This window comes from Elaeis guineensis, chromosome 3 (genome assembly GCF_000442705.2).
Source record: "Elaeis guineensis isolate ETL-2024a chromosome 3, EG11, whole genome shotgun sequence".
Taxonomy (NCBI): domain Eukaryota; kingdom Viridiplantae; phylum Streptophyta; class Magnoliopsida; order Arecales; family Arecaceae; genus Elaeis; species Elaeis guineensis.
The window spans coordinates 96,024,717-96,096,582 of NC_025995.2; the positions used below are offsets into that span (position 1 = coordinate 96,024,717).

At 43.8% G+C, this 71,866-nt stretch overlaps 4 protein-coding genes across 9 annotated transcripts; 2 read left to right on the plus strand and 2 right to left on the minus strand.

The window, feature by feature from the left end:
• Nucleotides 1-34,815: 34,815 nt before the first annotated feature.
• On the plus strand, nt 34,816-42,082 carry LOC105041705 (probable serine/threonine-protein kinase PBL3). The gene is made up of 6 exons (XM_010918704.4): nt 34,816-35,101; nt 38,602-38,969; nt 39,066-39,201; nt 39,812-39,948; nt 40,038-40,161; nt 41,312-42,082. The coding sequence occupies exons 1-6, from the start codon at nt 35,038-35,040 to the stop codon at nt 41,770-41,772; spliced, it is 1,290 nt and encodes a 429-aa protein (XP_010917006.1). The 5' UTR covers nt 34,816-35,037; the 3' UTR covers nt 41,773-42,082.
• Nucleotides 42,083-45,625: 3,543 nt separating this feature from the next.
• LOC105041703 (pentatricopeptide repeat-containing protein At1g08070, chloroplastic-like) lies at nt 45,626-47,531 on the plus strand. The gene has a single exon (XM_010918700.3). It carries the CDS (start codon nt 45,880-45,882, stop codon nt 47,425-47,427), a length of 1,548 nt encoding a protein of 515 aa, XP_010917002.1. The 5' UTR covers nt 45,626-45,879; the 3' UTR covers nt 47,428-47,531.
• Nucleotides 47,440-52,364, minus strand: LOC105041704 (uncharacterized). 5 transcript variants are annotated; one of them, XR_012139782.1, is made up of 11 exons: nt 52,237-52,364; nt 51,709-51,897; nt 50,881-51,050; nt 50,131-50,229; nt 49,922-49,990; nt 49,314-49,454; nt 49,119-49,208; nt 48,402-48,569; nt 47,892-47,967; nt 47,578-47,801; nt 47,440-47,466 (listed from the first exon to the last, which is right to left on the minus strand). XR_012139782.1 is itself a non-coding variant. In XM_010918702.3 (10 exons), the coding sequence occupies exons 1-10, from the start codon at nt 52,304-52,306 to the stop codon at nt 47,674-47,676; spliced, it is 1,197 nt and encodes a 398-aa protein (XP_010917004.1). In that variant the 5' UTR covers nt 52,307-52,364; the 3' UTR covers nt 47,509-47,673. The 5 variants fall into 5 exon arrangements, 2 of the variants coding, with proteins under 2 accessions (XP_010917004.1, XP_010917003.1); XR_012139783.1 differs by lacking the exon at nt 47,440-47,466 and adding an exon at nt 48,892-49,028 and having other exon boundaries at nt 47,715-47,801; XM_010918702.3 differs by lacking the exon at nt 47,440-47,466 and having other exon boundaries at nt 47,509-47,798.
• A 1,713-nt stretch (nt 52,365-54,077) lies between these two features.
• On the minus strand, nt 54,078-67,781 carry LOC105041702 (uncharacterized). 2 transcript variants are annotated; one of them, XM_010918697.3, is made up of 6 exons: nt 67,697-67,781; nt 56,407-56,583; nt 56,188-56,237; nt 55,313-55,436; nt 55,133-55,237; nt 54,078-54,789 (listed from the first exon to the last, which is right to left on the minus strand). In XM_010918697.3, exons 2-6 carry the CDS (start codon nt 56,579-56,581, stop codon nt 54,167-54,169), a joined length of 1,077 nt encoding a protein of 358 aa, XP_010916999.1. In that variant the 5' UTR covers nt 56,582-56,583; nt 67,697-67,781; the 3' UTR covers nt 54,078-54,166. The 2 variants fall into 2 exon arrangements, with proteins under 2 accessions (XP_010916999.1, XP_010916998.1); XM_010918696.4 differs by lacking the exon at nt 67,697-67,781 and having other exon boundaries at nt 56,407-56,730.
• Nucleotides 67,782-71,866: the final 4,085 nt, after the last annotated feature.

Here is a 71,866-nt window from a genome sequence, read left to right on the forward strand (position 1 = left end):
ACCTAAACAAAAATATGTTCACATGTATACCCTCCATTATACGTGTTCAGGGGTCTTGACCCAAGCCTGATCCCTTTAGTTTGTGGATTTAGGTGTTAAGGAATGATACAAATTAATTGTTGATTCCTTCCTTAACAACTTAAGCCTTTCAGATCTACCGGTTATCAAATCCAAAGGTCGCGGATTTAAATCTCCATTTAAACCAATTTCATGCAGCATAGGAAGGGTGTCTTTGCTTCCCTAGACCCGTTTCTAGCTGAGTTGTTCTTGATTTGTTCGTGTTAGGGAATACCCACCGACCGACCGACCGACTTACGGGCGGAGGGACCGACCGACCAACCGATGGCCGCAGGGACCGACCGACCGACTTACGGGCGGAGGGACCGACCGACCAACCGATGGCCGAAGGTACCGACCGACCGACTTACAGTCGGAGCGACCGACCGACGGACGCCATCACCGGCCAATTATCGGCCCACGACCGACTGAGATGTGTCGGTCGGACGTACTCTTCCCGACCGACTGGATCTAGAAGCCTGACGGCCGACTCACGTAAGACTCGCCGACCAACGGAGGGGCCCGACGCCACTCAGCTGGCCACCGACCTATGGTCGGTCGACTCCTCTGATCGCCGTACAGCCGCCAGAGCTTGTCGGTTCTGACAGCCGCATGCGGCACTGCCGCCTAGGGGCATTATCCCACCTAGGGCATTGTCAACCCTAGCGATTGGACAGCCCCACGGCGACATGACACTTTCACGGCGACTCTGACAGTGAGTTGACAATTCCTCACTTGTCTGCGCCATTAATGACGGCGCCATACCGTGCTCCACTATATAAATCGGGGAAGGCAACAGTGCAAGGGATCCGCTCCCCCCACTTCTCGACTCCAAAACCACAGGCTCTCTCCCTCTCTCCCTCTCTCCCTCAATCGAGCTCTCTGTCTTCATTTCACTGTTGCCCAGTCACCTCTCTGACTTGACCGTCGGAGGGTCCCCGTCGGAGCCGCCTCCGGTCAGTGTGGACTTCTCATTTTTGCAGGTGCATGTTCCCCGGCGATCGGACGATGAGGCGATTGGCCGCAACAGATTGGCGCGCCAGGAAGGGGACAGAATGACAAAGACAAAAGCCCAACGATCGAGGATCACCGGATCGGCGAGGCGCTCTTCCCGCCGGGAAGAGGCCTCCCCGCCACCACCGGCGGCGGAGCCCAGCTCCCCGCGCCCCGCGGTGACCACGGAGGCGCAGATCGCGGCCATCGTACGGCAGATGATCGTACTGACAGACGCAGTCAAGAGCCTCCAGCAACAACCGGCGGCCCGTCCGATGCCCTCCAGGAGCAGCCGTCGACGACCGCGCCGATCCCCGTCGCCTCCGCACGAGCGCCCCCAACAGTGCTCCCACGGAGAAGAGGAGGGACGGCCATGGCGCGACGACCGACGGTCACAGCGGCCCTCTCCTTCCCTGCTGGAACGGACAAGGAAGGAGAAACGACCGCACACGCCGTCGGCCTCCCTCTCGGAATCTTCTGGAGACTCCACTCCTGGGGTCTCCCAGCATCGACGAGTGGACGACTACGAGCGCCGGTTCGAGGAAATCGACCGCCGGCTCGCGCAGTTGCAGATGGACGGCCAGAAGTCTTCGAATGACGTCGACTTCCAGACCGTCCAACCTCTCTCCCGACTAGTCCTCGACGAGCCGATTTTCGATCAGTTCAAGATGCCACACGTGGAGCCATACGACGGCTCCACTGACCCAGTCGATCACCTCGAGAGCTATAAAGCTCTCATGACGATCCAGGGGGCAACCGACGCTCTTTTTTGCATCGGCTTCCCCGCCACACTCCGCAAGGCTGCCAGGGCCTGGTATTCCGATCTTCGATCGGGAAGTATCCACTCCTTCGGGCAGCTCGAGCACTCGTTCGTGGCCCATTTCAGCACCAGCCGGAAGCCGCCGCGAACGTCGGACAGCCTTTTCTCCCTCAAACAGGGAGAAAATGAGACGCTCCGACACTTCGTGGCACGATTCAACACGGCCACGCTTGAGGTCCGGGACCTCAATGAAGACATGGCTATCTCAGCCATGAAGCGGGGCCTGAGGGCGTCCCGATTCACCTACTCTATGGACAAGACCCTCTCCCGGACATACGCCGAGCTACTGGAGCGCACATATAAATATATGCGCGCGGATGAAGGAGCATCCGACCGACGCTTGGCCGAGCCCAGAGGCCCGAAGGAGAAGCGGAGGAAAGGTCGGGAACCAGCCGAACCAAGCAGGCCCCCGACCGATAGTCGGGTCTCGCCACCCCGACGAATCCAAAAATCACCCCGACAGCAGACTCCAAGGCCGGCACGCCCCAGGTATGACTCCTACACTCCTCTCTCCGCCCCTCGTGCACAGATTCTAATGGAGATCGAGGGGGAAGAATACCTGCGATGGCCTCCGCCTTTGAAGGCAAAAAGCACCGTCGGAAGTACTGCCGATTTCACCGCGGCCACGGCCACAACATCGAGCAGTGCATCCAGCTGAAGGATGAGATCGAAGCTCTCATCCGCTGGGGGTATCTCGATAAATTTTGGAAGGGTCCACCGACCCAACCCGTTGCCGATCGACGACCCCAGCCGACTGAAGAAGCGGCGACCAATCAGCCGACGGCCGGAGTCATCAACATGATCTCCAAGCGGCTGGGCCCGGGGACGACTGCGGGAGATGAGCCGACGAAAAAGCCACGCCCGGACGACGTAATCACTTTTACGGAGGAAGATGTTCGGGGCATCCAAACTCCCCACGACGATGCTGTTGTTGTGTCGGCAACAATAGCAAATTATGATGTAAAACGAATTTTTGTTGATAATGGAAGTTCAATGAATGTTTTGTTTTACTCGACCTTCTCCCGGATGCAACTGTCAATCGACCGACTTAAGAGGGTCTCCATGCCCCTGATCGGCTTTGCTGGAGACACTGTCACGACAGAGGGAGAAATTATCCTGCCCGTGACGGCCGGCGCCAAACCACGGCAAAGCACGGTCCACTTAACTTTCGCGGTCGTCCAAGTTCCTTCGGCCTATAACGCCATACTTGGACGACCCGGACTGAACTTCCTCAAAGCGATCGTCTCGACGTACCATCTCCTCGTTCGGTTCCCGACCAAAAATGGAATCGGAGAGATGCGCGGGGATCAACAGCTCGCCCGACGGTGCTTCCAGATCTTCGCTCGAAGCGACGAGTCGAAGGGCTCCCTGACAATCGACAAGCTGGACCAGCGGGAGGAGGAAGAACGAGGTTCGCCGGCCGAGCAGCTCGTGGCGATCCCGATAGCTGAAAATCCAGATCGGAAGATTTGGGTCGGGTCCCAATTGCCCGACACCAAACGACGCCGACTGACGGAGCTGCTGACGGCTAATGCCGACATATTTGCTTGGTCGGCAGTAGATATGTCGGGCATCCCCCAGAAACAATAACCCACCGACTCAACATCGACCCGACGATGAGGCCGGTGAGGCAGAAGAAAAGGTCCTTCGCTCCGGAGAGGCAGAGGGCCATCGACGAAGAAGTGGACAAGCTACTCGAAGCGGGCTTCATCCGAGAATCCACGTATCCTGATTGGCTCGCCAATGTTGTCATGGTCAAAAAAGCCAACGGGAAGTGGAGGATCTGCATCGACTACACCGACCTCAACCGAGCCTGCCCAAAAGATAGCTTTCCACTTCCAAAGATCGACCAGCTGGTAGACGCGACGTCCGAATTTTGACTGCTCAGCTTCATGGACGCCTTCGCCGGATACAACCAGATCCGGATGGTGCCTGAAGACGAAGAGCACACCGCCTTCGTGACTCCCAAGGGCCTCTACTGTTACCGAGTGATGCCCTTCGGACTGAAGAACGCCGGCGCCACCTACCAACGACTTGTCAACAAGATCTTTAAAGACCAGATCGGGCGCAACATGGAGGTGTACGTGGACGACATACTGGTGAAGAGTACGCAGATCCCGGACCATGTTCGGGATCTCGAGGAAACCTTCCGCACCCTACGACGACACCGAATGAAGCTCAACCCGACCAAGTGCGCTTTTGGGGTGACCTCAGGGAAGTTCCTCGGATTTCTCATTTCTCAGAGAGGGATTGAGGCTAACCCTGAGAAAATAAAGGCAATCCTCGACATGCGTCATCCGAACACCAAGAAGGAGGTCCAACAGCTGAACGAAAAAATCGTCGCTCTCAGCCGATTCATTTCCCGATCAACTGAAAGGTGCCTCCCGTTTTTCAAAACTTTGCGCCACGCAAATAGTTTTTCTTGGTCGGATGAATGCCAACGGGCCTTCGAAGACCTGAAGAAGTACTTGACTTCCCCACTGCTGCTCGTAAAGCCGCAGGTTAGGGAAACTTTGTATCTCTATTTGGCCATATCTTCCGAGGCGATCAGTTCGGTCCTTGTCCGAGAAAACGAGAACCGAACCCATCAGCCTATCTATTATACCAGCAAGGTGCTCCACGGTGCCGAAGCCAGGTATTCGGAGATGAAAAAGATGATCTTCACCCTGACCGTCTCCGCACAACGACTCCGTCCATACTTCCAGGCTCACGCCATAGTGGTGCTCACCAACCAGCCCCTGAGGGCGATATTGCACCGACCGGACACATCTGGACGACTGGCAAAGTGGGCGATGAAGCTCAGTGAGTTCGACATTCAGTACCGACCAAGGCCTGCCTTGAAGGCTCAGGTCTTGGCCGACTTCATCGTCGAGTGCCCAACAACCGACCAAGGGTCGGGAGCTGAAGACCCGGGATGAGATGCGGTCTTCGAGCCAGACCCGATCTCCACCTGGGTGCTCCACATCGACGGAGCTTCAAACGCTCAGGGAAGCGGGGTCGGGCTCCTGCTCACGAATTCGGATGGGGTGGTCACCGAGTACGCCCTCCGATTCGACTTCAAGGCCTCCAACAACCAAGCCGAATACGAGGCACTCCTCGCCGGCTTGAGGATGGCGAAAGAACTGGGCGTCGACAGCCTCCGGGCATTCTCCGACTCTCAGCTGATCGTGGGGCAGGTCAAGGGCGAATTCGAGATGCGAGATCCGACTATGGTCAAATACCTTCAGAAGGTGAAGGATCTCGTGGCACGCCTCAGGTATTTTAAAATTTTCCACATTCCTAGGTCGGAGAACGCCCGTGCCGACGCACTCTCTAGACTGGCAACTTCGGCTTTCGACTCCTTGAGTCGGACGTTCGTGAAGAACCTCGAGCAGCCAAGCATCGATCGGGTCAAAGAAGTACAGCAGCTAACGGTCGAACCAAGTTGGATGGACCCGATCATTCGGTATCTGACCGACGGGATCAGCCCTGAAGATCCCGCGGAGGCCAAGCGGCTCCGATGGTCGGCCTCCCAATATGTAATCATGGAGGGCTGACTCTACAAGAGGTCGTTCTCCCTCCCCTTGCTTAGGTGCTTGGGACCGACCGACGCCGACTACGCTCTCCGAGAGGTTCACGAAGGAATTTGCGGGAATCACTTGGGGGGCAAGTCCCTGGCCTACAAAGTCCTGCGACAAGGTTATTACTGGCCTACCATGAGGAAGGACGCGGCCGAATTGGTCTGGAGGTGCGAACCTTGTCAGAAGTATGCCAACATTCAACACCAATCGGCCAGTCAAATTGCTTCCATTGTCGCTCCATGGCCCTTCGCCCAGTGAGGGGTCGACATTCTTGGTCCTTTTTCTCCAGCGTCGGGTCAAAGAAAGTTCATCATTGTCGCCATCGACTACTTCACCAAATGGGTGGAGGCCGAGCCCCTGGCGCAGATCACCGAGCGGAAGATGGAGGACTTCATCCAGAAGGCCATCATCTTCAGGTTCGGGTTGCCGCATACGATCATCACCGACAATGGACGGCAATTCGACAACCAAGACTTCAAGAACTTATGCGCCAGGTTCCAGATCACGCACCGACTGACTTCAGTCGGGCACCCACAGTCCAACGGCGAGATCGAGGTGACCAACCGGACCTTGCTCCACGGACTCAAGACCCGACTAAACGAAGCCAAAGGCCTCTGGGTCGACGAGCTAGGCTCCGTTCTGTGGGCTTACCGAACGACCCCCCGCGTTCCGACCGGAGAGTCGCCTTTCAGCTTGGCCTACGGGATGGAAGCAATGATCCCGCTCGAGATTGGACTGCCGTCTTCAAGAGTCGAGCGGTATCAAGAGCCGGACAACTCCGAATGTCGGAGGGCCGACCTAGACCTCCTCCCCGAACTACGAGATGAGGCTCAAATTCGCATGGCTTCATACCGACAGAAGGTCGCTCGGTATTACAACGCCAAGGTCAGACCAAAGCTTCTCAGGCCTGGTGACTTGGTCCTGAGGAAGGCAGAAGTCTCGAAGCCCCTGGACCAAGGGAAGTTGGCTCCAAATTGGGAAGGGCCCTACAAGGTAGCAGATACTTATGGTCCGAGAGCCTACCGACTGGAGACCCTTGAAGGAAAACCCATTCCCCGAACTTGGAACGCCGACAACTTGAAGTTGTACTACCCGTAAACTTTGTAATTCGATAGTCGGAATACAAATTTAGTTTGAAAACTCGGAGTTTTAACTCTTCGACTAGCGATCAACGCTCACCAAGTTCGAGACCCAACATACCGACTTGGACTCGGTATCCGCCTGAAGCCGGTGACCTTATCGCCGGTGACCCATCGGACTCTTGCGAGGACCGACGCATCTACACGGATGGGAGTTAACACTCCTTCGACCTTTGACGACACATCGGACCCTTATCAGGACCGGTGTATCCATATCAACGGGGGTTGCACTCCTTCGACTTTCGACGACGCATCAGACCCTTAAAAGGGCCGATGCATCTGTTTTAACAGAAGTTGACACTCCTTCTACGGTCGAACTTTCAGGCCAGAGATCATCGGCTAACAAGCCGATCGAGCCCCGACCAAAGAAATATGAAATGCCTACGCGACCGACGTCGCGACTCCCGACCGAGCTACGGCCGGTCGAAGGATATTCGGCTTACCACCGTCTATCGCATGACGCGACCTTTATCGCATTGACGACTTACCGACCGGGCTACGATCGGCCGGACAATATTTGGCTTACCACCGTATATCAAAAGACGCAGCATGAATACCCAACACAAGGACATCAGGATCCGACTTGTCATCGTTTCCCCGACTGAATGCGTCGGACGATATTCGAACGCGTCAGTGGAGGCCCGACGACCGAACCTTTATCACGGTCGGTCGGCTCCCGACTCAACAGACGCGCCCGACTGACGACCTTGACTATCGGAAGCTGATCCAAAGTCGGGTCTTACTCTACGTTCGTGACGGCACGAGCTGCCGAACGTCCTTACCGACCTATATGTGTTAGCGACTTACGAAGACATTCTACAACGCACGAAGAAAAATAAGCAGAGAAAAAGCTAAGTCCAAAAACTTTGATTTCATTGAAGAATCGAAATAAGGTTTACAAAGGAAGGCCGGAGCCCGATTACAAGTCAGAGCAAAAATATAAAACAAAACAGACTAATCGTCGGAGTCAACATCCTCCACTGGACGACGATGGGAGTTGGTCGGCGGATCGGCTCTGACTTCTGCAGTCGGGGCCGACTGATCTTCGACAACCGGCTCTGCGTCCTCTTCGGCTTCCGCCCTGGTGGAGAGACCTTCCGACGCTGGTTCGGCCGTCTCCTCCACAGCTGGGGCCTCCGACTCCGGCAGAACTATGCTACTGAGATCCAGTTCCGGGTACAAGCCTCGAACGGCTTCCCGAGCATCCTCGTACCTGACCCGATACGAGAGGTAGCCGCTCTCCAGAAGTTCTTCTCGGTACTCCTCCGAGTCCCGGAAGACTTCAACGGCCCGACTCAGAGCCTCCTTCGCCGACTCGGCCTCGGCCTTCGCGATGTCCGCATCGGCCTGGGCGACGGACAAGCCTTCTTTGGCCTTGGCGAGATTTTTGAGACTCACTCGGAGTTGCTCGCATTCGGCCTCCAGCTCCTTGGCGATGCCGTCTCGCTCGTGTCGGAGCCGACGGATGGTCTGGGACTTTTTCTTTGCGTCGTCCTTAGCCGACTGAAGTTCCGACTCTGACGACGCCAAGGCCCCCTTGAGTCGGGAGACCTCCTCCGAAAGTCGGGAGACCTCCCCCTCAAGTCGGCCCTCCCGGTCGACTGACTGCTGCAGCTGATCGACGAGGATGACTTTGTCGGCTTCAAGGGCTCCGACTTTGTCCCTCCACGCCGCACGCATCTCGTCGAACTTCCGATATCCGGCCTCCAGCTCCGAGATATTGAAGACCAGCTGCACAAGGTGAAACCGACCGATGAGAAAGCAAATTTATGAGAAACTACATTCAAAGTCGGAAGAAAGAGAAACTCACCCGGATCATCATCGGATAGAATGAAGACAGCATGTCGGACACACGCTGATTCTTCATTGCGTCAATGTCGGCGGGAAGGAGGAGCGTCTAGCACAATTTCCTGGCCAAGTCGTGGTTGGCCAGGCCCGACGCACCTTCGGGAAGTGGAAAGTCGGCCGATCCTCCGCCAGCCAACCGACCTTCATTCCCCGACGCCATGGGAGCCTTGCCTCGGCTAGACGCCCAGGCCCTGACGTCGGAGATTGACGGCAGGCTTGACCCCGACTGGGTCTCGACCGACGGTGCGGCGGCAGCGTGCGTCGGTCTCTCCGGTTCGCGGGCCTCCTCCTGAACTTTCGAAGCCTGCTGAGCGGTCGGTGCGCCATCTGCAGACTCGGCGGCCCGTCTGTCGGGTGAAGCGGCGCCCTCGACCGACGGTCCCTCGGACGGGACATCGACGAGCACTGTCGGCGCTGACAGTGCAATCACCGGCTCCGCCTCCGACCCAGTCGGTTCGCTCGGCGGAGGCGCACGGGGCCTCTTGGGAGGCTGCGATGACCCGGCGCCTTGCGCCGGCCTCTTCCTTACGGCGTACTGACGTACGTCAGCTGCCGTCAGTCGTGTCCTCGGTGGCATATCTGAAAAGGACGATAAATGGTCAACGCCGGAAAGGAAAGGCAAAAAGAAGAAAGAGGTGTCGGAAAAATGAAAAACCGACCTAAACGGGGGACCGGGCTAAGGCCGGCGTCGTACAGGGCCTGCTCGGTGACAAGCTCGCTCTGCTTCGGCACCGAGATGTCCTTCAGCCGGTGGAAGTCCTCCCGATCATCAGCCTCCACCCGATTGTTCTCATTCGGCTCGGTTCGGGGATTCCCCCAACGGACGGGAAACCCCCAAGAAGCAGAAGACGACGCAAAGAAAAACTGATTCTTCCATCCGTGAATGGACGATGGAAGACCAGTAATGAAAGAGAGCCCTTTCCGAGGGATGAAGTACCACCATCCTCGGGCTTTAGGGTGGGGTCGGAGGACAAAGAAGACTCGAAAAAGGGAGATCCGAGTTTCGGTCGGCAAAAGCTGACACAAAAGTGCAAAACTGACTATCAGCCGAATCGAGTTCGGCGCGAGTTGTGCCGGGCACAGCCCGTAATAGTCGAAGATATTTCGGACGAACTCCGGAACCGGGAATCGAAGGTCGGCCCGGAGGTCCTCCAAATAGAAGGCCACCTGGCCCTCAGGCGGACTGTTAACCCGACCATCGGCACCAGGGGCGAACAGTCAAAACTGCTCCGGGATGCGATACTGCTCCCGGAGCCGATCGACGTTCGGTCCCGAAAGTGAAGAAACCTCCACCTCCGGGGTCGATCGAGTGTCTTCGGTCGGCTCTCCCGACCGACTACCTCGTGGGGACGCCTAGCCATGGATTCAGAGTAGATGGCAAGGAAGAAGAAGAAGGTGGGGAAGATGACAATGGCCCTTAGGAGAAGAAGAAGGAACTGCAAACGAAGAGTGGAGCGGGAGAATACCTGGAGCGAGGACTCACGCGGGCAGAGTTTCAACAGTAAAATAAGGAGGGTGAAAAAATCAAGTGGGGGCGACTTTGTATATATAGTGCCCCCCAGCGATCGAGATGAAGGCACGGCCAACGAAGACTCCCCAGATCCTGCCGCGTGGCGTCATCCGGGCCGTCCGACGATCCGACGGTTCGACGCACCTGCTTTCAGATCGTGCCACATCACCCCCATCCGCTCCACCAAACCCGTCCCAATAGCCGCGCGCCACGTGGCGTGAAGGCCGCGACGTTTCGTATCCCCGAAGGGACGGCGGGAGCGACGGGAACGGCGGTTCCCCTTCCTGATGGGACGAGACATCTGACGCCGGCATTACGTCCGGTGCCTGCGGGACGTCCGACACGGCGGGGCGTCCGACGACGACATGACACCTGACGCCGATGGGACGGGACGTCTGATGCCTGACGCCAGCAAATCACTCGGCGTTTATGAGACGCCTGACACCGTATCAACCGGCGGTACGGTCGGATCTTTGCATGCGACGAATCCACTCCTAGTCGCCCGGGATTGCTGCCCAAATAAAAGCATCCGCCAGCTCACCATCCGACTCAGGAGTGGAGGGGGGCAACTGTTGGGGAATACCCACCGACCGACCGACCGACTTACGGGCGGAGGGACCGACCGACCAACCGATGGCCGGAGGTACCGACCGACCGACTTACAGTCGGAGCGACCGACCGACGGACGCCATCACCGGCCAATTATCGGCCCACGACCGACTGAGATGTATCGGTCGGACGTACTCTTCCCGACCGACTGGATCTGGAAGCCTGACGGCCGACTCACGTAAGACTCGCCGACCAACGGAGGGGTCCGACGCCACTCAGCTGGCCACCGACCTATGATCGGTCGACTCCTCTGATCGTCGTACAGCCGCCAGAGCTTGTCGGTTCTGACAGCCGCATGCGGCACTGCCGTCTAGGGGCATTATCCCACCTAGGGCATTGTCAACCCTAGCGATTGGACAGCCCCACGGCGACATGACACTTTCACGGCGACTCTGACAGTCTACAGTGAGTTGACAATTCCTCACTTGTCTGTGCCATTAATGACGGCGCCATACCGTGCTCCACTATATAAATCGGGGAAGGCAACAGTGCAAGGGATCCGCTCCTCCCACTTCTCGACTCCAAAACCACAGGCTCTCTCCCTCTCTCCCTCGATCGAGCTCTCTGTCTTCATTTCACTGTTGTCCAGTCACCTCTCTGACTTGACCGTCGGAGGGTCCTCGCCGGAGCCGCCTCCGGTCAGTGTGGACTTCTCGTTTTTGCAGGTACACGTTCCCCGACGATCGGACGATGAGACGATTGGCCGCAACAGTTCGTATCTTGAGTCATGTCCCTTGACTCGTTCCCCGTTAAGCTGTTCTTGATTTGTTCTTATCTTGGCTCATCCACGCCTTTAAGTACATGTACATAGTCTAGGCCGCATGTGAGGAGAAAAGGGGGTTAATGCGCGATATATATTATTCACTCATTCCCTAACATCTTAAGCTTTTGATGTCTGATGGTTAGTTAACATGAGGTTGGTTGACCTAACATAACCTACAAACCCAACGGGTTGGGTTAGGTGGGCCAGGTCGTGGTTGGTTCACGCGAGCCAAAGTGTGCAGGTTTGGGTTGGGATAACCTCCTTGTAGCTAGCTTTTTATTTGAATCTTCAGTTTTTTGGTAAATATTCGGCATAGGTGATTTGATTGGATGGTTCTCCCACTGTTTTTCCATTTTGTGAAAAAAAAAAGAAAGTAAAATACCCAAAGTCATTGACTAGTAGATTAATAATGATGCCTCGAGTACTCTGATAACATGCGTACATGAGGCAAATCCCTCTCTAATTCCTTCTGTCTTCATTTGAGAAGGTTTCAAAAGAAAATTCTTACCCCGCTTTTAAGGTTTCGAGTCCAAAACCCACTGCCCCACAGGAACTGGTCCTCCTTTGTCCCATATTGTAAAAATATAAATGTTCCCTGTCGTTCTTCCTTGCATGATGCATGCATACGGCGCGGGTAAGCTGTTGCAATTTCTCCGGAGGACAACCCACCGAGTCCTTTTCCTAAATAAACTGATACCTGTAGATCCGTGCCACTCTCTCACTCTCATCGATACATGATAAACGTTGAACTTAACGATCTATTTGGAACATCAGAATCCTACTGCTTTGATAACATCTCGAGCAACTATCGTCGGACTGATAATCGGCATACGCTTTCATATCCAAATCTGCAAATTTTAAAAAAATCATATACGATATACCCAATAATCCTGCTGCTCTGACGACATCTCGAGCAACTGTCATCGAACTGATAATCGGCATACGCTCCCATATCCAAATCTGCAAATTTTAAAAAAATTATATATGATATACCCAATATAAAATATAATTGAATAATACAAGATAACTACCAATCTCGCTCTGATCAGCATAAGAACCCCGACACATAGCTCTGTATAAGCAAGCTAGTACTGCACTGCCCCAACTGAGTCGACGAGCAAAGTCTAAATCCTCTAATAATGGCAAAAACATCAACTTTATATTATTCGATGAAGTATCGGGTAACAAGACACCACCTAACAACCGCAGCACCTGACCCCTAATATACTGCTGCACCATCTCCTCTGGTGCATCATCCGCAATATGAAAATGTCGATAACGATCATCCAAACACTCAATCCTGAGTCGTGAATGATCGAAAAAATGTACGTCGGGCTCAAACCCTAGCAATTGCAAGCACAAAGCCTGCCACTCCTATATTGAAATTGATCATTAACGGTTGCCACAATAGCTTCAACTTTAACACCGGGATCTTTCTCAACAATATGTCGGACTAATGTGCTAATCATCCTTCTATTGACATGTTTGTGGTCTCGACTCAATCCCGTAAACAAACAAGTGTGAGGACCCTCATATTTTGTGATTTGAAAATATCCATGTTTTTTCAACAATGCAGCACGAAGCCTCCATTTATAATTTTGAACATTATCTGATGATGCGCATTGTACGGACCATAATTTCAAATGCGACTGAACTACATTGTATATCTGATGCTTCATAATGTGATAAAGATCAACAGCTCTCCTTACATAATCTTTATTCTCAAACATTAGACCTTTAGAAAATTCAGTCATCGAGGAGTCCCAAAATTGATTGTTAGAGTTCAATCTTCGACCAGCACTAACACAACCACCATCATTTAAATTTATATCGTTAAAATATTGTGGAGGTTCGTGCAAACGAGGTTGAGGTTCTTCCACATTAATATTAGTCTAAACATCTTCATCATTATTTTCATCTTCACCATCATCATCATTACTGCTACTGTCCTCATCCATCCAATAGTTTTCATCTTCACTTTCATCTGACTCAAAACCTAGACTATCAGAATTTATTTCACCGACTACCCAGTCATCGTTTTCTATATGAGTGTCGTCTCCCGCACTTACTACTACTTCTAGCAAAGGAGAAGTCACTATAAGACTCTGAATAATTGTACAACTAGGGCCGGCAGTAGTGGAATGTTGTTCTGTAAAAATGGCCTCAACACTATCGATTTGCACAATAAGAGTTACGAAAGGTGAGGAAAGCCCAAAATTATTGTCCGCTTGAGTTAAAAGCCGACTCTGATATCCAAAGCTTGGTACATCTTTCTTTTCAATATATAATTCTAAAAATCAACATTCTAAATATTTCAAAGGAAAGGTTAGTATTTCTTCGACATTTTCATCGTCATCAATTGGAACTAAGATATATTTGCTCTGCATTAACTGTCCCGACAGATTAGGAGATTTTCATTTCAATTTTATTTCATATTTTTTTTTATCTACAGGAATACTGTTGTATAAATGATCCAATAATTCTTGACGTGATAATGATGAAGATACTCTAATCATCCGATTTGCAGGGTGACTGTACTGCACACCAGTTTCATCATTCTGTATCACGCCATCATAATATAATAGTACACGAACTCGAGTACTGACCATTTTCTCAGAAAAACTTACGATAAAATCAAAATCAAAATATTTAGTATTATTAATTATTTTATCATTTCAAAAGATTTACATGATACATGCATTATATCATCAACAAATAGGTACAGATAGATCCTATCCTATTCGAGAATTGCATTAATTCTATACATTAATTACATTAATCAAACAATACGCAAAAAAGATTGAAAAAAATTTCGACAGCATTTTTCCTTAATTCTCCCCACATGACTCAAAATGTGTGAGGAGAATTAAAGAAAAATACTGTCCGAAATTTTTCTCGAACCCTCCGTATATCATTCGAATAATGTAATTATCTATAGAATTAAATGTAATTCTCAAACTGTCCAAACTGGACAATCAATTGACCAATGTATATATTATACGGTATCCATATAAAAATATATATTTAAATATATATTTTATATGGATATCGTAGAATATTCTACATTGGTCAATTGATGGGTCTACATTTTCATGAAATGCAATATATTTTAAAATTTTTAAATTACGATCGAATCAAATTTTAAAATACATCTGAATCTAATGAGATAAAAATAAAATAAAAATAAAAAATAATGAGATAAAAAAAATAAAAAGATTGAAATAGACGGCCCGCCGCGGGGGCCGTCGTGGGCCCACCGTCGGGGGCCGTCGCGGAGTGGCCGCCGGGGGCCATCGCGGAGCGACTGTCGGGGCCCAATGGGGCCCGCCGCCATCGCGGCCCATCACGTGGGACCTGTCATATCCCACCGTCGGGCCCGCCGCCGGAGAAGGGGAGGGTCGAGGCCCGCCATAGGGGGCCGCCGCCGCGCCCCGGTGGGGCCCGCCGCCCCGACCCCTCCGACGGGGCCCACGGCCCATCGTCGGGGCCCACCGTTGGGGCGCATGGGCCGCCGTCGGCTGTCTGTCACCGACGGCCAAGAAAAAAGAGGGGCAGAGAGAGGAAGAGAGAGAGAGAGGAAGAGGGAGAGGAGGGGCCGGCCAAGGGAAGGGGACCGCTGGGGCCCGCCGCCGGCCGTCTGTCGCCGGCGGCCAAGGAAAAAGAGGGAGAGAGAGAGAGAGGAAGAGGGAGAGGAGGGGCCGGCCAAAAGAAGGGGCCCGTCGCGAGGGGCCGCCGTCGGCCGTCTGTCGCCAGCGGCCAAGGAAAAAGAGAGACAGAGAGAGAGGAAGAGAGAGAGAGGAAGAGGGAGAGGAGGGGCCGGCCAAGGGAAGGGGACCGCTGGGGCCCACCGTCGGGGACCGTCGTGGCCCGCCGCCGACCGTCAGTCGCCGACGGCCAAGGAAAAGGGAGAGAGAGAGGAAGAGAGAGAAAGAGAGGAAGAGGGAGAGGAGGGGGCCCGCCGTCGGGGCACGCGGCCGACTGCCGGGGCACGCGGCCGACTGCCGGGGCGCGCGACCCGCCGTCGGGGCCTGCCGTCGGTCGTCAGTCGCCGACGGCCAAGGAAAAGGGAGAGAGAGAGGAAGAGAGAGAGGAAGAGGAAGAGGAAGAGGGAGAGGAGGGGGCCCGTCGTCGGGGCGCGCGGCCCGCCGCCGGCGGCCCTCTGACGCCGGCGGCCAAGGAAAAAGAGGGAGAGAGAGAGAGGAAGAGGGAAAGGAGGGGCCGACGAAGGGAGAAGAGGGGGCCGGGGCCCACCGTCGGGGCGCGCGGCCCGTCGCCGAGGCGCACGGCCCACCGCCAGCCCTCTGACGCCGGTGGCCAACGAAAAAGAGGGAGAGAGAGAGGAAGAGGGAGAGAAAGGAGGCAGCTCATCGCCGTCGGGAGCTCGCCGTCGTGCCGTCGGAGAGATGTTGGAGAAGGGAGAAGAGAGAAGAGGGAGAAGGGAGAAGAGGGAGAAGAGGGAGAAGGGAGAGAAGAAGGGGGAGAAGGGAGAAAACGCCATTCCCTTTGGCATTTTCTCTTTTTTTTTCTCTTTTCCTTTTTTTTAGATTTTTTAATTTTTTTCTTAATTTCTTTAATTATTATTTTATGATTTTTTAATAAATAAAATTAATTAAAAATAGGGATAGTAATTTGAATTAAAATTAATTTTTTTTAATTTATAATTATAATTTCTATTTTATTACCATTTTTTCCTCTTTTATTCACTTCTTTTATGGTATTTTTTTCGAAATTCAATTTAAAATTTTTATAATTTTAATTTATAATTTTAGTTTTCTCCCATTTTTATCTTTTTGGCATTCTATTACATATCTTTTTTATTTAATTTTTTTTTAAATAATTAAATTTAAATTAATTTAGTTATTTAAAATAATATTTTTTATTTCAATTATAATTAATTTTTTTATTTCTTAAAATTGAAAATTATAATTTTTGTTTTTGAATTAGAATTACAATTTCTATTTTTTTTCAATTCTATTCTTTTCCTTTTTTTTAATGATATTTTTTATTTTTTTACAATATTTTTTTCTTTTCTTCAGATATTTTTTTAAAAAAATAATTTGAAATAGAGAAAGTAATTTGAAATGATATTTTTTATTTGAATTAAATTTAAAATTCTTATTTTTTTTTAAATTTTAAATTTATAAATTTCTTTTTTTTCATATTTTTTCTTCTTTTTTTCATTTTTTTATGGCATTTATTTTTCTTTTATTAAAATTGAATTCAAATTAAAATTTTAATTTTTTTAATTTAAAATTATAATTATATAATTTTTCTATTTTTTTTATTTTTTTCTGTTTTTATGAAATTTTTTAGGCTATTTTTTATTGGTTTTGAATATTTTTTAAATAAATTAATTTGAAATGGAGAAAGTAATTTGAAATGATATTTTTATTTTAATTAAATTTAAAATTTTCATTTTTTTTAAATTTTAAATTATAATTCTTATTTATTTCAATATTTTTAAATTTTTGACTTTTTAATGTCATTTTTTGTTTTTTTTATTTTTTTGAATATTTTTTAAATTAATTTGAAATGGAAAAAGAATTTGAAATGATGTTTTTGAACTAAATTTCAAATTTTTATTTTTTTAAAATTCAAAATTATAATTTTTATTTTTTTTGTATTTCTTTCTTTTTTTTTCTATGATATTTTTAATTTCTTAAATTTTTAAGATTTTTGTTTAGATATTTTTTTAAAAAATATTTTGAAAAGAAAAAGTAATTTAAAATTATTTTTTTATTTGAATTAAAAATTTAAATTTTTATATTTTAAATTTTATTCATAATTAAGATTTTTATTTATTTATAAATTTAAATTTATAAATTTTATAATTTTTTTTTGAAAAAAAAAATTAGAAAATATCATTTTGAATAACTTTTTTAAAAGCGCCGTTCAAAATGACATTTTTAAAAATATCATTCAAAATAATATTTTTTATTTTTTTTTTTAGATGGCGCCAACATAAAAAATATGGATGACGTGATTTGAAAAAAATATCATTTAAAATAATATTTTATTTTATTTTTATTAATTTTATAAATAAATTAGAATTTATATTATTTAAATAAATAATTTTTTTTTTTATATTATTTGTATGCGCGTTGCTATTCCCAACACGATCACCCTCTTTTCCACTAGACCTGCCTTCCACGGTTGAGTGAAGTCGTGGGAAGCTCGAGACCTAAGACCACCAGGCTTTTGTCATGGCTGTCGTCAAAAGTGACATCATTTCAACTGGCTTTGGTGGACGTTTGTCCACTTTAAGAAGAGAAGACTGCCCCATTTCCATCCACCCTTATTGTTTCTTAGTCCACCTTCGAGAACATTAGTAAACGCATGTTTTCACTAATGAGAGGCCTTCAAATACGGAACCAAACATGACTTCTTTTATTTCTTCAACGAAAAAGAGCAAACATGATTCGGATTCCACCAAAAAGTTTCTACTCGGTTGGACAAAAAAAATATCACCATGTGAATTGTCTCTGTTGGGATATGCCGATCGGTCCCTCTCACGCCGACTCACCATCGAGCCCGCCTGATCGGTATCCGACTCTACCGATCGCACCGATCGATGACTGTCGACGCCGTCCGACCAAATACATGTCGGTCGAGCAGACCCTCTCCATTCCCGACTGGCCGAACTATGGAGTCCGATATCCGACTCCCGCAACATCCCCGACTATCCGTCGGAGGGTCCCTGGACTTTCACCCGATATTCCTCAACCAGACGTCGGCGTACAGTCGGTCGGTTCCCCCGAATGCCGTACGACTGCTGTGGACCACCACCCTGACAAAGGCGTGCGGAGTAGCCACCCTGGGATATTGTCCCACCTGAGGCATGGGTCAACCCTAGTGATTTGACAGTCCCACGGCAACTTGACAGCCCCACGGCGACTCTGACAGTCTCCGACGATTTAACAACTCTCCCATTGTCTGCACCGTAAATGACGGCATCATGCCGCACTCTACTATAAAACGAAGAGGGCAACAGTGCTGAAGGAGATTCCTTTCGAAATCCCTGAACTCTTCCTCTCTAGCTCTCGCTCTCTCACTCTCTCTCACTGAGCTCCTTGATTTTTTTCTACTGTTGCTTAGTCTCCTCTCTGACTTGACTGTCGGAGGGTCCCCGCCGGAGCCATCTCCGATCAGTGCGGACTTCTTTTGCAGGCGCTCGCTCCCGACGACCAGGCGACGAGGGGATTTGCCGCAACAGGTTTGGCGCGCCAGGTAGGGGCTCGACAGGGATTACGACCCCCACAGAATTCGAAATATTCTTTCGAGATGACAAGAACCAGAGCTCAGCGGTCGAGGGCCACCGGATCGACGAGGCACTCTTTCCGTCGGGAAGAGGCCTCTCCTCCACCCCCCATGGCAGAACCTAGCTCTCCACATCCTGTGGTGACCACGGAGGCACAGATTGCAGTGATTGTGCGGCAGATGACCGTGCTGACGGACGCGGTCAAGAACCTTCAACAACAGCCAACCCGGTTGCCGCACTCGCTGGTGGGGCAGCCGGCGGCACACCCGATGCCCTCCAGGAGCAGCCGCCGATGCCCGCATCGGTCTCCGTCTCCTCTTCGAGAGTAGTTGTCATAGCACTCCCACCGAGAGGAGGAGGGGCGGCCACGGCGTGATACTCATCGGTCTCGGCGACCGTCTCCTTCCCAGATGGAACGAGCAAGGAAGGAGAAGCGGTCGCTAACACCGTCCGCCTCCCTCTCAGATTCGTCGGGAGACTCCACTCCCGAGGTCTCTCAGCATCGACGGGCCGACGACTACGAACACAGGTTTGAAGAAATCGACCATCGGCTTGCCCAGCTCCAGGTGGACGGTCAGAAATCTTTGAACGACGTTGACTTCCAGACCGCCCAACCTCTCTCCCGACTCATCCTCGACGAGCCGATTCCTAGTCGGTTCAAGATGCCCCATGTGGAGCCCTACGACGGCTCCATTGACCCAGTTGACCATTTAGAGAGCTACAAGGCTCTCATGACGATCCAAGGGGCGACCGATGCTCTTCTCTGCATCGACTTTCCCACCACACTTCGCAAAGCTGCCAGGGCCTGGTACTCCAGCCTTCACCCAGGAAGTATTCACCCCTTTGGGCAGCTTGAGTACTCTTTCGTGGCCCACTTCAGCACCAGCCGAAAGCCGCCACGAACCTCGGACAGCCTCTTTTTTCTCAAACAGAGAAAAAATGAGACGCTCTGACACTTCGTGATGCGATTCAACGCGGCCACTCTCGAGGTCCGGGACCTCAACGAAGATATGGCCATCTCAGCAATGAAGAGGGGGCTAAGGGGGTCCCGATTTACCTACTCCTTAGATAAGACCCTCCCCCGGACATATGCTGAACTGCTGGAGCGTGCGTACAAGTACATGCGCATGGATGAAGGAGCTTCCGATCAGTGCCTGACTGAGGTCAAGGGGCCGAAGGAGAAGCAAAGGAAGGGTCGGGCCCCTGCCGAGCCTAGCAGGCCCCCGACCGACAAACAGGTCTCACCCCCACAACGGAGCCCGAGGTCACCTCGACGGTGGAGCCCGAGGCCGATGCATCCCAGGTATGATTCCTATACCCCTCTCTCTGCTCCTCATGCGCAGATTTTGATGGAGATCGAAGGGGAAGAATATCTGCGATGGCTTCCGCCTTTGAAGGCAAAGGGCCTCGACCAGCGAAAGTACTGTCGATTTCATTGGGGCCATGGCCACAACACCGAGCAGTGCATCCAACTCAAGGATGAGATCGAGGCCCTCATACGCCGAGGGTATTTCGACAAATTTTGGAGGAACCCATCGACTCGACCCATCCCCGACCGACGACCCCAGCCGACTGAAGAAGCGATGAATAACCAGCCCACGACCGGGGTCATCAACATGATCTCCAAACGACTGGGCCCAGGGATGACTGCTGGAGGGGAGCCGATGAAGAAGCTGCGCCAAGATGATGTAATTACTTTTACAGATGAAGATGTTCGGGATATCCAAACTCCCCATGACGACACTGTTGTTGTCTCGACAACAATAGCAAATTATGATGTAAGAAGGATCTTTGTTGATAATGGAAGTTCGATGAATGTTTTGTTTTACTCGACCTTCTTCCGAATGCGACTGTCGGCTGACCGGCTCAAGAGAGTCTCTACACCCCTAGTAGGTTTTGCTGGAGATGCTGTCACGGTGGAAGGGGAAGTTACTTTGCCCGTGACAGCTAGAACCAAACCACGACAAAGCACAATCCACTTGACCTTTACGGTCGTCTAAGTACCTTCGGCCTATAATGCCATACTTGGAAGGCCCGGACTAAACGCCCTCAGGGTGATAGTCTCGACGTATCATCTGCTGGCTCGGTTCCCAACCAAAAATAGAGTCGGGGAGATGTACGGGGATCAATAGCTCGCTCGACGATGCTTTCAGATCTCTGCTCAAAGCAACAAACTGAGGGGCTCCCTGACGGTCGACAAGTTGGACCAACGGGAAGAGGAAGAACGGGGTGAACCGGCCGAACAGCTTGTTCCCATCCCGATAACAAAGAATCCCAAACGAGTGGTCTGGGTCGGGTCTCAATTATCCGACCCCGAGCAACGGCAGCTAGTGGAGCTACTGAAGGCCAATGCTGACGTATTCGCTTGGTCGGCAGCGGATATGTCGGGCATCCCCTCGGAGACGCTGACTCACCGACTCAATATCGACTCAGCAATGAGGCCGGTGAGGCAGAAGAAGCAGTCTTTTGCTCCCGAAAGATAGAAGGCCATTGATGAGGAAGTGGACAAGCTACTAGAGGCAGGCTTCATCAGAGAAACTGCATACCCCAATTGGCTCGCCAATATTGTCATGATGAAAAAAGCCAACGGGAGCTGGAGGATCTGCATCGACTATACCGACCTGAACCATGCCTGCCCAAAGGACAGCTTCCCACTCTCGAAAATCGACCAGCTGGTAGATGTGACGTCCGACCATCGATTGCTCAGCTTCATGGATGCTTTTGTCGGATACAATCAGATCTGGATGGCGCCCGAAGATGAGGAGCACAGAGCCTTCGTAACCGCCAAGGGCCTTTACTGCTACAGAGTAATGCCCTTCGGACTGAAGAACGTCGGAGTCACTTACCAGCGACTCATCAATAAGGTCTTCAAAGATCAAATCGGGCGCAACATGGAGGTGTATGTGGATGACATGCTAGTAAAGAGCGTGCAGACTACAGATCATGTTCGAGATCTTAAAAAAAAATTTCGCACTCTACGACAACACCAGATGAAGCTGAATCCGACTAAGTGCGCCTTCGGGGTGACTTCGGGGAAGTTCTTCGGGTTCCTCATTTCTCAACGAGGAATCGAGGCTAACCCTGAGAAAATAAAGGCAATCATCGACATGCGGCACTCGGACACCAAGAAAGAGGTCCAGTAGTTGAACGAAAGAATCATCGCACTCAGTCGATTCATCTCTCGGTCGGCTGAAAGATGCCTTCCGTTCTTCAAAACCTTGAGACAGGTGAAGGACTTCTCTTGGTCGGATAAGTGCCGGCGGGCCTTTGAGGACCTGAAAAGGTACCTGGCCTCCCCGCCACTGCTTGTGAAGTCGAAAGTCGGAGAGACGCTATACCTCTATTTGGCCACTTCCCCTGAGGCGGTTAGCTCGGTGCTCGTCTGAGAGAACGAGAGCCGAATCCATCAACCTATATACTACACCAGCAAAGTGCTCCACGGTGTTGAAGCTCGATACTCAAAGACGGAGAAGATGATATTCGCCCTGATCGTGTCTGTACAACGACTCCATCCGTATTTTCAAGCGCACACCATCGTGGTCCTCACCGACCAGTCCCTGAGGGCGATATTGCGCCGCCCCGACACATCGGGACGACTGGCGAAATAGGCAACAAGGCTCAGTGAGTTCGACATTCAGTACCGACCGCGACCTGCCTTGAAGGCCCAGGTCCTGGCCGACTTTATTACGGAGTGCCCGACAACCGACCAAGGATCGAAAGGTGGGAGCCCCGGAGAAGTTGCAATCTCGGAGCCTGACCCCGGGTCTATCTGGGTGCTGCACATCGACGGAGCTTCCAATGCTCGAGGGAGCGGGGCCGGATTTCTGCTCACCAACTCGGAGGGGGTGGTCACTGAGTACGCCCTCCGATTCGACTTTAAAGCCTCCAACAATCAAGCCGAGTATGAGGCGCTCCTCGCTGGCTTGAGGATGGCGAAGGAGCTTGGGATCGACAGCCTCAGAGTCTTCTCCGACTCCCGACTGATCGTGGGGCAAGTCAAGGGCGAATTCGAGGTGCGAGACCCGACTATGGCAAAATATCTTCAGAAGGTGAAAGATCTCGTGTCACACCTCGAATATTTCGAGATCTCCCACATCCCTAGGTCAGAGAATGCCCGGGTCGATGCACTCTCCAGGCATGCGACTTCAGCTTACGATGCCTTGGGTCAGACGTTCGTGGAGAATCTCGAGCAGCCAAGCATCGACAGGACCGAGGAGGTGCTACAACTAGCGACCGAACCAAGCTGGATGGATCCGATTGTTCAGTACCTGACCGATGAAATTAGCCCTGAAGACTCCGCAGAGGCCAAACGGCTCTGATGGTCGGCCTCCCAATACATGATAATGGATGGCCGACTCTACAAAAGATCATTCTCCCTTCCCTTGCTCAGATGCTTGGGACCGACCGACGCAGACTATGCGCTCAGAGAAGTACACGGAGGGATCTGCGAAAATCACTTGGGGGGCAAATCTTTGGCCTACAAAGTCCTACGGTAGGGTTACTACTGGCCTACTATAAGAAAGGATGCAGCTGAGTTGGTTTGGAGGTGTGAGCCGTGTCAGAGGTACGCCAACATACAACACCGATCAGCCAGTCAAATCACCCCTATTGTTGCCCCGTGGCCCTTCGCCCAGTGGGAGATCGACATACTCGGTCCTTTTCCTCCGACATCTGGCCAGAGAAAGTTCATAGTCATCGCAATCGACTACTTCACTAAGTGGGTGGAAGCCGAACCTCTGGGTGTGAGCGGAAGATGGAAGACTTCGTCCAGAAGTCCATCATCTTTAGGTTCGGATTGCCGCACACCATTATCACCGACAATGGACGATAATTCGACAACCAGGACTTCAAAGACTTCTGTGCGAGATTTCATATCGCGCACAGGCTGACCTCAGTCGGACATCCACAGTCCAACGACGAAGTGAAAGTAACCAACCGAACCATTCTACATGGACTAAAGATCAGACTGAATGAAGCCAGGGGCCTCTGGGTTGAGAAACTGCCCTCTGTTCTGTGGGCATACCGAACGACGCCCCATGTCCCAACCGGAGAATCTCCCTTCAACTTGGCCTACGGGACGGAAGCAATGATCCCGCTGGAGATCGGGCTACCGTCGACCAGAGTCGAGCAGTATTGTGAGCCAGGCAACTTCGAGTGTCGGAGAGTCGACTTGGACCTCTTGCCCGAACTTCGGTGCGAGGCACAGCTCCATATGGCTTCCTACCGACAAAAGGTGGCCCGGTACTACAATGCTAGGGTTAACCTGAAGCTTTTCCTACCCGGAGACCCGATCTTAAGGAAGGCGGAAGTCTCGAAGCTCCTGGACCAGGAGAAGTTGTCCCCGAACTGGGAAGGACCTTACAAGATAGCCGACACTTACCGGTCGGGAGCCTACCGACTAGAGACCCTAGAAGGAACGGCCATCCCTCGGACTTGGAATGTCGACAATCTGAGATTGTACTACCAGTGAACTTTGTATCCCCTCGTCCGGAATACAAATTCAGTTTCAAAATTTTAGAGTTTGAAATCTCGACTCTTCGACTGAGGGTCGGCGCTCGCCAGAAGTACGAGCCCCGACGCCCCATCTTGGGCCCAACATTCTATCGAAAATCAACGGCCCGATCGCCAACGACACATCAGATACTTACGAGGACCGATATATCCATAACGACGGGAGTCGCACTCCTTCTACAGTCAAACTCTCGGGTGAAACGACCAACTAACTTGCCGACTTGGCCCCGGCCAAGAAAGGCAAAGCGCCAACGCGACCACTGTCACGTTCGCAACTTATCGACTAGGTCACGATCGGTCGAAGGATATTCGGCTTACCACCGTTTATCACACGATGCGATGTATGTACCCGACCTAGGTCTGGGTAATGGGAACTCGATTTGCCATCATTTTTCTGACCGAACGCATCGGACGCCATCCGACTGAACGCATCGGACGACATTCGACCCTACGGAATGATCGAGTCATCGGGCTATGTCCGAAGGTCGGCCGACCTTCGACTCGACGAACAAGCCCGACTCTCGTCCAGGCGACGTACACCCGACTCCGACCTTCGACTCGACGAACATGCCCGACTCACGTCTGAGTGACGGGCGTTCGACTTAAGCTCTTGACTGTCGGGTCATACGACAGTCGGGAGGCTAATCTAAAGTCGGAGGAGTTTGCTCTACCTTTGCCATGGCGCGCACTACTGACTATTCCAGATCGTTACCTAGGATCCTACCGAACGTCCTAACTAATACGTTGGGCTCACGACTTACGCATTCAAAAGCATTTCGATGAATCACACAAGACACATCCCAGGATACATAGAGACAGAGAAAAAGGTCAAAGTTAAAAAGAATTTTGATTTCATTGGAGCTTGAGCTAAGTTTACAAAATTAGGCCAAAGCCCGATTACAAGTGTACCGAGCAAAAGTAAAAACAAAAGACCGACTAATCCCCGGAGTCGGCTTCCTCTATCGGGCGAAGATTGGGGGCAGTCGGCGCATCCACTCGGGCTTCAAGGGTCGGGGCCGCTTCGGGAGTCGGAGCCGCCTGGCCTTCGGTAGACTGGTCTGCGTCGGCCTCCACCATGGCGGTGCGATCTCCCGACGACGGGTCAGCCATCTCCTCCGCAGCTTGGGCCTCCGACTCTGGCGGGATGATGCTACTGAGGTCGAGCTCCGGATACAAGCTCCGGACGGCTTCCCGAGCATCCTCGTACCCCACTCGGTACGAGAGGAAACCGCTTTCCAAAAGTTCCTCCCGGTACTCCTCAGAGTCGCGGAAGTCCTCCACGGCCCGACCCATGGCTTCTTTTGCCGACTCCGTCTCCACCCTTGCTATGTCCACGTCAGCCTGAGCGGTGGACAGGTTCTCTTCAGCCTTAGCGAGGTTCCCTAAGCTTATTCAGAGCTGCTCGCATTCGGCCTTGAGTTCCTTGACGAAGTCGTCCCGCTCATGGCGCAGCCGGCGAACGGTGCGGGACTTCCGCTTGGCGTCATCCCGGGCCGACTGTAACTCGGTCCCCGAAGCAGCCAGAGCGCCTGTGAGTCGGGAGACCTCCTCAGTGAGGCGGGAGATCTCTCCCTCAAGTCGGGCCTCCCGGTCGACCGACTGCTGCAGCTGGTCGACTAGTATGACCCTATCAGCCTCGGCAGCCATGGCCTTATCCTTTCAGGCCGTGCGCAGATCGTCGAACCTTCGATATCCGGCCTCCAGCTCGAATATGTTATAAATCAGCTGCAAAAAACAAAGCCGACCGTCAGAAGACCGAACTTATGAAAAACGATAACGAAAGCGAAAAGGAGGAAGACTTACCCGGATCATAGTCGGGTAGAAGGAGGACAGCATGTCAGATATCCGCTGATTCTTCATGACCTCGACGTCGGCCAGAAGGATAAGCGCCTGGCATAGCCTCTTGGCCAAGTCATGGTTGGCCAGGGCCGACGCCCCTTCGGGAAACAGGGAGTCGGTCGACGCTCCGCCACCGGCCGACCTCCTGTCGTCGTCGGATGCCATCGGGGCCTTCCCCCGTGCGGACACCCAGGCCCTGACATCGGAAAGGGAGGGCATGCTCGAGCCTGACTGGGTCCCTCCCGAAGGTGCGGCAGCCGCCGACGCAGGTTGTTCGGGCTCGCGCGCCCCTTTCCGAACCTCTTCTGCCGGCTGAGCAGCCGGCACACCCTCGACCGATTCCTCGACCGCCCGTCCCTCGGGTGAGGCTGCTCCCTCGACCGATGGTTCCTCGGACGGGACTTCAACGGGCACTGTCGGCACTGACAGTGCAATGACCAGCTCCTGGTCCAACGCCCGTTCGGAGCCGGGCCCCGCCTCCACCCCAGCCGGCTCGCTCGACGGAGCTACCTGAGGCCTCTTGGGAGGCCGCGATGGTTCGGCCCCTTACGCCGGCCTCTTCCGTGCCGCATGCTGTCGGATGTCGGCTTCCGTCAACCTCATCTTTGGCGGTATATCTGCAACGACAACAGATGATCAACATCGAAAAAAAAAACAACAACAGCAAAAACACAGACCTAGGCGAGGAATCGAGCTGAGACCGACGTCGTACAGGGCCTGCTCGGTGACGAGCTCCTTCTGCTTCAGCACCGAGATATCCTTCAGACGGTGGAAGTCTTTTCGATCCCCGGCCTCCACCCGACTGTTCTCGTTTGGTTGGGTTCGGGGGTCCCCCCAATGGGTAGGAAACCCCCAAGGGACGGAAGAAGAGACGAAGAAGAACTGGTTCTTCCATCCATGAATTAACGATGGAAGATCGGTGATGAAGGAGAGACCCTTTCGAGGATTGAAATACCACCACCCTCGGGTTTTAGGGTGGGGTCGAAAAACAAAAAAGGCTCGAAAGAGTGAAATTCGAGGGTTGGTCGGCAAAAATCGACACAACAGGGCGAAGCTGACTACCAGCCGGACCGAGTTCGGCACAAGTTATGCCGGACATAGCCCGTAGTAATCCAGCACATTCCGAACGAACTCCGAAATCAGGAAGCGAAGATCGGCCCGGAGGTCCTCGACGTAGAAGGCCACCTGGCCCTCAGGCGGGTTGTTAACCCGACCATTGGCTCCAGGGGCGAACAGCTGAAACTGCTCCGGGACACAGTACTGCTCCCGGAGTCGATCAACATTCGACCTCGAAAGTGAAGAGACCTCCACCTCCGGGGTCGACCAAGAATCGTCAGTCGGGTTCCCCGACCGACTTCCTCGTGGAGATGTTCTAACCATTACGCTGGAACAGAAGTCAGAGAATAAGAAGAAGAAGGAAGAGGACCATGAGGAAGCAAGGAAGAAGACGAAGGACAACGATGAAGGCTCCTAGGGAAAAAAAATTTTCTGAGAGGGGAAAACGGGGACAGTTACCTGAGGCAAGGGACCGCTCAACCAGAGTTTCGACAGTAAGTTTGAAAAGTGAAAATTCGGATGCAGGTGACCCTGTATATATAGCACCCCCCGACGGCCGAGATGAAAGCACGACCAGTGAGGATCTCCCAGATCGTGACACGTGGTGACATTTGGGCCCTCCTTCGGCCCGACGGTCCGATGCACCTGCCCTCAAATCGAGCCACGTCACCTCCATCCGCTTGAGCGGATCCGGCCCAATGGCCACCTGCCATGCGGCGGAAAGGCCGTGTCATTTCGCGTTCCCGAAGAGACGGCAAAAATGACAGTTTTCATTCCCGACGAGACACCTGGCACCGACGGGACAGGACGTCCGACACCGACGAGACGAGATGCCTGACACCGATGGGACAGGACGTCCGACACCGACGGGACGACACGCCTGACACCGACAGGACGAGACGCCTGACACCGACAGGACGGGACGTCTGACACTCATAAGACGCCTGACACCGGACCAACCAACGGTACGGTCATCAGAGTCAGGACTTAATGCGATGGATATCCACTCCTTTCGTCCGACGCCGCTGGCCACGCAAGGACGCTGGCCAGCACACCATCCGACTCAGGAGGGGGGGAGCAACTGTTGGGATATGCCGACCGATCCCTCTCATGCCGACTCACCGTCGGGCCCGCCTGACCGGCACCCGACTCTACCGACTGCACCGACCGACGACTGCCGACGCCGCCCAACCGAATATATGTCGGTCAGGCAGACCCTCTCCGTTTCCGACTGGCCAAACTGTGGAACCCGATATCCGACTCCCGCAACGCCCCCGACTATCCGTCGGAGGATCCCTGGGCTTTCATCCGACATTCCTCAACCAGACGCCGGCGTACAGTCGGTTGGTTCCTCCGAATGTCGTACGACTGCTGTGGGCCGCCACCCTGACAAAGGCGTGCGGAGTAGCCGCTCTGGTACATTGTCCCACCTGAGGCATGGGTCAACCCTAATGATTTGACAGTCCCACGGCGACTTGACAGCTCCACGATGACTCTGACAGTCTCCGACGATTTGACAACTCTCCCATTGTCTGCGCCGTAAATGACGGCATCATGCCGCACTCTACTATAAAATGGGAAGGGCAACAGTGCTGAAGGAGGTTCCTTTCGAAACCCCTGAACTCTTCCTCTCTAGCTCTCGCTCTCTCACTGTCTCTCACTGAGCTTCTTGATTCTTTTCTACTGTTGCCTAGTTCCTCTCTGACTTGACCGTCGGAGGATCCTTGTCGGAGCCATCTTCGGTCAGTATGAATTTTTTTTGTAGATGCTCACTCTCGACAATCAGACGATGAGAAAATTGACCATAACAGTCTCCAACTCCCTTCAATATCTCTCATTCTTCGCCTCACGATACCTATTTTCTCCATCGACCCTCCACTAAAGTTTTCACATCAGAACATCTAAGCATTTGGATGACGAAGATTTTGACCAAGTCGTTGCACCTTATCTTTTCCACCGCATAATGGCTTGGAGATACATCATTAATCATTATTAAGCCTACTGTTCCTTGTCCTTTTTTATTAATTTAAAGAGGAGTCGCTCTTTTTCTATTAATTGAAGAGGGGTCGCTTGCCCCACCAACCATTTGAGCTGGGTGTTTGTTACCTAACTTATCGTACCATCAAAATGTTAAAAATATGGTCACCAGACGATTGTTTATGCAGCACCAGGTACCTTTATGCTGTTGAGTCTCTGCTGTATGAGTGTGACTTCTCATTGGAATCACAAACGAGCTGATATTTTTTAAGGGGATGCTTGCCTTTGAGGTCTGTCCCACAAAGCACAGGGGGAGGTGGTCATTGCTTGCTTTACGATCCTAGCAAAGTCTGAAAGGTGGGAATTTTGTGACTGGTGACTTGCCATGCACCTTTCTGGTCCTCATCATCTTTTCTCTGGTCAATGAGTTTTATGGGATCTCAGCTGGGCCTTCACTTTGAACACTAAACATGCTTTCGATTGATTGTAGAGGTGGTGATCAAGATAGCCCATTTTTTTAAAGCTAACACAAGAAAGGTTTTCTGAATTTTGAAATTGTTGGTATAGGGTGAACCTGTAGACAATGGAAATGATAATCTAATAAGATGTACAATTGTCAATCTAATTAGTTTTCTTAGAAACATTTTTTTTTTTTTTTGCTATTTCTTTTAAATCATGTGCCTTGTGAATTAGAAACACTTCAGTAACTTTATTCAAAATTCATAGTCTAACGCATTAAATGGTGTCATCGTTGTGTATTTTTTATTTCATCTGAATCTTTTATTATCTCTACCATTTCTAATAGTCTGAAATGCTAAATAAATTTCTGTCATTAAAAAAAAAAAGAGAGCCAAATTAGCATGACAATTAATTTAATAATCTTATGATGAAGCATCATGCTATGCATGCTACGATCCAGCATCATGTTTTAGAACTTCCTCAAAATAAGAATTCCATCTGGACTATGTTGGTTCCAGATAAAATGTGGTTAAATTTCTCCTTGGAATGACATCAACATCAGAAACGCATGATGCTGACCAAGGAATTAAGGTCCAAGGGTGTGCATTTTTTTTTTTTTTTTGGTTAAGTCCAAGGGTGTGCATTGGTGATGGGTCCAAGACTAATTAGGTTCAGGGGAGTGATCTTATTGACAATAACCAAGTGAAGAGGATTAAATTAGGAAGATGCTCAATCTTTAGATTACTAGTAAGATTCCGAGCATCCCTGTCGCTTATACTGATAATAGATACGGTCGGTTTGGGACCCCAAAAGTATCAGTATCAGATTGTGGGCTACCCGAATCCATCCACACATTTCTCTGCTTTCATGTTGGCAGGTTCAGGGAAAATGAGGAATGGCATGGATGAAGATATGGAAGATGAGCGTAGCATCAAAAGTTGAAAGTTTTATACTCATTGTAGGGATTAATATACTAAATGTGGCTTTTGTACAAAAGATATGTAGCTTATCCTTTTTTTGAATTCAGAGACTCCTTGGAAATTAACGAGGCTGGATTGGACCCTACAGGTAGGGACAAGCTACAGAAGGTGGCTGGCTACGACCACAGTTCTGAGGGTTTCTGCATACCGGTTTCCACCAGGCTTCCAGACTTCAACCTTAACCTCTATAGTTAGGAAGGCTTGAGTGATGGCCCCATGATACTAAGAGAATTCATTATTAGTATCACTGTTCTAGCATAATACTAAGTAGGCTTGCGGGAGCCTCTTTCTTGTTGGAAACTAAATTGATAGTTTAGACATAATTATTTGTAAAAAAAATCTTGATTGTACTGTCTCTCGATGTGTGTTTAGTCCCACATTGATCATGCATTAAATATAAATTGAATATTTATGTAAAATCAAAAAATTTAAATAAGATCATTTGATTTGCCTTTTAATTGAATGCAGTTCTGAATTGTTACAAATAATATTAGAATGGATCCGATCAATAATTCATGTGGACTAGAAAATACCCCCCAACATGAGTCTATCTGGATTGATTCATGGACCAATCATACTCTTTATAATTGAATTTGTGATACTTTTCGGATGTTTCAAATCGTATAATGGTAGATTCGGTCCATGGCTCATTTGGATAATGGAACAGTGTAGCACGAGCCTATTTGGATTGAACATGATTAGGATGCTATAGCTTAAATGAGGTGAGTATGTAAAGAACTCGGATTACGGAACAGTGCAGCACGAGGTTTGACTTAAATCGGAAAGATCAATCAGATACATGAGAATGGCTTTGTCACCAGGTTAGCGTTAGTGGTGCATTCATGTAAGGGTGGCAATACCTACCTAATGCTTGACTTGTCTCTCTGACCGGTTGAATCAGCATTAATCCTTTCATATTATACACTAACGCACTAATGCCGTCATGCATAGAAAAGGTCCAGGCGTTTTTCCCCAATACTCTCTAACCTCTAGATGACGTTAGAGAATGACACTTCTAATAACCTTGCCAAATCTCACACGACTCCCTTGTTCTACACTCGCCGAAGCTTCAAATTAATCACCAACAAGCATACGCCACCCTCTCACAACTCCACATGGCCTTCTTTAAGTCCCCGGAAACTGGTCCCCAGGTCTCCTTTTTATCCTCTTCTGCCCATTTTCTTGGCTCTCAACAGCCTTGGTCCATGGGGTTTGGCCCAAAGGATGTGTTGGCACTTCCTTATCCGATGCCGCAACCAAACCATTCACCATCTCTGACTTGGTTACATGTGAGCTCCTGATACGACGTACCCAAAGGTCTATTTAGTCCTCCAACGTGTTTTTTTTTTTCTGAGTAATAGTCCTCCAACGTGTTATATATGCATGTCCCGTGTTTAATCTAATTACCATGAAACTTCTTAATCTGTGAAGGGTCCTAAGAAGTCCTTGCAATGACCTTTCTCCCAGGGCAAAATTCCCACCGGTAATTCGTGAACTCGTCGCATTTCTGTCACACAAATATTTGACCCAGCTGTCCCATTTTGCGGTGACCAATGATATCACCATATATCGTACTAATCGGAGTGATTATGACAAGCGATTGACGTGGTCATTGCAATATATTATGGGGAAGATAGCTTTCGCGAAGAGAAGTCAAACCCACAGGTTATGAGGATTTCGTTGCAAAATATTATAAAAATTAGTTGACATAGTCATTATAACAGGGCAGAGGTGCTAGTTTTAATGGTGCAAAGGAGAGACGTCCCACGGTCAAATAACTAAAAAATTACATGAACAATATATAATGTTTAGATTATTCGTTGTGCTCCTAAATAGTTATTCTGAAAAAGAACGTATTTTCACATAATATGTGCATGAAACACGGCGGAGATGGATGTTGTTCGCTAAACCATGGGATTTATGTGAAAGAACGTAATTGAATTGCTTTCCATGTTCTCCGGCCGTGTGCATTGTGTCGTCGAAGCATTTGTGTATAAAATTAAAATCATCAATAAAATGCTAAGGATGTATTTGATTATATATTTTAATTTTTAATTTTTTTAAAAAAATATTTTTAATTTTTTTATTATTAAATAAAAATAAAAAATATATTACATTACTACGTTACTATAAAGCAAAAAATAATATTTGGAGATGGCAAATGAAGATCTCGACGAGGAAGAAGGATTCAAAAAGGAAAGAAGAAAGGGATGAGGAGATGAAGAGCCTGATGAGAAAGAAGGATTTGAGTTTTTTACTTTTTCATTTGACGTTTTAGACGTGAGGGAGCAAAAAAAATAGAAAAGTAAATTTTGAAAAGTAAAAATTTTTACTTTGCATATAAAAATAATTATTTTAATTTTAATTTTTTATTTTTCATGATGTTCATTGTTTTTATTTTTTATTTTTAAAAAATTAAAAAATAAAAAATATTTTTTTAATAGCTAACCAAATGCAACCTAAATTAATGATGCATGGTGCTTGTGCAATGCATACGATGAAAATAATAATTTATTATAATCACATAGAAAAAGACTACATATTGAAGGCTACAATAAATATTTGATAAATGTGTTTCAACTTACAGCTAATGGACCATGTTGTTCTTTTCTTTTTTTTTTCTTCGTTTCTATCTTAAAAAATATATATATATATATTATTTTTATAATTATGGCAGTGAATATTAAATTTGTAAACCGGTGGAAGCATCACAATTTTTTTTTTCTTCTGGTAGTAGAAGCATCACAATTCAAAGCTACCGAAAAGGCTTTAGATACTTCACCGGAAAAAAAAAAAAAAAAAGCTTTAGATGGTCGCATTATAATCGTAGAGGCAACTTTAGCCACTAAAATTTTTACGCATTGGCAACCAATGGAAAAACTTGTATCATATGATTGCTACCAATTATTAGTTTCTTGTGTCCTGAGGCCCACCTTTCATGTTTTTCTTTTCTATCATATCGTTTGAAGAAACGTGTTCGACACGCTGGTACCCTTGGACAAGAATATTTGCTAGAAAAAAGTTAATTTCTAAAAGCTTAATTTGTCTTCTTTATATCATTTTTATGGAACTGTTGTATTAAGCTAGTAAATTTCTCATGCCTTCTTTTTAACTGTAAGACGTTGGGATTTTTTTTTTTTTTGAAAAAGAAGGCAGGATGAAGGAACTACTTTAAGATAATTGAAGAGAGACTTATCTGTACTATGATTATAGATTTTTTTTTTTAATGTATATATCTTTAGAAATATGGCTTCTTGCATATTCATCATTCAGAAATTATAATTTAGGTAGTATTTTCAGACCACTCTATTTTCCAATAATACCTATCCTATTAATTTTTTTATCTAACAGTGTTAATAGATATATTTTTACATAATAGAATAATTTGTTTATTTCAATTTTCACCGCACTTGTTTATTATCGGTGCACCATTATCCTAACATATAAACTTATACATTCTAATAATTTATTAATTGATATTATGGATCTGCTATCAATTTGTCTTTTTATTCTCTCTTCACATATGAATGCAGTATTTTAGGAAGATCTATATATATAGTAAACTTTTCATTTTCCTCCTCAGTGCATAATCTTAAAATTAAAAAAGAAGAAAAAAAATGAATGACAAAGGTAGTAAACTGGGCTCCCTCAATAACAACCCCTCCAAATTAAACAAAATTATACTTTTTTTTTCTTAAATCCCTTGTAAGCTAAGAGAATCCTATGACCTAAGCTAAAATTAGCTGACTAAGCACATTCAAATGTCTTAATAATTCCGCAAGAGGGTATTATCTGTATCTTTTCAAATGAAAGAACAGCGACATACTTACCAATAAATCTCTAATTAAATTCTCTGGCTTGTAGATCCGGACATCTCCCATCACACCTGTCTTGGATAAAGACCAAGATTTAAATTTCTTGAGGAGAGCATTTATCCTAAACAAACAAACAAACAAACAAATAAATAAAATAATCCCACAGGCACCCTACCGCAAAGCCCCAAACTAATTCAAAGGGTCTTAGGGTCATGAACTCAGATGTGCCAGGGGAGCGGTGGTTCCAAAAAAACAGTCTGCACAAATAAAAGAAATAGATAAATAAGTCAATCAAGCAATAAATTAATAAATAAAATATAAATAAATAAATTAACTGAATAATTAAATAAATAAAATATTCTTAAACGCTCCACGACAAAGCTGCTGCTATTACCGCACATGGTGGTCATGGCGGACCAAAGCCGGCAGCGAGGACGGTGAAAAAGAGCTGGCAGTACCGAGATTTCGGCGAAGAAATGAGGGCATTTCTAGATCCCCCGGTAGGCCCCGCTGGAATCCAACGGCTGGAGTCGAGGACGCAGGGGCCCACAGGCCGCAGGCTTCGTCTGTTTGTTTTCCAGGGGGCCCAAGACCGTATTCTTTTCGGCTCCCCCTTCTCTCTTTCACACCTCCTTCCACTGGTTTCGTTTCTTTGCGTCTCTCTTTTTCCAGCTCCTTCCTCCCTCCCTTTACTCGCTTTCCAACCGGTGAGGGGGGAGCCATAAAAGCGGAAAAATCGGATTTTTTTTGTTTTGTTTGTCACCCGCGCGCTTTTTCTTGCTCGGTGTATTCGTTGGAGAATTGGATTGTTTGATGGGTGTCTGATTTTTTGCGGAGGCGGCCATGGGCAATTGCTTGAACTCATCATCCAGAGTGGAGAACGCTCAGAATTCTCAGCACGCTTCCTGTGAGTACTTCTTTAGAACTACTGATGGGTTTTGTTGCTTAAAGCCGGCATCTTGCCGCTGTTCCTGTATGGGATTTGGATTTGGTTTGGAATTCTTTTTTCTGTTTGTCTCTGGGGCGTTGGATGTGGGTGTTTGGCGTTGGTAGTAAGTGAACAGGTTTCTGTTTTCCTTTGTTTTCTTTTTTTTTTTTTTTTTTCCCTCCATGATTAATAGATTCGATTGCAGCGAACCCTCTGTACAAACTGAGGTACCGCTTAAGTTTGTACGTTTGGCCATTTGGTTTGGATTTTTTTTTTTTTTGTTTTTTTGGGTTCTGGTTCCTTGGTTTTCTTCTGAAAGGCTTGAAAATGTAGGAATACTGGGCCTTGGATCTTATTTTATGGTAATAAAATAATTTTGTCTTGAGGCTGTAAATAGAAAGGCACTTGAATTATCTTTTAAGAGCCGAACATGGTTCCCTGTCCGTTATCACTCTGGCTTTCTCGATTTCTTATGTGGTTTTGAGAAATAACTTTTGCTGATTGCCTGTCAGTCCTCCATCAAAACCGTATCTATGATCTTGGCCGCCTTATTTGCTAACAACTACCTTCAGTTCTGAACCTCAGCTTTTACTGCATAGAAATTTTTTATCACTTTTTGTTTCATGTAAATTTTAATTGTTTGTTGATGAGTTGTTGATGCTTTCAAGAAGACTGGGTTGCGCCTCTGCCATATCTGCTTTCCTGAGGTGAATCATAGGAGACTATATCCTATGGTTTGTGCCTTGCAGATTGGAAGATCCTGTTTCTTTTCTTATCTCATCCGATTCTAGACTTAAAAGTTTTACATTCTTTTTGTATGGAAATAGTGTGCTTTATCTTTGTGGCTCCTATCTGCAAGTATTAAGCTTCTGACAGCAAATGATTACTATATCATATTTGAAGTATACATTTTAATCATTAGATCAGACTTCTTGCGGGGTTTGACAGTTTAGACTATTAACAAACATGGGCTCGTGTTGATTTTCCATAGTCAGGTATCAGTGTAGAAAGATTATTTATTGCATTTTGGCATAGTTTTTGCATGTTTAACTTATTATCTAGACTTCACTAGCTCAGAAGAGTCTTTGATGGTTAGGGTGATGGTTGTAATTGTGCTTATTTAGGGGCTTCAGGTTGCAAAGCATGGATATTCTGCAAGCTTTCCAGGATTTAGATTTTCAAGATGGTCAAAATTCAATTTGTATGTTGGTGAAGTAACAGTTAGTTTTTTGATGTGCTTTTTCTGTACTGCAATGATGGCATAGGTTCCCAAAATAGAAGGCATAGTTCTTATATGTAAGAAAAGCATCGAAGACGACATTTCTTTTAAGGTTTGTTTCATTACCGGAATGTGAGGCAAGGATTCTGAACTGTAATTTTGGTTCTTGACAAAGTGATTGGTCTTATATGTCCTAAGTGTTAGGATAGAAGCAAGATAATGTATTTGTTTCTGACAAGTGAGACCTGTCCTGCGGTCAAGCAGTATAGTTAGAAGGTGTGAAGATTGTGATAGGAAAAAGGAAAAAGATCCTCTGAATGTTAATCGAAGGACCATGTTAAGAAAAAAAGCAATATGTCATCCCCTTCATGTGCATGGTTTCCGACAGAACTGCTCCATTGGATGTAGCTAGCCACAAGATTCTTTTTTATGCACTTCACTAAGATCCTGAACTTAGGAATGTTGAAGCTGAGAAGCATTAACTTCAGCGGGCTTTCAATTTAATGAACTAATAAAGCACACCAAAAACTGTGCATCCATAATGGCCTAGAGAGTGCTCTTAAAGGTACCAAAAGCTGGGCACTGATTCTTCTCTTTCTTTCTGTGCACTAGATGGAGAGAATGGGTTCTTAGCATAGTCATCTTATGGGATTTGAGGAGACTTCTGAGTCTCGAGTGACTATTCATTTCCCAAGACTAAGTAAACCTAGAAAAGTGTTGCTTAAGTGCCAAAAGAATAACTTCAGATTTCCAGGGTAAAGCAGGTCTAGTCACTTGTTGATCAGGTCTCTGTAAGCAGGCTTTTATGTAATCTAGATTCAGTTTATTTGGTCATAAGCCTGTTTGTGGCCTTTAATATTCTGAATTTAATTGTCAGTCTATAATCTATTTGAATAGACCTTAACTGTTGTATTCAAACACAGCTTTAGAGAACCTAGATTCAATGAATAAAAGCAAGCGTTCTTCAAAGTCAAATAACATAAGCCTACGTCCATATATTGTTCAATTAGTTTCTGGTATTGCTTTCAAGTATGAGCTTGAGCTTGAGTTCTGGATTATAAGTCTTGATTTCTTTTATACCGTGTGAATCAGCCTCTTGTGTTATTTTTATTTGAAGAAAACAAGTTGATCATGTATTTTTTTCATGATGTGAACTGGCTGAGGTTTTCATGAATTGTCTTGTTTCTTATTTCACTTTGATTTGACTTGCACTAGGATATGAAAAGTTCATGAATTCTGGTTGTCTTTCATTCAGAATCTGGACATGTAACACAGAACTTTACCAGGATATGATGTAAAATTTGGCTTATTATTCCTGTGAAATTTTATTTTGGAAAAAGTGGTAATAATGATGCATGGAATTTCACATGCAGTAGATCTATATGCCTGCTAAAAGTGGTTATTATCTATCAGATTTATTCCAAACAAATAGATGAGTCCACGATAACAAGAAGCCTTCACCTTAGTTTTCAATGTCAACACTCTTCCTGAAATTGTTGCGTGGATGTCAGTCATGCCAAACTCAAAGACTCTTAGGGTGATTTGGCATCTAATTCCTATGATAGAACTCTGGACCAGACAAAATGACTGATTGTCGCAAATGCAATGCCATTTAATTAATGATTGAATCAGTTGCTATATAACTTGTCTTTGATTATCATACTAGAGTGATGCTTGCATGCTCTGCTCTCTCCATTTTCTCCAAGTTGATCTTGAAATCATTTACGTAAGCCCTATCCACAAAGATTTCACTGGAGGCTGACCTATAACCTGTTGGAAGTCAAGAGCCCTCAGGATTTCACGAGGGGAAGCTAAGTGCTGACAGCACAAAATTCCCTTCAGGAGTCAAAAACTTATCAGGTACTTGAATGTCTTTCGGAAGCAAAGTTCTTGAGGCACAGATTTATGCATTGCACTCTTGGCTCCAATTCTTTTGAAAATTCAGCAGATTGATGACTTACATGCAAGCTAAAGCCTCAAATAAGCTGGATGATTGCACTGTAAACATGTTTTGTTGCTGTCCATGGTCTATTCACAATATTCTGCATTAGGGAGATATATATTAATTGCATTGTGATTGTTCTCATTCTTGTGATACATTGTGATTGTTCTCATTCTTGTGACAAGATAGCATGATATGTTTTTTCCTGTGAATATACTGAAATGATTGCTTGAATTTCAACTGCAATCACAGAATGGTTTGTCATACTTTCTCACTTGTTCTTTTTTCTATTTTTTTTTTTTTTTTTGGGTAAAACAGATCCCTCAAAAGTCCCCAGCAAAGCAAGTTCATCTTCAGCTCCTTCAACACTGACAGCATACTCAACTCCTTCAACCCTGACTGTGCCTTCTTATACTGAGAGGACTGCTAATGGGGGTCTTCTTACACCACTAACAGAAGGTGAGATATTGTCCTCCTCAAATTTGAAGGCTTTCACGTTCAATGATCTGAAGAATGCCACTAGAAACTTCCGTCCGGATAGTCTTCTCGGGGAAGGAGGATTTGGTTGTGTCTATAAAGGTTGGATCGATGAACAAAGTTTAACTGCTTCAAGGCCTGGTACCGGTATGGTTGTTGCTGTCAAGAAGCTTAAGCCGGAGGGTTTCCAGGGCCACAAGGAATGGCTGGTGGGTATTTCCAAATATTTGTTGCTCACTTCCTTTTTCTTTTATCTCTTTGATTACTTTTCCTGATGTTTGAGTGTTTTTTGTTAATGGTTGCAGACAGAGGTGAACTATCTTGGCCAGCTTCACCATCCAAATTTAGTTAAGCTCATTGGTTACTGTTCAGAGGGTGACAACCGACTTCTAGTTTATGAATTCATGCCAAAAGGCAGTTTGGAGAATCATCTTTTCAGAAGTACGTCATAAAATGTATCAAGATATATTATTGTATTACTTATTGATTTTTTGGTCGGTGCAATGAACTGTAGTGTCATGTGAGGTAGATGGTTCCAGTTGCAAGGTTCATAAATGAGACTATGATAATCACCTTCTCGACTCTATTTGGCCTACCAACACCCCCCTCCCTGGCCCCCCACCCCTCCTCTCTCCCTCCCTCCTCTCTAATTCTAAACTCTTAAAGAGTTGAACTGGAAAAGCTTGGTAGTGATAATGTGTCTGTGCTAGTGATGCCATTATTTGCATGTACAGTATCAGGAGCAGTACATTACACATTTTCATTGGTTTACTCCCCAATCATTGTTCTAGTAATTATCCTTGAATGCACTAATGGACTAACAGTATAGTTGTAGTGGATCTTTCCTCCGTTGCTATGTCGTGCTATTTGCTGATGTTCCCTAGAGAATTGGACACCAAAAACTGTTGTGAACATGCTGTTTCAACATTCTTTGATAGAACTTCCTGCATTTATTTTGTTTGCATGTGTCTTGTGTTGACACAAGTTTTCTTGATTGATCCTTTCAGGAGGTTCTTGTGTTGACACAAGTTTTCTTGATTGATCCTTTCAGGAGGTTCACAACCACTGCCTTGGGCAATAAGGATCAAAGTTGCTATTGGAGCTGCTAGGGGACTCTCTTTTCTGCATGATGCTGAATCACAAGTCATATATCGAGATTTTAAGGCCTCTAACATCCTCCTTGACTCGGTATGCTGTGGAAAGAGAGAACAGCTAGTGACTAAATAAACTACCTAAATGGGGTTAAAAAGCTTACATCCTATTTTGTTCAAATGCAGGAATTCAATGCAAAGCTTTCAGACTTTGGGTTGGCAAAAGCTGGACCAACTGGTGACAGAACTCATGTCTCCACACAAGTCATGGGCACTCATGGATATGCTGCTCCTGAATATATCGCAACAGGTCTGTAAATTCTGATTTTCTAATACTGATGGTTGATTTCTCATTTTTGGATATTGGTAAATCACATTAAGATAATAATTATCATCAGTTATTTTCTGTTTGTGATTATTTAAATGATAAAAACATAATTTATCGAATTTTGTAGTATTTGTTCTCTCAAATTATATGAGAACCTTTTCAGTGACACCCAGATGACCATCTGCAGCACAGGAAATCAAAGAATGGGAAAGGAAGAAATGTAAAGCCAACAAGAGACCAAACTTTCTTACGGTCGCTTGGCCGCATTAACCTTTAAATAAACACCCATTTTTTATCACACTATGTCTGCGCACCTTTGCAATTGGAAATCTTTCAATTTGAAAGATGGCAGGTATTTCTAGCAATGTCACATGAGATGCCATATTTTTGGTGGAAGGCACTGCTATTTCCTTTTAAGGAACGTGTTTCACAGTTTGGTCATAGTATAAGGCTTAAATTCCAGGCTCAATACAAAGTTCTCATTTGAAGAGATTTGGCAGAAGGATGGTCAAGTAATAATTGCTTCATCGACTCAAAACTATTACGACTTGTCCCACAAATCTTACAGTTCTGTAGTCTCACCACATGCAAGCACATCAAGGGGCCTTTTCTGTAATATAAGCAATTAATTCTTCTACAATCAAGTTCGAAAAGGTAATATTAAAGCTAACACATGGCATGGTTTGAGAAATCTGCAGTTCCTCTGTCAGCAGCTTCTACACTTTTTGGCTTTCTCTATGTTTAACATTTAGTACTTCACATAATCAGCTAGGTTACCACTGGTACTATTACCTATAGCCATGGTACACCATAGCAGTCCGTACCAGTGCATGCCAAGGACATAGTACCACACCAGTATCGAACAGGCATGTAGTATGGGAAGCTGAGCCAACCCCATACTGGTTGTATGGACATTGTATCAAGATGGTAACGGTGTAAGAGCCGGTGCCGAGATTGCAAAGCTTTCCTATAGCTTTAGTTATAGAAACTATGTTTATTTTTTCTCCTCTTTTTTTTCTTTTCCTCTTTGGGTTTTCTCTTAAAATGATTTAATAGCAAAGATAAAATTATGAAGTGGTCTTATTAGGACCACCTCTTGAGGAAATAGATCTAACATTTCCATCAATTACAGGCCGCCTCTCTGCAAAGGCTGATGTTTACAGCTTTGGGGTTGTGTTGTTGGAGCTGTTGTCTGGACGTCGGGCTCTTGACAAAACAAAAGTAGGCATAGAGCAGAACCTTGCGGACTGGGCAAAACCCTATTTGGGTGACAAGCGCAAATTATACCGGATCATGGACTCAAGATTAGAGGGCCAATATCCAAAGAAAGGAGCCCATGCAGTTGCCAACCTTGCTTCGCAGTGCATTGGCAGCGAGGCCAAACTCCGGCCTCGAATGTCTGAGGTGTTGGCCGCGCTGGAGGAGCTGCAAGACCCAAGAAACGCAGCAGTGATGCAATCCCAAGCAGATAAACGGAAAGCCTCTGGTACCACTTCAAGATCACCTATGAGGAGGCATCGTACTTCACCACGACGGCCGACAATTGGTGGTTCCCCATTGCCATCATGTCAACGGTCGCCGCGTGTACATTGAACAAGAGAGGCACATTCAAGTGGTATTTTCAGCGTATATTTGATACTATGTGCCTTAATTATTTTTTGTTTGCTTCATGTCTGGTAATTCACATGCTGCAACTTACATCTTCAAGAGAGTAAGGTCCTGGGGAAAATGCACTTCGCATTACCCATTTACAGTGCAGTGTTAATTTTGTTCATCGGAGAACCTGTTATCTTTCAGCGCATTGATGTTTATGTAGCTTTATTTGATAATAGAAATGTTCTTGTTGACCTACAATGGTTGTGTTTCTAGATTTATATAGCAGAGAAAGCTCGAGTTTCTTGTTTATCATTTGTTTCTCTTTTATGTAAGCTCACCTCTATTTTCTTCAAAGATGGTTCTCGTTCACGTATACGAGGTTTTCAGAACCTGATAAAAGCTCAAAACCTTGGTTCAATAATGAGATGAGTCTCACTCCATGTCAACACCAGGAGCTCTTGTGCTATATATCATGAATTGCTGATTGGTTACAAGACCACTAAATTTGTTGCAATAAATAAAATACAGAATCCAGTCTGGAACGACTGAAAGATTTTGATCTTTATCATTCAGTTTTGTTGGGTGTTGAGATGAGGGAAATGTAATGGTTTAGAATTGAGCAAAAAATCAGAAAATTCGTCACAAAAAAAAAAAAAAAGAGTTCGGATAACAAGGAATTAGAAAAAATAGAACTTTAAAAAGGATTTTTCTGAAGTATTTATAAATTTATTTATTTAAACATAAATATGGGAAAGGCAAAAGCAACAAATGTTAGCAAAAGAATCACTGTTAGCGTTAAATTTGCAACAGATTTTAACTGTTAATGAAAGAATACGTCAATAAATCATAAAATTCGTGCATAACTCGAGAATAATTGAATCGTTTTGGATGAATTTGTTTTTGGAGAATAATACGGAGATAATTTGATCAAGAGAGAAATCAAAAATAATTCAGGAATTTCTCAGTGATGCAGAAAACTTGCCACTATGATCAAATGAGGCTGCTGAGATTAACAAACCTCATGTAGTCCAAGACGCCCCTGCAAGTGGAAGTGGGTCTAGGTGTCAGCAAAGTTGAGCTTGTCTTAGAGAAATTTGAAACGGATGGCAGATAAAGGCTTGGTCAGCAATTCAGCAAGCCGGTCCTGAGAAGAGATGAATAGAACATAAAGAAGACCATCAGCCACTGGTTCATGGAAAAAGAGAATATCTAGTGCTATGTGCTTTTTTCGGGCACGGAAGATGGGATTGGCAGAAAGATAAGCGGCCTCAATATTGTCAAACCATTGCGTAAGTTCATGGAACAAGCTACGAGTCCATATTAAATCAGCTGCGGTATTAGTGAGTGCCGTATACTCGGCTTCAATACTTGATTAAGAAATTGCTTACAAGAACTCCAAAAGATTAAATTGGGAATTAGAGAAATTGCAAAGCTTCTAATTCAGCAATGATCATCAGGGCAGCCAGCCCAATCAACATCGAAAAAGGCACGTATGACATGTTTGGTTGGGAGGGGTAGGGAAAGTGGTATGGAGGATGTAGAAGTGCTATAATTTTTCAAAATCTAATTTCGACTCTTCTCTAATATTCAAATTTCATTCCACTTAGTTTACTTTAAAAAAATTAATTTTTCGTATCCCTATTTAATCGACTTTTCGATTCTGCTTCTGATTTTAGTTACGAACCAAACAAGTTGAAGGGTACAGCCAATTCAATTTCTATTCCAATCTATTTCCATTGTATTCTTAGAAGAGTTGGAGAGAAATGGCTAAAATGGAGACAGAAGCTCATTGTGAACTTAAGATAATGCAAAATTCTCTTTATAGCAGCCTAATGATCAGAAGCATGGTCGAGCATAAATTGATAACACAAATGATGGCAAAAAATATATCAAACCATGTAAATCTCAAGTATCGGAGAGCTCTCATATCGCTTTTTACGGCCTGTTTGGATATTGTTGTGGGAATATTCTATAGGAATCGGACTTGTTGGCGCCCAACCTTCATCTTTTAGAAGAATGTCCAAATCTCAGCCTAACTGCTAGTCCATGGGTCTGTTGGTGTATAAGGAAAAAAAAAAAAAAGGACCGATGGAGTGAGCCTTGCGCAGCTCGCAAATCTGAAGGGGATATTGTGAACGCACAACACTGAGAGTCCGAACCATATATACGTCCTCGTCTAAAAACTCCTGTAAAAAGGCATTCTGAACATAACTTTGGCTAATTGGCCAACGAGAAGAAATAGCCAATGCCAAAATAGTTTGAACGGTTGTTAGTGTGGGAACGGGACTGTAGATATCCCGTAGTCAACAACAGATTTTTGGTGAAAGACCGAGGCAATTAAGTATACCTTATAATATCGTTCTATTATCCCAGCAGGGATTTGTTTAAGTTTAAGACCCACTTGCAACCTATAATATTCGTACGCCGGCAGCGATGCACCAAGGTCCAATACCATTTCGAAGGAGTGCATCAAATTCCTCATGCGTGGCCTCACGCCGAGATGGATTGAGTAACAGCTATATTTTGAGGTTGTTTGATTCGTAATTGAAATCGAAATGGGAATAAAAATTTGAAGAGCTTGGAATTGGAATCGAAATGATCAAATCCTCCGAAACGTTTGATTCATGACCAAAATCGAAATTAAAATGAAAATTTAAATCCACAAAAGAAGAGTAGGGATTGAGTTCTATATAGATTGAGTCATTCCCATTACATCCTGAAATCGAAATCGGAATGGATACTCCTCCCAACCAAAGAGTTGGAATGGAAGTCATCCATTCCGATTTCAGACCCCCACTCCCCACAACCAAACATCTTTTTTGTCTCTTTTCATTAGAAATTATTCGATATTCTCCACCCAATCTGATTACAAGGCTCTGATGGGTTTCTCAAACAAGTATTCGACATGGGACTTGAAATGCAAAAAAGAAGAAAATGTAACATATTTGCTTGGTTTATTGCATATTGGCTGCATAACTCTTTTAAAATTTTTACCGTAACTTGCCAACATATTGTGGTTTAGTATGCTTCTATTTAGGTTTTTTTTTCTTTTTTCTTTTTTTTTTTGTGTGTGGTTACTAGAGGAAGGGTTTGAATTTTGACTTTATAGTAACTTTTTTTTTTCAAGATGTTACTCTATAGGAACAATTATTTACCAAAGTTTGCATTATATATTAGCATAGATTTACAATGTATAGTTTTAGAAATAACAAAATCAACTCCGACAATATCACCAACCTTAAGAGGTGCCCGGCAAAAATAATGCCAGGTTTGGCTCAGGCTTTGACCATATGAGAAATTCTTTGTGCACTACAGGTGGTGTAGAAAATCTGATATGAAGTGCACCACCTCATCCGATTGATTCACGTAGTCACCATTTTTCAATGCATATTTAATGTCTGTAGATCGATTTTTCATTTAAAAATTTTATATGATGAAAATATTTCTGCTCTTTGAAAAAAATTATGACATCTTGCGGTGTAATATAGTTCAAGATGTCATAATATAGTCTAAGATATCATAATATGAGAGGAGTATTTTTGTCCAATCACTTTTCAATATGCATTTAATACCTGCAAGTCAATTTTTCATTTAAAAATTTTTAATAATAAAAATATTTTTATTTTTTTTTAAAAAATGACATCTTATGCATTCAGGATGTCATAATATAAATATAGAATATTATAATTTTTTCAAAAAAAATATTTTTATCATATAAAATTTTTAAACGAAAAAAATGACCTATAAGTATTAAATATATATTAAAAAATAATAACTATATAAATTAATTAAATAAAATGATATATTCTACATCGAATTTTCTATATCGTCCGTGGTGCATAAAAAATATCGCTTGATCACGTAGCAGCAGGCATGTCTTGGGACCGCCACGGACACGCGGGACCCGATCCAAATCCAGCAAAAATCCTATCCTAACTCTACCTCCCTGGCAAGCTCTAAACCCTGAGGCTAGGTATTAAATAATGAGATCATTTCTAGCTCTGCCTCTGCCTCTACAACTAACAGACTAACAGCAAGCGACCGTAAACGAAAGCATATGTTTCGCCCTCTTGAAGCAAGCAGTGATGCCCATCCACTGCTCAAATGGCCAAAAATCCACTCTCCCACAATTGCGATCAGTCTAGAAACACCAGCCCCACAATTTCTTTCAGCCGTTTTACCAAACAGGACGGTGCCTACCAGTGGAACACCATTCTGAGAGGCTTCCTGGAGAGAAATGACCCAAAGAAAGCCATTCTTGGGTTTGCCCACATGAGGAGGAGAGGGATCAAAGTAGACAGCTACACCCTTCTGTTTGTGATCAAGGCCTGTGGCCTCATCATGCCCGGAGTCTCTGAGGGGAAACAGATGCATGCCCAGGCGCTCAAATCGGGTTTTGGATTGGAGCTTGTGACGCAGACGGCTCTTCTCAGGATGTATTGTCTGTTTGGAGACTTGATGGCTGCACGGAAAGTCTTTGATGAAACTCCTCAGAGGGACATCATTCAATGGAATGCCTTCATTTCTATATTTTCTCAGAGAGATCACCCCAACATAGCACTTCGAGCAGCCCGTGCTATGATAGATGAGAATGTGAGACCTGATGAGGTGACTGTAGCTAGCATTCTCTCTGCCTGCACTCAACTGAAAGCTTTAGAACATGGAAAACAAGTGCATGGCTATGCCACGAAAAACCTTTTGGGATTCGACGCTTTTGTTCACAATGCTTTGATCAATATGTATGCGAAATGTGGATACTTATCGAATGCACATCATCTTTTTAAGAAGATGAGCTGCAGAAATGTAGTTTCATGGACTTTGATCATTGATGGTTATAGTGATAAGGGCAACCCAAGCGAAGCGCTGGCTTTGTTTAAAGAAATGGAGGCAGCGGGGGTTAGGCCTGATGAAGTAACTGTGCTAGCAGTGGTTTCTATGTGCACAAAATTGGGAAGCTCAGAGATAGGGGAATGGATCGATGACTATGCCGAGAAAAATGGGTTTCAGGAGAGCATAAACATTATGAATGCGCTCATTGACATGCATAGCAAATGTGGGGACATAGAGAAGGCATGTCGGATATTTGATCAGATGACAGAGAGGACTCTGATATCATGGACTGCGATAATACAAGGACTGGCAATGCATGGTTATGGTGTGGCTGCCCTTGTTCGGTTCTCTCAGATGCAGAGGGAAGGATTCAAACCAGATGATGTCGTTTTCCTAAGTGTTATGAATGCATGTAGTCATGCTGGTCTAGTGGAGGAGGGGAAGCAGTGTTTTGAGTCCATGGTAGAGGAGCATGGTATAACACCTAGAATAGAACACTATGGAAGTATTGTGGACTTGCTATGCAGAGCAGGATTACTAGATGAGGCGTTCCAGTTTTTAGTGAGGATGCCTGTGAAACCGGATGCTGTGATATGGCGCACATTGATAGGATCATGTAGAGATCAAGGAAACATAAGTTTAGCAAGACAAGTGATGGATTATGTACTTGATTTGGAACCAGAACATAGTGGAAATTATATACTGAAATCAAATTTGCATGCAATGATTGGGGATTGGGAAAGCGTCCATGAAGTAAGGAATGACATGGGATTCAGAGAAGTTACCAAGAGTGATCCTGGTCATAGTTATGTTGAGGTCTAACACAATGTAATATGGTTTCAGTTACTTCATTCCTTCATTCTGTATCAGTAATAATGTTATATGAATCAGTGCAAGTACAAATTAGCACCAATTTTTCCATTTGATGATAGTGACACTAAAACATATTGTATCAAGTTTACATATCATTACCTCAATTTATTTGCTCAAAGTATGTTACAACAAAAATTTTCCTTCTTCTTCTGGAATATACTCGTTCATGGCAGAAACAACCTTGACCCATGTAATTCATTTCTCAAGAATGAATTCTTGGATTTCTATTCCAGTATGACGGGCACCACCTTGTATTCTTAACATGACATTGTCTCCAACTTTTAGCGAGGTTACTGGAATTGCTGTCTTTGTAGTCTTGTCTGCTGAAAAAGCAAGGTTCACAGAATGGATTGGAGAAAGGAAAGCAAATAGAAGTTTGCTATAGGAAAAACTGGAAAGAAAGAGGAAAGAACCTTCGTATGGGCACACTAAGCCAACAGTCTCTGCATTCTGTAGAAAGATGCTATAGGTCTCATGACCTGAGTTCTCCTGCAAATCAATATCAACAGGATTTTAAAAATTATCTAGAATATGTTTGATTTGCTTTTCTTTAATCTCTCATGGTTTTGTACATTGCGACCAAAGATGAACAAGTTATTAATGGTTCTAGGAAGACCCATTTTCTCATTTGAACTACTTGCATGTTTCTGGTAACTAGCAGCATTTTGATCTTTTTTCCTGAAACAACTCATGTTGCAGTTGACAGCAATTCTATAAATTATATGAAAACTAACAAAATAGATCAAGCTCATTTTTTTCCTTTGTATATGACAAAATATGAGCACACCAGCAAGTTCATAGATCATAAACTTGCAACATTGGCATGTAACGCAAATCCTCAAGATCTCTAATGAACCAAACATGCTTGCATTTCCAAAGACTAGAAATATTCACTTAAAAAGAATGCGGCAAGCTGTACAAACCTTTGCCTCTACAAGGATAAGTGGTCTTGATTCTATTTTCACACGCCCCACAGTTGCTGTCCGTTGCAAACCAGTTTGGTCAACCACTACTACCTCTTTACCTGCCTGCAACTCTGAGAGGTAGCAAGTCTTTCCCCCTGGAACTGCAACATAGGCATGCACCGGTCCCTACAGATTGGAGACGGGAAAAAAGAAAATTAACTTGTGCATACCAAGGGGACGTAAATATTCAATCTCAGATTCTTAGTAAAGTCCTAAAAGATTCAATATGTACTTTCTCATTTACTTCAGCATTTGCAAACACACCATCACTGGTTTTGGTGATGGTTAGGTTGCTTCTCTTTTGCCTTCAGCATGGTGGATTTACAAATACTCTTCATTTCGGGGCATGTAACAAAAGCAAGCTTTTAATAACACATAAAAATTTCTAAATTCCAAGATGACCAAAGCAATTAGTAGTTTAAAAAAGGAGGAATAGTTGATTGCATACAATCTTGAAGTGAGAACTTTTCTCAGAGAATGTTTTTTTTGGTGAGGCTCAGAGAATGTTTCGCAGAGAGATGAATGGGAGGGAGAAAAAACTCCTAGGCCGCTCTTTCCATCTTCGTGGATGTCGATTATGAGTAGCTTAAATATGAAGTTGGAGTGGGCTTAAATGAGACCAGAATGTCCATGAGACGTTATAATTATAACCACTCCCAAAGTGAAAATACTTACCGCATTAACTCGGAAAGGCCTGCTAGCAATGTAATTTGACTCTAAGCATTCTGAGTGAACCAAGAAAAGTCCTCTAGCAAAAGAACCAACCTAAAAAGGGCATCAATGCCCCATTAATGAACACTGAAATTCATTAGAATTTTGCATCACTAAGCAGGAAGAATTAGTCAAATATTGTCGGAATGGAACACAGACCAAAAGGCCTTCACCCGGTCGCATAAGACTGCAAAGGTCAACACACACCCGGTCGCCCATTCCAACTACTTCTACCCGTGTAACAGTGGCCTTGGTCAATGCCAACAGATTCCTTGCTTCATTTCTTCTGTCAAAATAATCCTGATATCAACCAAAATATGAAAAAAATAACTAATATCAAATAATTGTGATAAAATTAAAAGGCATCAAGGAAAATGATGGTAGTTTGTTAGCTAAACGTAATTGAATGCATATGGTACGTTTTTACAGATGGTAGATCCTAGAATATTGCGTGCTACATAGCAGGAAAAAAGCAAACAATTAAGTTGTGTAATCTCTGTGAACAGGCCACTGTCACATGGAGAGCTAGAAGCAGTCGATAACATCAATCACTTCTTGAGGCCAAAAGAAATTTCTCCATAAATGCAGCTTATGTAATCAAATGCTTGTTGGGGGGGGGGGGGGGGGGGGGGGGGTTGTCATGGGCTTTCTCCTGTGTTAGGGCTTCTCATAAGAGATAAAGCAATAGCGGCAGAAAATAGATCATACATCTACAGCTGTATTTGTCACATTATTAATGGTATAGTTTTTGAAATCTAAGAGCATACCTTTAGTTTGAGAACTTCTCCAAGTTCTTCAACTTTCAAGACAACACCATCAAGACCTTGCTCCAAGGCCTACAAATACATACACTTAAAATGGTTTTACGAAGATATCTCAAATAATAAGCCCACAAGTTTCACCAAAAAATAACCATTTATAATTTATATGTTATTCAGTTTCCTCTATAGGTTCAAGCACAAAGATTTAGAATCACCTCAAGAAATACTTGTGCTTCAGATGAAGCTGTTGAAACCGCGAGTACAGTCCTCTTACAGCCATGGAATGCTGCAACCATATTCTCTGCAGGTATAACCTAGAAAAGGAAAGGAGAGAATTTATATTAAAAAAAACAAAGTGCGATTTGTTATTCCCCAAATACCACTTAAAACAGCTTCTTTTAATTCATAAGCTTACATTAATGATGGTGGGAAGAGAGAAACAAACAGAACAGAGTTTTGTCTAGATACTTTAAGGAAATTAAGCATCACAACTGAAATTAGTAGAATGATCTGAAAACCAATATGGCTAGTATATTCGACCTATATGGCTAATTCCTACTTTAGACAATAACGAAGAGAAGAACTGGGGTAAAGAAAAATAGATGCAGTATTTTGTTCAACTGAACTAATCACAGGTATCAAAAGAGATAATATGATGAATATAGGGGAGGAATATGTATCAGTAGGTAACGTTTTCACCACTAAAGACATTAAGGGATGACCAACAACTGATAGAAAAACTTATCGTGAAGCTGACTATTTCCAGCTGAGGTGCCCCTATGGCAAGTATCAATTCAATTCCCTTTCTCACTAAACACTTCTTAGATGATTCAATTATTCATAATTACAATACAGTCCAACAACTCCCAAATGGAGTGCCCCAAAAATCGAAGTGAAATCCAATTTGTCAGAATATGACATTTCATATTATGAGATAGTTAGAAATACGGATGATGAACTCAAACCTGCCATTCTCCCGAGAAAGTTATAACCACATTATCTGCCTGCTTGTCATCTGATCGGACTAGTTCTAGTTCTTGTGGAGAAGAAACATCATAGAGTGTGGCAACTCTTCTACCTTGCACATCAAAAAGCTCTGAGCCTTCAACAAAGAGAGGATGTATCAAAGCGATAGCTGCCCAAAAACCAATATCTAAGCATTACAATCAAGTCTCAAAAATAGAAAAGTGTACTTGTACTAAATCTAATAAGTTCATGACATCTGGTTAAGCTACAATTATCTCTACATTCTTATGACTTATTTAACTCTGCACAGCATACACAATAAGTATTAAGCACAGAGTTACCACGTCTCTTCAAGTAATCATTAGTAATATCAAACTAAGAAATGTTTGGAATTATCAAGCTAGATCAAGTATAACCGTTAGAAGAAGAAGAAGAAGAAGAAAGAAAATCCCACCCATGCTCACTCATTTCACAATCAAATAGAATAATTGGGTAGCCACCCATAATGGAAGAAGAAACTTAACTACTTGCTCCATCATAATGAAACTGATACAACAAAATTAGACATTATAATTGAAATGAACAAAATGAAACATGAAACAAGTTCTATTTTAGCTTACATGAGCACTCATTTGCAAGAGATCCAAGAATCATCCAATAAGATGAAAGCACCGCAACCGTGCTTAAACAGGAATTTTACTCAATGCAGCTATTTAACCATCGAGCCATCAACAAGCGAAACATGACGTCGGAAAATCAAAGTTGAATTGGTGAAAAATTAAAACGGAGACAAAAAATCCAATCTCCTAACTTCCTTACTAGCTTACATGACCACTCATTTGCGAGTTCTTTGGATGGGGGTTCCGAGCCGAAGATGAAAGTGCTCCATCCTCTCTCGACTGCTGCCGTCATCACCTGCCTGCTCTCAGTCCACACCCACACAAGCTTCGATCGCTCATGACGGTCCGCACCCACAGAAGATGACATCGTAATGCGAGAATTCCCGGGAAGCACAGCTGCAATAGTGCCAACATGGATTAAGGAACAGAAACACCCGAAAATAATAAATGTTCATGTCATGGATTCGATTATCAAACTTAAAATGCAACCAAGAATACCAGTTTTAACTGGAATCTGCACTCAAAAAAAAAAAAAAAAAAGGTTTTCTAAGAAAATCAGCGAGGAAATATTACATTGGTAGTATTTATATCAAAAAAAAATGGAGAAAGAATGGCAGAGTGATAAAAAAAAAGAGCAGCAAGCCTACGAACAAATTTGAGCTCCGAGAGAGGGAGGGAAGTGCGGGGGGTTGGGGGGAGGGATAGAGAGAGAGAGAGAGAGAGAGAGAGTAGTACCTCTTAGGAGAGAACGGGGCGGCGCCGGCGGGTTGGGGATCTTGGCCGAAATGAACGATAGAAGGGCCATGGAATTCTTTATCAAGGAGGATTGTTATCGAGACCCAAGGTTCTAGTAACCCACAAGAGAAACCTCGGTTGTCAGCGCTCAATTAAGGTGGGCCCAGAGAGGCGGTGGGGCCCCGATATCTGGTGTGGACAGATTCCTGACCAGATGTGTTGTTTGTTTTTCTATTTTTTTAAGCTTTTTTTAATTTATAATTAATCGTATGCCGTATATACAAAATAATCTTTGGGCGCCAAAGTTGAGTTTTTTTTTTTTTTTTTTTTGAAGAAAAAAACGTTCATAGGCAATTTCAGCAATTAGTTTTAGTTCCAAAAAAAAAAAAAAGGTCGGCTCCATAAAAAATTATTGATTTGAACTATTTTACCGTATACTTCTTGAATTATTCAATAAAAAATTATTACATCTTTTTTTATTAAAAAAATCATCAGGCTTGGTTAAAAATTTTAAATAAAAAAATATTTATTTTATATTAATCGATAATTTTTACTGGTTTGATGAAAATAGTTTAATTTTTTTTAGATAATATGGTAGTTTTTTATTAAATTATTTAAGATATATGTGGTAGAACCATTCTAACTAATAAATTTTTCTGTAATTTTGATACTAAAATCAAAGATCTTGTTGGGTTTAAGATTGTCTAACCACACAATAAAGAATCACATTTCATACCTCTATGGTTTTATTGGTTTAAGACCATCATTTAGACTAAGGATAAATTTATAATGCCTATAGATGCTGGGGAGAGACCAAGGAGGAGATGGATGAAGAGGCTGTTAGAGAGCGAGGTGAGTCGGGCTGGTCTAATTAGACTTGGACTTAATTTGGATCTATATTTTTCAAAAAAATTAGACCTAAATCTAATCCAACTCGAAAAAAATTCAAACTGGACTCAGATAGGGACATGACCCAGCCCAACCAAGCTTAGTTCTAATCCCAATAACAAGTGTCAAACTCTACCCAAGAGATGAGTGTCACAATCCACCGTGCATATACATCTGGTGTTCGGCCTAATATTCTTTATTCTATCAACACCATACATAGTTCCACCAATGTTTCCGCGGCACCAGACCAACTTCATCCGGAATTAGAGCCACTCCAATCCATAAAGCACAGATTATGAGCTCACTTGTCAAACCTTGCATTCTAGAACTATAAACTAAATCAAGTTGTGCAATGTACCTCTTGTTATTCTTATTTTGATAGAATCCATCTAACATAGCCTAAGAGTTCCCCAAAAGTAACACAGCAACTAGGCCTCAATAATTTGCATTTGAATAATATATTTGAGCAGAAATAATCAGCTATGTACATTGCAGATCTTTTCCGATGGCTCGGAAAATTGTCGATATGCAGTGATGGCATGGAAGAACAGGCCAACAATATATAAGTTTTCAATATTGATATTTGAAGCGAATAAGAGCTTTGTACTCAATTGAAAGCAGAAATTAGAATTCCAATAGGCAAAAATGCATCTTTGAACCAGGATGCCTATAACCTGGTGGATGTGTGAGAGATAATTATCAAGCATCTCCATCCTCTTTCAAACATCACAATCTTTTCATAAAACCTCTCTTCTTCCTGACTGCGCACTAGCAATAACATGAAAAGACTAAAACCTCATTCAATGGTTTATCAAAACAACTATTCCAACCAATTATGCAAAAGAACCAAAACAATCCATAATGACTATAAGTTGTCAACTTGGTTCCCTTAAAGTAATAGCCAAAGAAAAGTGTAGTTCACAACTGAAAAAAATTAAAAACCAGGCACCTGATTTCACATAGAACCATCCTGGGACTCACCAAAAACTTATTAGAAAATTTTAAAAAAACAAAGTAGCTTATATTCCCCATGACCTCACTTCTATTTGAGGGCAAATTTATACAACATATAGTGCTTATAAACCTCCCCAGGGCTATAAACCTCGCGTGGGAAGTTAGGGTGATTTACTGCATCAGGGAAGTCCTGGGTCTCCAAGCACAGTCCATCATGCTGCTTGTAGTGATGCCCACCCTTCCCCTTCTCATCCTTTAAGAAGTTTCCAGTGTAGAACTGCACCCCAGGCTGGTTGGCCCACAACTCAAGCACCCTTCCTGACTCACAATCCTCCACTATGGCCACCTTTCTCACCCCCTGCACGTCTGTAGGTGAATCCAACACATAATTTATGTCATAACCTCCCGGGAGCTGATCGATCCGGCTAGCAGATGTCATGGGCTTTCTGAAGTCATATGGAGTCCCTTCGACCGGTGCAATTTTACCAGTAGGGATGAGATTTTTGTCCACTGGGGTGAAGTGGGAAGCAAAGATTTGAACAGAATGCTTTAGGATTGTGCCACTGTCATGGCCTCCAAGATTCCAGTATGTGTGCTGGGCCAAATTCACCGGCGTCGGCTTGTTTCTGGGCACTGCACGCATCGATACGCTAAACACATAGTCGTAGTCGATTTTGTAGGTCACAAACACATCAAGATCACCAGGAAAGCCTGTTTCAGTGTTTCAAAGAAGACAATTATGTTAACGGAAAGAATTTAAATCTCATGCATTGTAGTTTTTCACTTAAGCTTTAGCTAAGAATCTAATTTAAGTAATGATGATGATTATTTTCATAAACTTATGAATGGTATCATTCTCCAAACACTAGAGAATAGTTATGACATAAAGAACAATATCATTTTTATAACACACACAAATCACTTAATAACGTAATGTTGGGGGATATCTGACTTATTTGAGTTATGAAGAGAACCTTCTAATTTTATAGACCATATGTAAGTAGAGACCAAAAAGAAGTGATTTAAATATAAATTGACTTAGAAGAAGGCATACCTTGTTCACCATCAAAGCTGTGATAGTAGAATGTGATGTAAGGGAATTCACCGTCTACTTTTTCTTTAACTGTCCAAATGACCCGATTGAATCCTCTGTGTCCACCTTTTGAAGCATTGAAGTAATAAACTTAATATATGGACATGTTGATTTGTGTTGAAATAGATGGAAGAAATATACCATGAAGAGTGTTATTCCCATCATTGCGGATTAGCTTGTAGACAGTTCCATTTATAGAGAATCGTGCATCTGCAATCCTATTAGCAACTCGCCCGACCAAAGCTCCAAAATAAGTTGTATCATTCTGATGAAAATTGAGGAAAAATGAAAGGGAGAATAAGACTTCCAAAGTGATGAACAACTAATCTTATGAGACACATTAGAGTTCCCCAATAATAACAAATACAAGTCGAAATGATTAGAAGCACTTGAACTACCAGTGACTTCAAACCACATAGTTTTAATCAGCAAGTTATATATATCCTTAATGGCTAAAAGACAATGCCGCCATGCTAAAGAACCAATGGTGGAATTTAAACAATAATGAATTTAACACACACACACACACAGAGTACCAGAAAGAGTCAAGAAAAATAACCTTTGCTTCCTAATATTTATGGCTAATACTATAAGAACATTACATACAGAGAACATTTGACTTTTTAACATATCATGTGCATTGAAAAAAAACTGTATAATTTGGCATAACAATCTTCTTAGTTGAATATTGGAATCATGGCCATCTAGATGATCATAATAAGCAGGCACTAAAGGCATGCAGAACCGTAGACTCATTACCACACCAAGAAAATGAAAACACTCAAAAAAAAAAAAGGTGGCAAAAATGAAACATTTTCTTATTTAACTCTTGAAACGAATAAGATCACTTCTATTGTCATCACATCCATCATAGTTTCATCTGTTCAATTTTAGGCAATGAGCATCTATGCGAAAATCTTATCCAAGAAGAACCCAACCAAAAAACAATAAATAAATAAATAAGCAGACCACAAGCCTTTAGCACAAGGATTTAGAAGGGAGAAAGAAAGACTCACAACATAAGAACCGATCTTATCATAGCCAAGAACAACATCATTCAATTTTCCTGCAAAGGAGAAGGAAGGGATTTACAACAGCCATCCAAAAAAAAGCCTATATTTTGATCTAAAACATTTTATCCTTAATTAAATAAATCGGGACTAATGGTTTCATATCATTAGTCTCCGTATTTCTCCAAAAAAAAAAAAAACTTAAAAAATCCTATGATTTCCAACCTTTGGAATCGGGAAGAATAACTGAGAGAATGGTTGCACCCCAGTTGGTAACCTTCACGGAGAAGTCTCCTCTCTTGAGCTCATATATCCCTACCATCTTTCTTGGAGCCCCATTGGATACTCCCATTAAAGCCAACAGCAAAACAGAGATGAACAAAAGTGTTCTCCTCGCCATGGCTGTGGAGGCGGCACAAAGAGGCTCAGCTTCTTGTATATATAACCCTTAAAAAAGGGGATAATGGAACCGTGGATTCCTTTATCAAAGAGAAGCTATATATATAAAGAGAGAAATAGTGTTTTGGTTGCTCTGAAAAAAATTAGATAAGAACAAATCTCTAACTATTCGACCGGCAATCTTATTTTTAACTTTTTGTGATGTTTGCCCAACCGAATTAGTTTCATTTCGTTCTTTCAAAATTTCCCCAATTTGCCCGGCGACTTTGATTGAACTCACCGACGGCCGCACGGTTTAAGTTGGAGACTATGGGTTTTGGCGACAGGATTAGGCTGATACGTAGAACTTACAAGCTCATGAGAACCAAATAAAACTATGTAAAGCAAAAAAAGAAAAGAAAAGTTAGGGTTTAGATCCGTGGAACGTAAATGGAATTATGGAACCGAGATGGGAATTTTATTTTGCATTAAATTTGTGCTGGAAATTTGCAAGAGGTCTTTTTACTATTATTTATTCTCTACCAAAAAAAAAAAAAAGGCTATTTATTCAACATAAAATAATTCTCTTAACCATATTTTAATATAATAGTTAAAATATATACATAATTTTATACTAAATTATAAGTATAAATAGTAAATTACAATAATAAGCATAAAATAGTTTAATATAAAATACTAGTTAGAAGTATATATTTTATATATTGTTTATATATGTATATTTATTATACTAAAAATATGTGCCCTGAAATCTGGATTTATTTCTCCAAGATTCCATCTACCAATTTTCAATCATGAATTACCGTCATACCCTTCATATGATGCTTAAATCACCCCACCCTAATCTCGCTAATATTTTGAAAATATTATAAATCGGTGGCAGTCAAATTTAGGAAAGGATTTTGTTGAACGAATATAGCAGATTTGGGGAGCACATGTGAATGAGTGAAGCAAATTTAGGCAGGATTTGGAAGACAGAATATGGGCAATTAGGAATCAAATTTGGAAAATATTTGAAGGAAACGGTGTCATAATCAAATAATTGAAGAAATTTGGAAAGATTTTGGAGTCTAAATATATAGATTAGTAGGAATCAAATCTCGGAAAACAATAGATAAGGTTTATATTTTCATAAGAGTCCCATGCATCCCAACCCCCTCCGATCTCCACTCCGGCATGGTACTTTGTATTTGACCACCTCTAAGCCTAACCTCTTCCTCTCTGTCCCCAACTCTCCATTTCATTACCCCTAAGCCCTAATCGTATTTTCTTTTCGTATATTTATTTATTTATATTACTAGCTTATATAACCCACGCAATAAATGGAGTTTTTTTTTAATTAGTTAGAACATATATCATTCCCAAAAAACCTCCTCTAATATATAATAAACATATAAACCCATCTGGCTTTCCTTACTTATCCTTTTCAGGACCTGGGTATGTTTAAAAGAAAAAATAATAATAATAATAATAATTTGACAAACTTGTCATGTATGAAGAGGAGCTCATGTGCGACATAAAAAATCTGGAGAGGTCATAATCTCTTTCAATTGGATAACATTTTTATGATGCAGTTTGTTCAGAATTTTGATTTCACGTATGGCTGTTATAGGAAACTGCAAGACTAATAACATTTTAGCCTAGGTAGAGGATGAATATATTAGCCATTCAATTCAAAGAATATCCAATAAGAATATAGATGGAACATAAATGCATACTCCTCTTTCATGGTCCATTCTAATTATCTTTAGGGCACTTGCCTGCGGTCACTGTAGCTGTGCCAAAAAGAAAAAAATTCAGCGATCAAACCAATAAACATGTCACAGATAAATCATAGATGTTAGTAGAAACATATTAATATATTACATCCACCATTGCGTGCTGCTTATATTATACAAGCGATACAAAAACCTCTAGATGCAATTCAAAAGGCCTAAGAGAATAAAAAGAAACTCGAATAAATTCCACCAAACCCTCAAACATATATATAAATAAGAGGATGTCGACACGTGTATCTATATTACACATTGATGAAGCATTGAAAAAAACAAAACCCCGTGCCATGCATGGATGCAATTTCTTCTTAAAAAAATATTTATTTATTTATTTATTTATATCTATTTTATATATATTTTAAAAATAATTAAAATAATAAGAAATAAATTTTGTGTATATAAGCTATTTTATGTTTTTCTAAATTTAGAATTTTTCTTTTTTTTTTTCAGACCTTCATTCTCTTTGGACAACAGATGCTATTTCTAATTTACAAAAATAATTTAATATTTTTATATATTATTATTAAAAAATTGAAGAAATAGTCGAACTCAATCAATACACTATCATTAAAAAAAAATGATCCCATAATCCAAGCACAATAAGTTTAAAAGGAAAGCGATAATTAATATTCTCAATTTATCAATAATCAACTTGATTATAATCTTAACGGTCAATAATTAATAAAGGGCCTGAGCACATCAGAATTAGGAGAGAGAGTTGGACTAGCCAAACAAACAATATATGAATAGAATAGACACTAATAGAATAGTATTTAAGCTATCATTAATCAAAATTATTTTTTTGCATGTAAGATGGTTCTATTTTTGAAAGATGATATTAATAGAATAAGTATTACTGAATTAATATTTAAGTTGAAATTAATTAAAATTATTTCTTAATATTTAAGATGATTTTTAATAAATAAATATAATAATAATTTTGAGTCTGAACATTTTGAATCGGGTAGAGCTCAAATCTCCAACTCCTTACCTTAATTTGGTTCGATTGCACCCTAGGCTAAATAATGACCCAAATAATCTTGTTGTCGGCATTAGTAGTAAGTAGTAAGACAAGGGACACCTCAAAACAAATACCTTCTAGATGTGTTCGGTCTTTGCACTCCTCCTTCTGCTCCACGCCCATGATGGGGGGTTTCTCCTCCTCATCCTCATTCTCGACTACCCCATCCTTGGTGGACTTGCTATTCTAGCACTTCCCGGATGACTTGATCAACTCCCTATGCTCCTAGCCACCAGCACCAAGCCCACCCTCCTCTCCCATGCCCTCGTCGAGATCTACCACGAGATTTGGCAAGCGCGAGATGTGATTTTTAAGAAAAACACAGTTGCATAGTACCTAAATCAGTTTGCTCACTAAGTTGAAGGCAAATCTACAAATAAAAATAAAAAAAAAATTCCTAAGTTTTACTCAAAAGAAACACTCAAAAATTGCGAACTTATCGCAGACGAGGGAGATCTAGTCGACCTCCCAAGCAAAGAAGCACCACTGCTGCTACTGCCATTACTACTAGCAGCCAGTCGCGATGCACTGTACCGGAATCTGACGCCACTAGCTGCTGAGGGAATGTCATCCTCATTCTTATCATCATCGTTAGCGGTGCTCTGCAATGCCATCACCTACATGAGTTGTGCAGCGATGGTGTTGGTCATCACGTTCTACATCCTCCTAATGCTAGACAACTCGAACACCAACACCGACTGATGGTGCATTGGTGACATCCCTAATGACGACAAAACCATGCTACTTGCTAAGGGGATGTCATCCTCGTCCTCATCATCATTGCTGGCGGCACTCTACGATGCCATCACCTGTGCGAGTCATGCAACGGTGGCCTTGGCTACCACGTTCTACATCCTCCTGACGTTGGACAGTCCAGACGCCGATGGTGCACCAGCGACATCCCCGACGACAACGAACTGTGCTGTTTAACCCCTCGCTCCTCTACTACCCGTACACTGAGCTCCCCGCTCTCCTCCAATCCATCCTCTCTCTCTGTGGTGCTTAAGAAAGTTACGAATAGAGTGGACATGTGGCAGAAGGTACTTAAAAAATACCCCACAGACATGACGGATGAAGGCTGATGCCTTCATTTTAATATATATATAATATACATTAGATATATTTTTATTACACAATTTATTTTATTTGATATACTATAATTTTATTTAATTTATAAGTTATAATATTATATTTTGTATGCAGTTCTATTTTATATTTATTGTTTAGATTGGTTTTCAATTTCATGCATCGTACTTTTCTTTGATTAGCTTTCCTACTCTATATTTTAAAGTTATCATTTTGACGAGCTATTAATCCCAAATCTTAATTGTTTATCATATAATTTACATTTTCATTCTATTTTATTTTATGTTAATATATATTTTTCTTTTTTGCTTAATGAACATTGATGGTTAGCATTCAAAACTGATGCATTTTCATTCCATATCTTTTACTTTTTATATTATTTTAATTTTATATTTATTTATATTTATTTAATTATTTATATTTTATTTTTATTTTTTCTTTTGGAATCGTGCAACTGGACTCAAATCCCTCCCCTCCCACCTAGGAGTATAAATGGGTCAAGACAGACCGGATCATAAGTGACCTCGATACGATTCAATTCTTTGATCGGATCTGAATATTAAACCCAAATTCAATCCAATAGAAAATCAGATCGAATCGAATTCATATATAACATGATCCCAATCCATGAAATGCGGATCCAATTCGAATCCGAATAGGATTCGGATCAACATAAATTTATCTTAATAGTGATAGTGATTTTTTAGCTCAGTATGAGTCAAAATCATTTAGTTTTCATGAGGATTTTAGCTCGATACTTAGATTGAGATTTTGGTATAAGAAAAAATTTGAGAACAGAAGATATGATTCTCTTCACTAATTAGCACCATAAGATCACCAAATTGGATGATTGTTAGCTTCGTTGATATCTATTTTTTAAAGAAAAAGAAATATGAGACCAACCTTATGGCAGCAATCTCTAGATTAAGGATAATGAAATCTGTATATTACAAAAAGAGTGAAGGCTCAAGTGTCAGTTAAAAGTAATGATGACTTGTGGCGACGTGAATAGAAAGTGTTGAAGTGGATTAAACAAGTTTTTTTGAAGTTTGAGTGGCATGATTATGAAATGCGACATGTCAAAACCTAGTTGTTTTACTGAGTTAAGTTGGGATGGCTGCATATAAGTATCTTAAGGATATAATTATTTTGAACAATCATGAGGGCTACCTTGGAGTGGCAGTTGCGAGCATATAAATTAATAAATGTGAGTGAAAATAAATAAGAGATGTTACAAATCTAGAGAAATTCTGTGCACCACAGGCGGTGTAGAAAATCCGATGTGGAGTATACCATTTTATGTGATTGTCCACATAACCATCACTTTCTAACGTACATTTAATGACTACAGTTCTATTTTTTTATTTAAAAAATTTTACATGACAAAAATATCTCTATTTTTTAAAAAAATTATGATATTCTGTGGTATATTATGACTTCTTACATGCAGGATGTCATAATATGGTTAAGAAAGTTATAACAACCTATGACATATTACGATATCCTATATCAAATTATGACTTGCTGCATATAGAATGTCATAATATGATCCAGGATGTCATAATATAAAAAGGATATTTTTGTCCAACCATCTTCCAACGAGCATTTAATGCTTGCAGCTTTACTTTTTTGTTTAAAAATTTTGAATAACGAAAATATTCCTGTTCTTTGAAAAAATTATGACACCCTGTATATATTATAATATCTTGCATTATATTATGACATCCCGTGAACAAAAATTATGACTTTCTGGATGCAGAATGTCATAATATGAATATAAAATATCATAAATTTTTCATAAAATAGAGATATTTTTGTCATTCAAAATTTTAAACGAAAAAGTAAAGCTGCAAATATTAAATGCATGTTGAAAAATGATGATTATATGGACCAATGGGATAACGTGGTGCGTTCTATATCAGATTTTCTACACCACCTATGGTGCACAAAGAATTTCTCCACAAACCTATTGTGTGCAACTGATCATTATGTTAGTGATTGTATCTTTCAATTACTCATTTTTTTTATTTAAATTTTTGAAAAATTATCATACTCTAATGATCTAAGGTCAAATATTATGTATTAAAGCTACACTTACAGGTTTTAAGTTAATGCTTGATACGCTGGTATACATAAACTGCTAGGGATGCTATTGTTTCATCTATATTGTCCATAATTCAACAGTAAAACACAAAATTGTAAGAGCTCCAAAAAGATTTAGGCTGAGTTAGAAGATGCCATAGTTCAGATGAGTGTTTAAATCCCATAGGATCCATACTGGATGTGGATCAGATCGGGTTGAATCAGATCATTTAATTAATCCAAAAATCTTCGTGGGTTGGATCATAATTCAATAAATCCAGATCCAATCTGAAAAATAGAACATATCCAATTTTAGAATCTGATCCGGCTCCATGAATCCTTTAAAATAGTATGAATTAGATCTATATGAGCCGGATTGGGTTGAATAATGGGTCAATCTGACCAATCTGCACCCCTTTTCCCACCCCAAAAAAGAAGTTTAATTTGAGGAGTTTTTATGATTAATTTTTTGGTTATATTGTCCACAGTGGACTCAGTCCAACAACTCAGCCCACTCCGCAGGGAGAAATTATCGCCAGGAGCACGCCCAAGCGGACCAGCGCAAATCTCGGAGCACGTGCTTGGTGGATAACGTGCAATCGGGGTTTCGTGAAATACAAGGGTTAATGTGGCATACCGGCGTGCTATCCACCATGGGATTTGGCTGGCCCACCTGGGTATGGTCGAGGCAATAATTTCTCCTCCGTGGGTCTCGCATCCAATCTACGTATGTCCTATGGTGTCTTGCAGACTTGGAGCGCTTTGCTTGCCACCTGGCCTGATCTCCTATTTGCAGCAAGCCAGTCGATACATTTACTGATTTTTTATTTTATTTTATTTTGTTTTGTTTTGTAGAGAAACAAACTTACATTAACTATAACAACATAAATGATAGCATTTCTTTACAATCCAAAACCCATACAGCGACACCTGAGCAATAGATGGCAAACACACACTAACAAGATGAACTCCTTACCCAAAAACCAAACATTACCAGTGACGGAATTCATAAGCTCAGAGAATAAAAGAAAACTCCTCCATTCCCCACTTAACTAAGAGAGGAATAGGAATTTAGTCGGCTCTCTGTTCTAATTGACTCGTCAGTTTATCTCCCCCCCCGGATAGAGTGAAATGGAAATGGAGTGCAAACTACACATTCACAGTAAAAGGTTGTTATAAGTTTCTTAGCTATGGAGGGATAACATCCAAGTGCACAAAGACAGATTGGAAGATTCCCATGGAGAAAGTCAAAATTTTTATATGGCTTTCATTTCATGACGAGATTTTTACTGAAGCAAATTTGTGAAAAAAGAAAAACTGCAGTTCCGACAGATTGTCCTCTTTGTGGAAGAGAAAAAAAAATACAAGACACCTACTACTCAATTGCATCTACAATAGGTCGCTATCGTTACCTGCGGATAGGTTAAGGATCTGATGGTTTTTGAGTTGGGTGATGGCCCTATCTCCCAAAGCACATCGTCCAACCTTTTACTTTCCATAGTTTTCTCCTTTCCCTTTCTACTTTCTCCTATCCTATAGCCACATGGCTATGCTCTAATTCTTTTTATCTATAATAAATTTGGGTGGCTAGGCCTCCCTTTTCATTTTCAAAAAGAAAAAGGTGGAACAAAGCAGGTGAATATGTATATCATATGAGAGGAGCCATAGCAGACTTGCAACCTCAAGCATTTGAAGTCCAGAACACCAAGATCCATAAATAAAAAGAGCATCCAACAGCCAGAGTAATGGAGATATTGGATCATAGAGATGATAAGTGCACCACAAAGGAGAAGAACCTTTAAAATCAAAATGGGTTCCATGGGTGGAAAAAGCAGCACATGTAAAAGCTTCAGCTGAGGCCCATGAATACAGCAAGTTCGAGTGAACAAGAATCTCAACTTCACCTACCGAACCCCATGAAGGAAAAGATAGTAAATATGAATCAATATGCACAGCAGCATCCGTAAGAAAGAGAAAAACAACCATTCCCCTTGAAGACATCGACACAGCAAATACATGAATGGCCCAAAAAGGTGGAATAGGTCATAGTGCACCTAGGTCTCCTAAAAATTAACAAAGCACTAAGATAGATGATCAAATTTGGAAGGAAGCAATGCTTCCTTTGGTAAATGGTAGTGGAGAGCATAGATAGCCTTGAAACTGTAGAGCATGAGGGATCCGCAAAAGTAATAGACACTGAGCCAGCTAAAACAACTTGATTGATAGAGTATAGCAACTCTGCAGACCGTGCATCTGAAAAAGATCGAATGATCAGTAACATAGAGTAGAAAAAGACAAGAAATGATATAATCCCATTAAGTTGGCAAGAATCCTGACTCCTGAAAGATCCAGAAGTTGCAGCTGAGCCAACATAGATTAAATCTTATAAGAAAACCAGAAGACCGAGGATGTAGAACAGAAACAAATGGATATACTACCTAGTGGATATTGGCCATCACCTGCAAAGAAAGAGCATAGAGAAAAAGATAGCAACTGTCGTAGGCCAAAGCACTGAGAGTACCGCAACAAAACCCTTAATAACCTTTAACCAATACAGCAGTTAAGAAATAGAGAAAATAATGCAAGGAGAAACATAGCAACTGATTAGCAGCCAAAAATTAAGAGCTAAACAACTTGTACCACCATACAAAACCGATACTTCCACAACATCCATCAGCTTCACTAAAAAATTGCAATAGGCTCGAGTATAGAGAAACCATTAGAATAGAATTAACCAGTTTTAAGAAATGCTATATGGTAAGCATCCACGGCCAATATACAGGCAACATTAGTAAGAATCATTGCTGCACTATGAAAAAAAATCATCCAATAAAGCAGACACATTTACTGGTTGATTACTCTCTTATACAAGTCAAATGGCTCCGAGGTTAGTTGGACAGTTTATGAATAGGCCTAGAGGGAGATCCTTCACATGTAGACACCATATTAGACATACAGGAGAGTTCATCGGCCCTATTACACATATACTACAACACAACATTTATGATGTATATATATATATATATATATTTAAAAAAACTAAATAATAAATATTAGAGGAAGATTGGGAACATTTGACACTACAAACAAAGATAAAACAATAAATATTAGAGGAAAGGTTTAAACTCTCCATACACATACGCAAACATCATGAAGCAAAGCTAGCAAAAATGCAGGATGGAAAATATGAGAAATGTGGCTGGGAAGCTAAACTGGGAATTACATTAGATAGGAAAAAGCACATCTCACGAAAACATCTATCTTGACATGATCTTAAGAAGAGGACATACAGACGATCAGAAATGTCTCACTCATGGATGTGTTGTGAGAATTTGCATTATATATTAGAATAGATTCTGAGATTAAAATTTCTTAGGGCCTGTTTGGGTGCATAGGTTTTATATCCTTAGGATAGAATTCATGATGGGATGTGGTTTTGATCCTATAGGATTATACATAAAATCCTATTGGGAGAAAAATCCCATGCGACTGATCCTATCCTATGTTTGGATAACAATTTAGGATTACCTCTCCCTTCCTCTTCCTCTTCCCCCTCCTCTGTCTACACCATGTTTTACCCTTTTCAACATTCCAACAAGTAGGTCGATGACTTAATTTGACATAGCTTTAAGTATCAAAATTATCAATTTGCATGCCACCAATAGAGGGTGCATAAGAGCCTGCAATAGAGGTAGAGAAAGAGAGAGAGAGAGAGAGAAGGACAAATGTGATTACCAGTTGGCAAACAATTTAGTATAGAAGATCAAATGAAAACAGACTCTAATTCAGGATAACATCAATGAAAGATCCAAAATATATCCTATTCTAGTAACTAAATAGGCATTGCATACAAATAATGATTGATACAGGAGCAAGCCTAGAATCGTTTCAGGTGCATAGGCTCAAACTGACCAGAAAATTAGAGAAAAATACAAATAAAAGAGCAACAAGTAGGTTTGATTGGTTCCTTGCTTCATTAATCATTCATTCTGTCCAAAGGATAGGAAAATAGTACTCGCCTGTCTTGATTCAAACTAAGTCCACTTTTGTTTTGTCCCAGCAAGAAATCATTCTCAAATCTTCCAACAGGTTGATTCACAAATTCAAGTAGTAACTGACATGCCACAAAAGAGGGATGCTTGGAGCATATGCAATGAATACTATTCAAATCCAAACACAAGGATGTAGGTTAGGAAGATATGGCGGATGTTTTTAGTTTTGCTATCAGTTTAGTAAGTTGAATAATGTACTCTCCCAGAGACCCATACAAGGATGCAGGCATGCAGCGCTTCATGCTCTGCAATATCTCAAGGGTGGCCATGGTGAAATGAAACTATAAATGAGTGAGCACACTTTTCCATAAGCTAGACATCTGCAGTAACAGTTGTGCGCATTCACTAGAGGAGTCTGATTAGATGAAAAGTAAAAATGCAAGAGGGTTGTCAAATCAAGTGCGCTTTAAGACAAAGCTTGCACAGCATGTGAATTCATAGGGTTGAAAACATCAGTACAAGCAACAATATTTGTAATCAGTTATCCCACTACAATCTATGGTGACATTATTTTGCAATTTATAACAAAGTAATCCATTGACTCATAAGCAAACAAATTACATTGAGGCAGGGTTTCATGTTGGTAACAATAGAGGCATTGTAAAAACCCAAAAATCATAGCTAAAAACAAAAACCATTGTAAGAACCCAGTGAAAAATATGAAGAAGCAGTCCAAGAAAGCTGGTTCTTACAACATAACCGATTGAGGAGCTACCTAAACCCAAAAAAGAAGGCCTACCCACAGTGAAGCAACACTTGGATATATCCAACAAAGCAGTCACCCAGATAAATATGATAACAAAGCAGCTAGGAGGGGATAAATATGACACGATGCAGTGAAAGTATGATAACAGAATGTTTGTTTTCATTACAACATACATAATTCTCTACTAGGCATTACAATAAACAGATGGTAGACAACTCAATCATCGTACTTAAACTGAACGTGAAAGTTTGTTAAAATGGCTTTTGCCAGGGGAAGGCTGTTAATGGTGGTGGTCATGGCAAGGTGGTGGTGTTGATATAAGGGAGAATATGAGGCAGTAATGGTTGAAGGTCTTGATCAATGGCAGAGGTGAGAGGATGAGAGGGAGGGAACTTACCAAGGTAGCGAGTGGAGGTCGGATGTGACTGCCGGATCTGATTTTGGAGGTGGAGAGTGCATGTATGTATATTAGAAAATAGGGGTAGAGAGAGTGCATGTGTTTTATGATAAAAACACAAAGTTAATATATATATATATATATATATATATATATATATTTATTTATTTATTTATTTTTTTCAAAAAAAAATCATAATTAGATTTTTTGCAACATGTTTACGAAATTTCACATTAGCTACCCTTCTACGTAATAATTTTAGGAATGCATGTCCTCTATATTAGTTTCAACTCTGATCTTGTCACCAACTTTACAAACTTAAGTTCATCAGATATATCATTGATATTTGTACACGAACTATCAGCGATAGTAAAGTTGTTAGCACTTGAATCAAATAATTCATCATATCCCTTTTTTGTTCGGAGGCTCAGCTGAATAATTTTTTGACCTTTGAACATTTTATTTTTTTTTTACCTTTTAGATTGTGCTCATGATCAGTGTGAGCATCCTTCTACTTATATCAAATAATAGTTGTTGGGGAATACCCACCGACCATCCGATCGATGGTCGGAGGGACCGACTGACCGACCGACAGACGGAGGGACCGACCGACCGACTGACGGCCGGAGGGAACGACCGACTGACTGACGGTCGGAGGGACCGACCGACCGACCGACAGGCGAAGGGACCGACCGACCGACTGACGGCCGGAGGGACCGACCGACCGACCGACAGCCGGAGCGACCGACCGGCAGACGCCATCACCAGCCAATTAACGGCCCCCAACCGACTGAGGATGTGTCGGTCGGGCATACTTTTTCCGACCGACTGAACCTGGAAGTCTGATGGCCGACTCACGTAAGACTTGCCGACCAACAGAGGGGCCCGAATCTCCACCCGACGCCACTCAGCTGGCCACCGACCTAGGGTCGGTCGACTCCTCCGATCGCCGTACAGCCGCCAGAGCTTGTCAGTTCTGACAGCAACATGCGGCACTGCCATCTAGGGGCATTGTCCCGCCTAGGGCATTGTCAACCCTAGTGATTTGACAGCCCCACGGCGACATGACACTTTTACGGCGACTCTGACAGTCTACAGTGAGTTGACAATTCCTCAATTGTCTGCGCCATTAATGACGGCGCCATACCGTGCTCCACTATATAAATCGGGGAAGGCAACAGTGCAAAGGATCCCTCGACTTCTCGACTTAAGAACCACAGGCTCGCTTCTCTCTCTCTCTTTCTCGATTGAGCTCTCTGTCTTCATTTCACTGTTGCCCAGTCACCTCTCTGACTTGACCGTCGGAGGGTCCCCGCCGGAGCTGCCTCCGGTCAGTGTGGACTTCCCTTTTTGCAGGCGCTCGTTCCCCAGCGATCAGACGACGAGGCGATTGGCCGCAACAGATTGGCACGCCAGGTAGGGGGGAACGATGACAAAGACAAGAGCCCAGCGATCGAGGATCACCGGGTCGGCGAGGTGCTCTTCCCGTCGGGAAGAGGCCTCCCCGCCACCCTCAGCGGCGGAGCCCAGCTCTCCACACCCCGCGGTGACCACGGAGGCGCAGATCGCGGCCATCGTACGGCAGATGACCGTACTGACGGACGCGGTCAAGAGCCTCCAGCAACAACCGGCGGCCCGTCCGATGCCCTCCAGGAGCAGCCGCCGACGCCCGCGCCGATCCCCGTTGCCTCCGCACGAGCGCCCGCAACAGCGCTCCCACGGAGAGGAGGAGGGACGGCCATGGCACGATGACCGACGGTCCCAGTAGCCCTCTCCTTCTCTGCTGGAACGGGCGAGGAAGGAGAAGCGACCGCGAACGCCGTCCGCCTCCCTGTCGGAATCTTCCGGAGACTCCACTCCTGGGGTTTTCCAGCACCGACGGACAGACGACTACGAGCGCAGGTTCGAGAAAATCGACCGTCGGCTTGCGCAGTTGCAGGTAAACGGCCAGAAATCTTCGAACGACGTCGACTTCCAGACCGCCCAACCTCTCTCCCGACTAGTTCTCGACGAACCGATTTTCAGTCGGTTCAAGATGCCACACGTGGAGCCATACGACGGCTCCACCGACCCGATCGACCACCTTGAGAGCTACAAAGCTCTCATGACGATCCAAGGGGCAACCGACGCTCTTTTTTGCATCAGCTTCCCCGCCACACTCCGCAAGGCTGCCAGGGCCTGGTACTCCGGTCTCCGATCGGAGAGTATCCACTCCTTCAGGCAGCTCGAGCACTCCTTCGTGGCCCACTTCAGCACCAGCCGGAAGCCGCCGCGAACGTCGGACAGCCTTTTCTCCCTTAAACAGGGGGAAAATGAGACACTCTGACACTTCGTGGCGCGATTCAACACGGCCACGCTTGAGGTCCGGGACCTCAACGAAGACATGGCTATCTCAGCCATGAAGCGGGGGCTGAGGGCGTTCCGATTTACCTACTCTCTGGACAAGACCCTCCCCCGAACGTACGCCGAGCTGCTGGAGCGCGCATACAAGTACATGCGCGCGGATGAAGGAGCTTCCGACCGACGCTTGGCCGAACCCAGAGGCCCGAAGGAGAAGCGGAGGAAGGGTCGGGAACCCGCCGAACCCAGCAAGCCCCCGACCGAAAGTCGGGTCTCGCCACCCCGACGAAACCAAAAGTCACCCCGACAACAGACTCCAAGGCCGACACGCCCCAGGTATGACTCCTACACTCCTCTCTCCGCTCCTCGTGCACAGATTCTAATGGAGATCGAGGGGAAGGAATACCTGCGACGGCCTCCGCCTCTGAAGGCAAAAGGCCTCGACCGTCGGAAGTACTGCCGATTTCACCGAGGCCACGGTCACAACACCGAGCAGTGCATCCAGCTTAAGGATGAGATCGAAGCCCTCATCCGTCGGGGGTATCTCGATAAATTTTGGAAGGACCCGCCGACCCAACCAGTTGCCGATCGACGACCCCGGCCGACTGAAGAAGCGGCGACTAATCAGCCGACGGCCGGAGTCATCAACATGATCTCCAAGTGGCTGGGCCCGGGGACGTCTGCGGGAGGGGAGCCGACGAAAAAGTCACGCCCGGACGACATAATCACTTTTACGGAGGAAGACGTTCGGGGCATCCAAACTCCCCACGATGATGCTGTTGTTGTTTCGGCAACAATAGCAAACTATGATGTAAAAAGAATTTTTGTTGATAATGGAAGTTCGACCAATATTTTGTTTTACTCGACCTTCTCCCGGATGCAACTGTCAACCGACCGGCTTAAGAGGGTCTCTATGCCCTTGATCGGCTCTGCCGGGGACGCTGTCACGATGGAAGGAGAAATTACCCTGCCTGTGACGGCCGGCACCGAACCACGGCAAAGCACCGTCCACTTAACTTTTGCGGTCGTCCAAGTACCTTCGGCCTACAACGCCATACTTGGACGACCCGGACTAAACGCCCTCAAGGCAATCGTCTCGACGTACCATCTTCTCGTTCGGTTCCCGACCAAAAATGGGGTCGGGGAGATGCACGGGGATCAACAGCTCGCCCGACGATGCTTCCAGATCTCCGCTCAAAATGACGAGTTGAAGGGCTCACTGACGATCGACAAGCTGGACCAACGGGAGGAGGAAGAGCGGGGATTGCCGGCCGAGCAGCTCGTGGCGATCCCGATAGCGAAAAATCCTGATCGGAAGGTATGGGTCGGGTCTCAATTGCCCGACCCCGAACGACGACGATTGACGGAGCTGCTGACGGCCAATGCCGACATATTTGCTTGGTCGGCAGTCGATATGTCGGGCATCCCCCCAGAGACAATAACCCACCGACTCAACATCGACTCAACGATGAGGCCGGTGAGGCAGAAGAAAAGGTCCTTCACTCCAGAGAAACAGAGGGCCATCGACGAAGAAGTGGACAAGCTACTCGAAGCGGCTTCATCCGAGAATCCACGTATCCCGATTGGCTCGCCAATGTTGTCATGGTCAAAAAAGCCAACGGGAAGTGGAGGATTTGCATCCACTATACCGACCTGAACCGAGCCTGCCCAAAAGATAGCTTTCACTCCCAAGATCGACTAGCTGGTGGACGCGACGTCCGGATTTCGACTGCTCAGCTTCATGGACGCCTTCGTCGGATACAATCAGATCCGGATGGCGCCTGAAGACGAGGAGCACACTGCCTTCGTGACTCCCAAGGGCCTCTACTG

Coding starts and splice junctions, on each gene's coding strand:
- LOC105041705 (XM_010918704.4), top strand. CDS start 35,038: ATGGGCAATTGCTTGAACTCATCATCCAGAGTGGAGAACGCTCAGAAT. Junction 38,970..39,065: donor AGGGCCACAAGGAATGGCTG/GTGGGTATTTCC, acceptor TAATGGTTGCAG/ACAGAGGTGAACTATCTTGG. Junction 40,162..41,311: donor TCCTGAATATATCGCAACAG/GTCTGTAAATTC, acceptor CATCAATTACAG/GCCGCCTCTCTGCAAAGGCT.
- LOC105041703 (XM_010918700.3), top strand. CDS start 45,880: ATGGCCAAAAATCCACTCTCCCACAATTGCGATCAGTCTAGAAACACC.
- LOC105041704 (XM_010918701.3), bottom strand. CDS start 52,306: ATGGCCCTTCTATCGTTCATTTCGGCCAAGATCCCCAACCCGCCGGCG. Junction 49,455..49,921: donor GAGAAGTTCTCAAACTAAAG/GTATGCTCTTAG, acceptor GGTTGATATCAG/GATTATTTTGACAGAAGAAA. Junction 47,968..48,401: donor TTATCCTTGTAGAGGCAAAG/GTTTGTACAGCT, acceptor ATTGATTTGCAG/GAGAACTCAGGTCATGAGAC.
- LOC105041702 (XM_010918697.3), bottom strand. CDS start 56,581: ATGGCGAGGAGAACACTTTTGTTCATCTCTGTTTTGCTGTTGGCTTTA. Junction 55,238..55,312: donor TGGGAATAACACTCTTCATG/GTATATTTCTTC, acceptor ATGCTTCAAAAG/GTGGACACAGAGGATTCAAT. Junction 54,790..55,132: donor CAGCTTTGATGGTGAACAAG/GTATGCCTTCTT, acceptor ACACTGAAACAG/GCTTTCCTGGTGATCTTGAT.